Consider the following 52,917-nt stretch of genomic DNA (forward strand, 5'->3'; position numbering starts at 1 on the left):
CGGGTGGGTTCTGACGGCCTTGGAGCCAGGCTGAGGCCTGGCTTATTGTGCTGGCACTGGGAATCTGAGGAGGTAGGGTGGGAAGCAGGCTCAGCTTGGCCCAAGAGCAGGCCGAGGAGAGGCCCCCCTTGCCTGGGTGGCTTGGAGAGACTGATCTACAGAGACAGAGGCTCCAGCTTCTGAGGGCTGTGCCCCCCTTGCCTGCTGGGCACTGGCACCGGTTCAGCTGATAGCAGTGCAGGGCTCCCCCTTCAGGCGGCAGCTGACTCAGCGTCTGAAAGATGGTTCCCACGGTTCAGGTTTCTCTCTAGGGCCAAAGGCCATGCCATCCATGCCCCTCCCCCAAGTGGGTCAGTGCCCAGGGCATTGACAATTAGGGCTGAATGGAAGTTAGGATTTCCAGTCCCCCCACCCCTGCCAACCAGCAACACCTCAGGCAGTCCTTTCTGCTGTCTAACCACTGCCAGCCCAACTTTGGCTTGGCTTTCCACTCCCAGAGCTTCCAAGACACTGTAGTTATCAATACTTTGGTTTTATTTTAAAACAGTGAAAAGAAAAATAAATATCTGAAGAATAAGAATACAGGGCTGGGTGCAGTGGCTCATGCCTGCAATCCCAGCACTTTGGGAGGCGGAGGCAGGTGGACCGCTTGAGCCCAGGAGTTCGAGACCAGCCTGGGCAATACAGTGAGACCCCCCTCTTTACAAAAAATACAAAAATTAGCCAGGTGTGGTGGTGCACCTGTAGTCCCAGCTACTTGAGAGGCTGAGGTGGGAGGGTCACTTGAACCCAGGAGTCGGAGGTTACAGTGAGCCCTGATGGGCCACTGCACTCCAGCCTGGGCAACGGGGCAAGACTCTGTCTAAAAAAAAAAAAAAGAATACAAGAGTGGGGTGGGGTAGTGGGGCTGGAGACTTGAGGTGTCCTGGCTTTGGTAGTCTTGAGTGGGGGCGCCAGAGGCCTGGGATCTGCAGCTGTGCTCTTCCCAGGCCAGGCCCTGCCCCGTCCCCACTGGGAGGTCTGGGGGCTCCGCCAGTCTCGCCTGCCCGCGGCTCCCAGGCGGGGCGCTGCGTCAGCGGAACCCGCGCCGGGATTAGCGCCCTGGCGCCCGCCTGCGCCCCGGGCTCTGTCGGGCGAGGCTGGGGTCACCGCCCCATTGGGGCCTCTTCCGCCGGCCCTTAGCCTGGATCCCAGGCCGGACCCCGCGTGGTGCCCGCAGCCTCAGTGATGACCCATGTCCTCCATGCCCACGCGGCCCCAGACGCCCAGCACGAAGCTCTCGATGTCGCACTCATTGACGCCGCGCACGATGCGGAAGTGGCCCCTCTCGCCCCAGGCTGGGCCCCAGGAGTTGGCCGCAGTCTGGGAATAAGGAGAGGTGGTGAGAAGGGGAATGGGAGTGGGGCGAGGGGAAGAGGGGAAGAGGGGGCGGGGAAAGGGTCAGCGGCCTCACCCAGTATTTGAGCGTCCTTCCATCTGGCAGCGTCTCCTCTCCCCATCTGTGGGCAGAGCAGAGGAGGGGGAAGGGAGCTGGGTCTACCTGCTCTCAGGAGCTCCAATCCCGGAAACCTGCCCCATCCAGCCCCCAGTTGCCATTGGAGGGTTGGGTACACCCTTAGGGCTCAGGCAGGTCTCTGTACCTCTCTGCATCTCCCTCACTCTCACATCTGTAAGTCGGTGCACCCAGGCCCAGCATGGGAGGGGGTGGGGCACCAAGGGGACAAGTGGAGGCAAGGTGAGCAGAAGAGGAGGGAACCTGGGTCCTCCAGAGACCCACCTCCTAGGGGCCAGTTCTATGGGACCACACATCCACCTGCCCTCCCTCACTTGGGGATCCAGAGAGGGGTAGGTGCCAAGGGTCAGAAGGAAGACACTCTGAGAATATGGGTATCTTAGAGACCGCCAATTCCCACCATAAAGCACATTTCATTGAGTTCATTGAAGTCAGTGATCCTAACATCTATATTCCCTAAATCGGATAGGGAAACTGAGGCCAGGGGAGCGACCTCCCAGGTCACTCGGTGGGTCAGGCAGAGCTGGGACAGGTGCTGAGGTGGGGAGAGGTTGAGAAACTCTTGAGGCTTTCTTCATATTGGGGTTATTTTATCCCAATGTAAGGAAGGAACGGTTCCTAAAAAAGCCTTCAGAGGCTCCCAACCTTCAATTCAACCCAGGGCAAGTCCTTTCTCTTTCTGAGTCTCAGTTTTCTCCCTATTGAAATGATGAGAGCAGTCCTGGCTTTTTAGAGAGGTTGTAAGAACCCAAGGCAGGCTCCAGAGCCCCTAGCACAAACCCTGCTGTCCCAAAACCCCTCTGCCCACACGCCCCTCACCCTGTGATCTTGACTGAGTGGGTCCCATGCCGGCGGTATCTCTCTGGCCTCCCAAGGCTCACTGGCGTGTGGCTGTAGATGCCTCCCTTGTATAGGAAGAAGTCCTCATGCACCTCCATGAGGGCTGTTGGCAGATGTCAAGGTAGGGTCCACTCAGCCCATTGGCACAGGCACTGGAGCCTGAGTCTGTTGAGGTGTGCCCAGGCACCAGGGTCCCTCCATACCAAAGCTCTAAGTGCTCCCTCCAGGTGCTGCCTGTGGGAGGGGAGGACCCCTACTCCTGGCCCCACTGGACATGCTGCTGAATGCTGTGCAGACCACTTGTGCTACTGTGCCCACTCTCAAGCAGGCACAAGCTTCTGGAACCAGGGTGCTGGATAAGGGGGTTTACCTTGGACAGGGCCATTCTCCATCAGCTCCTTCATGATCTCCTTGTCCTGGAGGGCAGGGGATGGACAGAGAGCATCTGTCAGGGGTGAGACTCCAGGCTTTCACAACCCTCCTGCCTCGGCACCCTCACCCAAGTGCTGACTTACGTTGGAGCCGAGGCGGTAGACAGGAGTGACCTGGTAGATGTCATTGTTATTAACATAGCTGTTGGGGCAGTGGGCAGTGGCCTGGCGCTTGCCCCGACCCATGGCTCGGCTGTGCATCATACAGGGGGGCGCAGGGCCAGCCTCGTCTCGTTCACGGCCCGAGAAGGGGTAGCAGTGGTCAGACACCACCCTGCAAAGGCAGCAAGAGGGAGCAAAGGCAGAAAGACTCAGTGCATCATGGCCCAGGCCATGCCCACGGAGCTCCTTGCCCTCTTCTCTGCCCACATCCCCTGTTGCTGCATACCCTCGGCGACGCAGGAACCACCAGGCACCATCGAGACGCCCACCGCGGCAGCCCTGCTGCTGGTGGGTGTCACAAGACAGCAGGTTCTGGGGCGACAGGACAGGCGTCATGTGTCCCAGAGAATGGATTGAGACACGATCGGATGCCACAGCTGGTGGGGTGAGATAGAGGGGCTGTCGGGAGGCTCAGGACTTGGCCCTCCTCTCCCAGGCGCCAGCCCTTGCCCTTGGCTTACCTGCTGTGGAGAAGGCCCAGGAGCCTGCACAGTTGCCTTGGTCAAGAGGCTCATGAATCAGGTTGGGCCACTTCTCAGAGGCCTCGAAGGCTGTGGGAAGCACCTCCCCTGGGTTCAGCACTGTCTGCAAGATAAAGGTTGCCCTGTCTGCCTCCTGCTCTGCCCTGGCCTGCCCCTCAGGTGCCTATTGGCACTGGAGGGCCACCAAGTCCAGGGCCTTCTGCAGTTTAATCTTGAGCCCTCCTGCTACTGCAGGATTCCAGCTGCCTCCAACTTTGACTTGTATTGAAGAACCAAGCACCATTTAGTGCCTCCCAGGTATCAGGTGGTGGGGCGGGGTGGGTGGCGGTGGTGACTAGTCCTGCTTCCCAGATGAGGCAGCTGAGGCCAGGCACAGAGAAGTGGCCAGGCCAGGTCCCTCAGCTTTCCATTCTCAACCCCTGCCTCTTTCCTCTGCACCTTCTGATCGGCCTTAGCTTTCTTCAGGCCTTAGCTTCAGGCCCCAAAGGGCAGGGGAGGGAAGAGGCAGTAGGGTCCCGTGACCAGGCAGGCTGCCAACACAAACAGCAAGAGGCAGAAAATAGCCAGAGGCCCAGGGGAATAAGGGCAGGGCCAGGGTCTGGTCACCCAAGGCCGAAGTCTCCACAGGGAGGGCCACTCCTGCCAGCCCCTGCCTCCCCGCTGCCTGCCACTGATGGACAAATGCTCCAGCACATGTCCCGGTCCAGGCCTGCTGAAGCTCCCCTTCCTCACCCTTTCACTTCGGGCCTGGTTTTCATTCCTCTCCCAGAGGGTCCCACTGGTGGGAAGGGAGAAGCCCTCTCCTCCCTTGGGGTTCCGCTGAACCGGCATTTATTTCCGAGAACTGCTGCCCTCTGGCCAGAACTGGAGGAGCGTGTGTCCTTCCCTTCCCAAAATACCAAGGTGACCCCCTGTCCCCTTGGGCCCTAACCCAGCTGTACTGAGACCAACAGCATTTTTCCCAGGCTGGAGAGATCAGGGGGGAGCTGATGCCAAGACCACGAAATTCAATCTGAGCATCAGTTCTTCCAGCACAGCACATCCTGTGGAAGCAGGGAACAGAGGCCCAGAGAAGGGGAGTAACTTGTCCAGGGACACACAGCCTTGTAGTAGGGGATGGTCCAGGCCCTTGGAGGAGCAGGGCACAGGGCCAGCCTCCCTGAGGTTCTGAGCCATGGGGAGATGGCAGCATTGTGGGGAAGGATGGACTTACATAAATTTCATGCATGTTCATGACCGAGGAAGATGGGCGGATGGTGCCCAGGCGGTAGCGAATGCCCTCATCCAGGGTCATGCCCCAGAAGGCGCTGTGGTTCCCAGCCTGCCAGCTGAAGGAGAGAGGACGGAAGGAAGTCACAGATCTGCCGAGGCTCAGGGTCCTTGGCGTGGGTGCATGTGGGTGGGAGAGACGCACAGTGGCTGAGCGCACACACAGTCAAATCTGGGTGTAGGAGTGGCCTGCTGGACGTGCCCCACAGCACAGCATGCGTGTATACATGCATGAGTATGCATGTGTGCCCACTGAGGGTGCCTCTAGGGCCTCTCACCCATAGTTGCCCTGGTTGATGGCTTTGATCATGTCTGGATCCACCAGGCATGGTTCTTGGTCACACTGCCACTGCCTGTTCTCCTGGCAGGTGCTGGCGAGAAAAGGAGAGAAGGAAAGGGTAAGTGGGGGACTGGGGATACTTTGAAGGAATGTGGCCTCGGTGGTTAACATGGGCCAGGGAGTCTGTGCAAGTGACTACGGGAGAATCTCCAGGTGATCCCATCCAGCCTGGTGGCTTTAAATGTCAACGTCTAGTTCATGATTCTCAAGTTTATATCTGTGGCCTAGATCTCTGCCTGAACACCAGAGTCAAGGATCTCACGGCTACTCAACATCACTACCCTGAACCAAAACACTCCCTGAACTGAATTCCTGATCTCCCTCACTTATTCCCCCTACAGTTCTCAGAAAACGGCAACTCTATCCTTCCCGGAGTTTGGGCCCCAAACCTGGCAGTCCCCGCTGACTTCCTTTCCCATGCTGATCCAGTTCATCCGCATATCCTATGGGTCTACCTTTAAAATGCATCCAGAATCCGAACCACTCTCATTCTCTCCTGCAGCCCGCCCAAGTCCGATCACCTCTCACCTGGATTCCTGCTGTGGCCTCCTCACTGTGGGTGCTCCATGCATCTGCCCCTTGCCCTGCTTCCCAGGGTATTTTTAACACAGCTGCCAGAGTGACCCTGCTAAACCTAAGTCATATCACGTCGTTCCTCTGCCCAAAACCCTCCACTGACTTCACATCACAGAATAAGAGCCAAAGTTTGGTGATGACAAGGCCCTGCACGCTCTGTCCTCCTGTCCCCCGATCCCCTCCTCCTTCAAGTTCTGGTTCTAAGGCTCCAACTAGGCTGGCCCCTGATGGTTCACACCGATCTGCCTGCTCCCCTTCCTCCCCGCTTTTTTTTTTTTTTGAGACAGGGTCTTGCTCTGTTGCCCAGGCTGGAATGCAGTGGTGTGATCTCGGCTCACTGCAGTCTCTGCTTCCCAGGCTCAAGTGGCCCTCCCACCTCAGCCTCCTAAATAGCTGAGACTACAAGTGCACCACCACACCCAGCTAAATTTTGCAATTTTTGTAGAGATGGGGTTTTGCTATGTTGCCCAGGCTGGTCTCAAATTCCTGGCCTCAAGTGATCCACCTGCCTTGGCCTTCCAAAGTGCTGAGATTTACAGGTGTGAGCCACAGGCCCGGCCTGTTTATATTGCTTATACCTGTTTCCTCATAGGCTGTAAATTCCTTGAGGGCAGGTATTGTTTGGTATTTTCAGCGCCTAGGAAAACAAAACCTAGCACATAGTAAGCACCCAATGAATATTTGTTAACTGAGTCAATGACTGAGGCCATATGCTGAATTGACTAAGAGCATGGGTTCTGGAATTCAGATTCTGGGTTTCAGCCCACTGGCTGTGTGATCTTAGGAGAATCATTCAAGCTCTGTCTCTCTCAATGCCCTTGTCTATAAAATGAGGATAATACAGTGGTACCACTTTCCAGGGATTTAATGATAGGCTTGTAAAGCATTTAGCACTGGGCCTGGCCCATCATTAAGTGCTCAGAATTAATATCCACTATCACCATTCTGTTACAGGAATCCCAGACCCCACTTCTCTAGAGCTTCAGACTCATATCCCACTGACCTTCTGACATCTCTGGATGTGCAAAAGGCATCTCAAACTCAAAATAGCCCGTCTGCCTCCCACAAGCCTGCTCTTTCCTAACATCTTCAACTCTGAAAATGGCACCCAGTTGTTCACATCAGAGCTCCAGGTGGTCTGTGGTGTCCGCCCACATGTCCCCCATCAGCAGGGCTTGGAGATGGCACATGAGGAATCCACCTACCTCTCGCCCCTCCACTGTGGCCCCCCTACTCCCGTCCCTCATCACCTCTCACCTGGACCCCGGCACTGCCTTATTCACCAAGTCCGCTACCCCTTTAGAATTCCCGGCCATCCCCTCCCTACCCACCCCAAAGCCAGAGAGATCTTTGAAGAACGTAAATCAGACCGTGTGCTCTCTACGTGGCTTCCTGTGACTCCAAACAAAATGCAGAATCCTGGGCACAGCTGATGTGAGCCACGGAACGTGGCCTGCACCTCCTTGGGACGTCTCTCCCCTACCCCAGCTCCAGCTAAAATGAGCTCAGTCACCTCCCGGCCTTCCCACGAGCCACTCCCTCTGCCTAGGCCAGGCCTCTCCTATCCTTCTCCCTGGTCTCAGCATAAATGTCCCTTCCTCAGAGTGGCTTTCCCACCCACTCCCTACTCTAAACTGGGACCCCCGTTATCCTCTCTTTTCCCTATAACACTGGGCAGCTTGTCAGAATATACTCATTTGTGGTCTTCCCATGCCCTTCACCTTACACTAGAAGTGGGACAAGGACTGTGTCTGTTGCATTCCCGCTCCATCTCCTGAGCTCAGCATAGTGCCTGTCACGCAGTAGGTCTTTAATAATAGGTGCCGACTGAAGGGTTGCATTCTATGAATTCTATAATGCTTTTACAAGCTCATAACTCTGTTATTACAAGATGCTGAACTGCCTCCTTGCAAGCTGCCCGAGGCTCCCACCTCCAATGTTGCCTTTTAAGGAGCCTCAAGGGGAGCCAAGACCCAGTATGGCTGGGCTTTCCAGCCCCAGGAGAGGCGAGGGCACTGCTGGGGAGGGCCAGAGGAGTCTGCGGGGCCGGGAAGGGTTTCCTCATCCTTCCTTTCCCTCTCTGCACACCAGGCTGTTCCCCCTCTGCACACCTAGGCAGCAGCACCCGACTAGACTCTGGAAGCATCCTTTGAGGGCTCTGACACCCTGGACACTCCCCCACCCTCGCCCCCAGAGCCTTCATGAGGAGAGGGCAGTAGACTATTCTGTCCTTTCCTGCCATCTCCTCCTTTGCCCCCAGGGCTGCCCACACAGGTCCAGGCAGGGCCGGTGGTAGCAGGTCCCAGCATTCCAGAGGGGGCCTAAGGGGCCAGGGACAGCAGTGAGAGAGAGAGAGACAGAGAGAGAGAGAGAGAGAGAGAGAGAGAGAGAGAGAGAGCATTAACCCCTCAACGTCCAGAGCCATCCTATCAGAACCTGCAGACGCGGGCCAGGCATGTTTTATCCTTTTGAACACACACACACACACACAGTGCACACACAGTCACGCTGAACACCCAGACACATGCTGAAACGTTCCCTCCCTCACTGTGACCTGGGCACCCCTCACCCTAGTGAGGCAATGGAAATATCTTATGCGCAATGCATTCCAAAAAGTTTCCTTCTCTCTGGGGCCTCTTAGTCCCAGGCAAAGAGGGAGTGGGGGTGGAGTGGGTGCAGGGCCGCCTCCTCCAAGTCGCAGGCTCCCCATTATTTCTATTAAGGCTTTCAGGGTTTCCTACCTGGCCCTTCTCCACTTCCCATCTCAGACTGAATAGGGGGGTACCCATGACCCCTTCCTCCTCCTACTGGGAATGGTGGGGAGGGGTGGGGAAGGAAAAAGGGGCCACATTTCAGGGAAGGCCCTGCTAGAGGCTGGCCGCCCGCCCGCTCAGCCATCCCTGACCCTCATCCGCTCAGGGCAGCGGATGCTGCAGTCAGAGCTTTCCTTCCTGGCGCCCCCTTCTCCCTCTGACTCTGCGGTGACAGCAGGAATAGCTGGGAGGAGTAGCCCAGCCCAAGCCAGGAGGGGTGGGGAAGGACTCTCAGTTCAAGGGTGACCCCTGGGCCAGGCATCCATGGCTGGCCATGCTTGAGGAATGTTGTTGGAATGATGTTAGATAAGTTGACTTGGTCAGTGTTAAAATTCCTCTATTGCAGATGAGGAAACTGAGGTTCAAAGAAGGGAAAAGACTTCTCCGTTGCAAAAGGGGTCAGGGATAAGATTTGAACCAAGTCTGTCAGCCACAGGCTCACAAAGCAAGACCCCTCTAAGCTCCAAACACTCACCAACGGTTACAGTTGTCCCAGTAGGTTCCCAAGACTGGATAGATACGACCTCCATGCATACATCCTGTTGGAAGGGAAGAGAAGAGAAGTGGAACCAGAACCAGAGAGGATGGGCTGATTGGCCAGGTCCTTGGAGGTCAGGTACCTTGAACCTTTCCAAGATTCTCTCTCTTTCTCTCTCTCTGTCTCACACACACACACATACCAGCTGTCACTGAAATTAAATTATAACTGAAGACATCACACACACATACACATAGACACACCAGCTCTCACTGAAATTAAACTATAACTGAAGACATCACACACACACACACAACAGCTCTCACTGAAATTGAAGCCAAACTATAACTGAAGATATCACACACACACACACACACACACACACCAGCTCTCACTGAGATTAAGCTATAACTGAAGACATCACACACACACACACCAGCTCTCACTGAAATTAAACTATAACTGAAGACATCACACACACACACACACACACCAGCTCTCACTGAAATTAAACTATAACTGAAGACATCACACACACACACACACACACCAGCTCTCACTGAGATTAAGCTATAACTGAAGACATCACACACACACACACACACACCAGCTCTCACTGAAATTAAACTATAACTGAAGACATCACACACACACACCAGCTCTCACTGAAATTAAGCTATAACTGAAGACATCACACACACACACACACACACACCAGCTCTCACTGAAATTAAGCTATAACTGAAGACATCACACACACACACACACACCAGCTCTCACTGAAATTAAGCTATAACTGAAGACATCACACACACACACACACACACCAGCTCTCACTGAAATTAAACTATAACTGAAGACATCACACACACATACACACACCAGCTCTCACTAAAATTAAACTATAACTGAAGGCATCACACACACATACACACACCAGCTCTCACTGAAATTGAAGCCAAACTATAACTGAAGATATCACACACACACACACACACACACCAGCTCTCACTGAAATTAAGCTATAACTGAAGACATCACACACACACACACACACACACACCAGCTCTCACTGAAATTAAACTATAACTGAAGACAAATCCTGCAGGGTCACACACCAACTGCTGTTTGGGAAGTTCTTCAATGATTCCAACCTGGATTCCTCTTACTTTACTTGGATGCCAGCCACAACATTCCTGGGATCCTTTTCCATTTAAATAAGTTAGGGCTTGGAGATGGGGAGTGGGAGGAGCATGGGGAAGCCAAGGCCCAGAGAAGGTAAGCAACCGTCCTAAGATAACACAGCACTCTTGAGATGACAGCTCAGGTATGCAGTCTGCCGGCCCAAGCCCCATGGAACTGTGGGAAGGAACGCAAGTGATTCTCCTATTGGACAGGGGCAAGTGCATGGAAAAGGATGATGGTGAGGCTGAAAGCAGGAAAAGATTTGACCCATCTCCCACGTATGAGCAGCCATCTCGGGGCACAGGATCCTAGAATCCTCAGCAAAGGCAGAAAAATGGCTAAGATGACCCTCACCAACCCATATGTGCCTTATCAGCCCAAGAGTGAGTCAGCAGATGCGGCCAGCACCTTCCGTGTCTGGAAAAGAGACAGGATTGGGAGAAAATGTGGGAGGTTGCCCTTTCCCTGGGCCAAATTAGAATTCTAACCAAGGAGCTTCTTCAGTCTTGCTGGAGAGTAAAGTTCCCAGAGGGGCAGGGAAGAGTCCCAGATTCTACAGAGCTTCCCCTGGAAATGTCAGTGCATCCATCAGCTTTGCTCTTGAGCCTTGCTGAGTCTGAGGTGGACAAAGTGACCCACCCTCCTGGCCATCTTAGTGCCCACCTTGGATCGGGGGAAAAGGGGGTGGCACGCCGAGGCAGAAGTCCCAGAAGTCAGGGCAGCAGTCGGAGACCGTGCGGTTGCAGAAGAGGTCACAGTAACAGATGGCGCCCAGGTAGGGCAGGGCACAGTCGTCGGCACGGCCGCGGCAGCACAGGTCCTGCTCCTGGCAGTACCGGCCTCCCGCGTCCCGGATGCCCCGCAGGTGCAGACCCGGTGCTAGCTCCCGGCGCCCACGACCCTGCTGGGCACCCAGAGCCAAGTGGCCAGCCAGCGGCAGCAACAGCAGTAGCCCCAGTGGACATCGCCACATGGTGGCTCCTGGGCCCTGGGGGGCAGAGATGGTGGGCAGCAGAGACTTCCTGGAACACCAGGGACGGGTCTCCCAGTTTCCTGGAGCTGTGAGTTCAAGAGGGCCCAGCAGGGAGGGAGATCCCGATTCCTGAGTCCCCAGGCAGGACACGGGCAGAGGAGCCCCAGTGTGTGGGCCCTGGCTATAGGGGGATGGGGACTGGGCAGAAACGGAGCCCCTCCCTGACCTAGGCAGGGACCTTCAAGGACAAGGAAATGAGGGTGGTGGCATTCTTGGTGCTCCCACCCAGCACTCATCCTGTGGACCCAAGGTCTTCTCTCCTGTCCTGGGTCTCTCTGCCCTCCAGGAGCCTCCATCCCTGACCTGGGTCCTTGACTTTGTGCTTTCCTGTCTCCCCCGGTCTTTTGGGTACACCTCTCTTCTGTTCCTGTGTCCCTCTGTCCCCCTCCACTGTCCCTCTCTCTGCCATCTGTCTTGGTTCCTCTACCTGCCCCCTCCCCCTGTTTCTTCTCGGTCTACACCTTCCGCCCTCTGAGCAGGGGAGCGTCCCTACCTGGTGAAGGTGTGGGCTGGGGCCCAGGCTGGCCCGCGCGCCTCCGCCTCCTGGCTCTGCGACCGCCGGACGCTCAAAGTCAAGAGAGGAGCGCGGGGCGGGGCGCTTTTTGTACCGCCCGCCCTCTGCACCGCCCCGGCAGTGGCGGAAGGGAGGGGCGCCTGGCTTGTACCTGGAGTAACTACCCCACAACTCATGGGCTTGCAGGGTGGAGAAACGACAAGCACACGATTGTCCTGGCTGGGTCTCCTGTGGCGGAAGCCGTTCCCTTAGGGGAACCCCAAGCAGGAAGGATTGCGGTTTCACACTGGGAAGGACTTCGCAGTGGGCATCCCTGTGGAGCTGAGGGGCTCTGGTGGAGAAGGGGCGATATGGGCAGCCGAGCTCTGGGTTATGGACACAAGTTTGGGAAATGATGGGGAGGGCGTGTGAGGCAAAATTCTCTAAGCCTCTCCTGACCCCTCAGTAATAAAAATAGCCATGCACACCCCTCTCCACTGTGCCCCCTAGGCTTGGGTGCCGCCCCCCTAGCCACCCCAGCTCCTAGGAATGATTGGAATTCCAGGAGTATGATCCTTAGGTGCCCTGGGCGGCTCATCCCTGGGAGGTGGGCAGGGTGTGGGGGTGGCCTCTGCACCCTTTGACCCCTTGTTGAGTCTGCCTTCCCTTGCCTGCTTGGGCCCCTAGACGAGCACTGCCCTCTCTAGCAAACCCAAGGGCATCCTGCTTGGCACCTGTCCCCCTCCAAGGGTCCAAAGGCAAGGGCCCTACCAGCTGGCACCCCCTGCAGAGGCCCTCCTTCCTGCCCTAGGCATAAACCTTTCTTTGCCCAGGCTGGCCTGGGACCCAAACAATGGGGCTTCTGTCCCGCCAGGTCTGCCGTCACCTTTTACCTCCCTATTGTGCAACGCCCTCTCTTCAACAGGTTGGGCCCAGGCCAGAGGTCTCTACCAGCAAAGAGGATAAAAGAGACTACACCTGGACAAACCCTCCCAGGCCCAGGCCTGAGCCTCACATGTGGCCCCAGGGAAGGCATCAGGGACTCCCTTTGCCCTCCCACTGACCTCCCTGCAAGCCTCCCCCAAACCAAGGGGCATCCTCAGCTGGCCAGACCCTGGGGGAAGGGAGAGAGCCGAGGATCACCGGCACCTGTGGCTGGGTTACCCCTGCCATGGACCACTGGGTGGTGAGTCACCAAGGGGGTCCTGCCCTGGTGGTGGGGGTGGAGGGATAATATCCGGGGGCCCCAGCACTGGCACTAACACACCCAGGAGCTGCCCATCTGCTCCCTGCAGGGACCTGGGAGGACAAAGCCTAGGTGGGAAACTGAGGCTCAGAAGAATGCACTTGCCTGAGGTCGTGCAGCCAGAACACAGGCTCCCTGCCTGCCACCAGCCCACTCCTTTACCCCTAGTCACCCTTAGTCACCCACTACAGGTCTCAACGTGCTCCTGGTTGGGAAGTCTCTTTTCTTATCTAAACTCCATTCATCTTACTGCAGGACGGGCCCCTCGGTATTGGTAAATGTCATATCCTCAGGGTAAGAGATGAAAGCTGCTTTCTTTCAAAAGAGTTCATGTCCAGAGTTCCTACTTTTATGGTACCTACTTTTTCATGGTTCTGGGGCTGGGGGCTGGTTCTGAGACATCTGGCCTCTCTTTTGCCCAAAATCACACCACATAGGCTACCCTTGTAAGTCTGGGTGTGTTATCTCTGTGTGCATGTATGCATGTGTATATCTGAGTTGCGGTGTTTGTGGGGTGTTTCTGCTTCTGCTTGAGTCTGTCAGTCCACATCTGATCGTCTGGGTTTTTTTTTGTTTTTTTTTGTTTTTTTTTTTTGAGACAAGGTCTCACTTTGACACCTAGGCTGGAGTACAGTGGCGCGATCTCGACTCACTGAAGCCTTGACCTCCTGGGCTCAAGCAATCCTCCCACCTCAGCTTCCTGAGTAACTGGGACTACAGGTGCACACCGCCATGCCTGCCTGAATTTTTTTTGTATTTGTAGTAGAGATGGGGTTTCACCATGTTGCCCAGGCTGGTCTCCAACTCCTGAGCTCAAGCAATCCGCCTGCCTTGGCCTTCCGAAGTGTGTTTACCTGTCTATCTGCTATGTGCCTGTGTATCTGTGAGTCTGGATATTTTGGCTATCTGCCTGTCCTTGTCTGACTGATTATCTGCTTGTCTATCCATTTACCTGTCCATCTGCTACATACCTGTGCATCTGTGTGTGTGTATCTGTCTGGATGTTGTCTCTGTGTCCATTATGGATCTGTCTGTCTGCCAGCGTGTGTTGTTTGCCTGCATTTGTGCACTTGTTGGCTTGTATGTCTGTGTGTGTGTCCTGCCTGTGCCTCCCTGTCTAAGAGGTGTCTGTGTATCTGTGTGGGAGTTGTGGCCATCTGCCTGTCCTTGTCTGCCTGCCTGTCTATGCATAAGAGGCAGGGACTCAGAGCAGGGGATGGGAGCAGAGCCAGAGCCTCCCACCATCACTCAGCTTGGCACAGAGCCCGCCCCAGTGGAATTTTGTGACTCACTGGGTTCCTTGGCCGAGGAGGAAAAGGGCAGGGCCGGGGGTGCTGGACACCCCCACTTTCCTTTTCCATGACCCTTTGACCCTTTGCCTCCTAGTGACTCCTAGTGACTCATTGACTTATTATTTTTTTTTTTGATGGAGTCTCGCTCTGTCGCCCAGGCTGGAGTGCAGTGGCGTGATCTCAGCTCACTGCAAGCTCTGCCTCCTGGGTTCAAGCCATTCTCCTGCCTCAGCCTCCTGAGTAGCTGGGACTACAGGCACCCACCACCAGGCCCAGCTAATTTTTTGTATTTTTTAGTAGAGATGAGGTTTCACCATGTTAGCCAGGATGGTCTCGATCTCCTGACCTTGTGATCTGCCCGCCTCAGCCTCCCAAAGTGCTGGGATTACAGGCGTGAGCCACCATGCCTAGCCGACTCAATGACTTATTCTTGAGCAAAGTGGGACCTTATCCAAGGGCCTGGGACAGAGCAGCAGAGGAGGAGACACCAGCGAGACTTCCCCCTCTGAGCCCTTCCGGCTTTTCAAGAGGCAGGTAGCCTAGGTCCCTGTGGTGGTTTTGTCCTCCCTTACTCCGGACCCCCGCAGCGCAGCCCCTCTCTGGGCGTTGGTACCAACCTGTACCCAGATGCTCCCTGGAGGCCCTCTTGTACTCTCTTACTTTTACAGAGGGAGGTGAAGCCAGAAAGGGACAGTGACAAGCCTAAGAACACACGGCAGAGCAGAGGCCTCTATGGAGTCCCAGAGCTCCCCACACCCCACAAACTTCACAACTGCTCTAAATGCTCGGAATCAGCCATTCTCCTCTGCGAGCTGAGCAGGGCTTTCTGGGAAGACAAAGACCTGTTGTCTGCTCACCCCAGGTCCCTAGCCAAGGACCTGATACTTGAGGCCTGGGAGTTCAGATGCTCAGGGCTCAAACAGCACCCCATCCAAGGCTGGGGCTCCTTGTGGTTCCCTGTGGTCAGTGGGACATGTCCAGAGCTCAGGTCAGTGCTCCCTGGGACTGCATCTGAGACCCTGTCCAGGCCTAATACTGTAGCCAGTTGGGCCATGTTGTGATACGTTGGGGCTTCCCAGGGCTCCTGGACTGTTTTGTAGAAAGTCCCACATCAAGGACTGCATGACAGTCAGAGTGTGGTGCTGTCATAGCACGCTGGAGCTTGCAGCAGATAAAATTCCAGGCCATGTGGAAGTGTGTTGCGCCACGCAATGGCATGCTTTACTATTTGATTTTCTCATTCATTCAACAAATACTTGTTAAGCATTTACGATGTGCCAGGTTCTGTGCTAGGTGCTGAGTGTACATTGTTGAACCAAACAGATGGAGTTCCTGCTATTGTGGAGTTTGCAGTCTAATGGGAAGAGAGGCCAGGCATGGTGGCTCATGCCTGTAATCCCAGCAGTTTGGGAGCCTAAGGCAGGTGGATTGCTTCAGCTCAGGGGTTTGAGATCAGCCTGGGCAACATGGTGTAACCCTGTCTCTACCAAAAATTAAAAAAATTGGCTGGGTATGGTGGCATGTACCTATGGCCCCAGCTACTCAGGAGGCTGAGGTGGGAGGATTGCTTGAGCCCAGGAGGCAGAGGTGGCAGTGAGCTGAGATTGTGCCACTGCACTCCAGCCTGGGTGACAAAGTGAGATTCCATCTCAAATAATGATGATGATAATAATAATAATAATGGGAAGATAGACAAATACGTAAGCAAACCATCCCCCCGCCCCCCCACCCACAGATCAAGAAGTCATTCCAAAATGTGAAGCGTTCTGAAGATATGCACATAGCGTAAGAACCTGATGTAATGTGGTGGTCAAGGCGGTCTCAGAGAGGAGATGACGTTTGAGCTGACACCTGAGGGATGAGAAGAAAGCAGCCATTCCCAGGGCCCAGGGGAGGCATCCTAGGAAGCCGGATCCGCATGAGCAAAAGCCCTGAGGCCTGGCACAAGTTGGTCTGCTTGAGAAGCAGGAGAGAGCCCTGAGCATCCGGAGTGCAGCAAGCGAGGTGCACAGAGGAGCAGGAAGGGGCTGGGAGAAGGCTGGGGCCGGATCATGCAGGACAGGCTGGAGGAAGGGGCTTGAATTGTCTTCTGACCACTGAGGGGATATAAACATGAGGGCAAAATCATCTGATTTCCATGTGCAAAGGCCCACTCTGGCTGCTCTAGAGAGAACAGATGATTGCAGGGTAAAAGTGGATTTAGAGAGGTCAGATGGAGGCTGGGTACGTGCCGTGTATGGTAGATAGCATGCTACCAAATACACTCACAGGTAGCCCTATTATCTCCATTTCACAGATGAGCAAGTCAAGATGCAGAAGGACTCTCTGGCTTGTCCAAGGTCACACGGCTGTTAGGAGCAGAGCAGCGTCCTGGTGCTCAAGCCCTGAGGGCCCCAACACACTGCCTCTGCAATGGCCACAACTGTCCAAAGACTAAGCTGACTCTCACACCTGGTAGTGTCTGTGGTCATTCACTGTGGATGGAAGTGGAGAAATGCAGAAAACAGAAACACAGCTTCCCCTTTTCTGTCATATTTCTGTATCGTTGGTGTTTGGAGCCAGTTGAGCACAAAGGGCCCCTGAGTGCTGTTTCCTTGTGATATTTGGGGGTTAACAGCTTCCCCTCATCTCTTAATTACCTGCCCTCCTTCACTTCAGCTGCACATTCGTTAAAGAATGCTCTCCCAGGAGAAGAGCTTGGTGTTATCACCCGCAAACATCTTAGAAAACTAATGCTATCCTTGAGTGCCTGTTTACAGAAACATTTTTACATTTCACTTGACATTTCCAGCAAATCTTGATCCTTCCAGCCAGGAATATTAATATATAGGTCTTGAAAAGTGCAAGAGGCTCTTCCATGGCTCCAAGCACATTTGACACTCTTCCTTTTCTGATCCCCAAGCAGACAGTGATGAAACCCCAATAGCTGGGCGAATACTCATCCAACAGGAAGAATCAGTTTTAAGAGCTGGGTTCTCAGGGTCAAATAGTGTGGTGTGGCCTTTTGGTTGTAATGAGTTGAATGGAGGTCTCAAAAAAGATATATCCATGTTCTAATCCCCAGAACTTGTGAATGTGACCTTATTTGGAAAAAGAGTCCTTTTGGATGTAATTAAGTTAAGGATTTTGAGATAAGGAGATCATCCTGGGTTATCTGGGTGGACCCTAAATCTGTTGACAATGTCCTTATGAGAGACCCCAGAGGACACAGACAGGAAAGGAAGAGGCAATGTGGCCCCAGAGGCTGAGATCAGAGCTCTGTGGCCACAGTTCGAGGAACACCTGGAGCCACCAGAAGCTGGAGGAGGCAAGGAACAGATTCTCCCTGATCCTCTGGATACAGAGGGAGAATAGCCTGGCCGACACCTTGATTTTGGACTTCTGGCCCCCAGAACTGAGAAAATTAACTTCTGTTGTGTTAAGCAGCCACGTTTGTAGCAGTTCATCATAGCAGCCCTGGGAAAGAAATACAGTGGGCTTCCAGTTCAAGGAGGATCCACGAGGCCTGAGCTCCATCTGTCGATTGGAATCACCAAAATCAAGGCTGTGTGCGGGTAACGCCAGCACAAGCAGCTCATGCTGGCAAAAGCAGACCAAACCGGCTCAGGCAACATCAAGTCATCTTGAAGTGGTTCACGCACCACAGTGAGTGGTATTGATTGTGGTTAAGAGCCAGGTTCAAGGAGGTTTATCACTCAGTAGCCAGGTAAAGCAGGTTCCAGGCCTGGCTCCACCACTCAACAACCGGGGAAACAGGGGTAAGCTTCTTAAATGCTCCGTGTCTCAGTTTCTCCATGTGTAAAATGAGGGCGCTAATAACAGTCCCTACCTGCAAGGTGGTTGTGAAGATGATATGAATTCATATATGTAAGGCACTTGGAATTGACAATACTGACATACCACAAATACAAAATAAGTGTCTGCCATTATTAAGCTAACCCAAATCAAAACAGACACAGATGAATTCAGAATACTCGAGTAGACTCAGATATGTTCAAAAGGAGCCCACCAGTTAAAACTAGCTGAGACCAGTGTAAACTGGCTCAAGCCTTTTGGGCCAAGCTGTACTAAAACCAGATTAAATCAGTCAAAACAGGATTAGAATAGTCAGTCTGGAATCTCTACACGCACGCCTGCACATTTGAGGGGTCTCTCTCCGCCCCCTCTGTACATCAGATTGAATAGTAACAAACAGTCCCACATCTCCCAAGAATGAGCATAATGGACAAGCAGAGGGCTGCCGATGTCCCCACCAGAACGAGCATAATGGACAGGCAGGGGGCCGCCGATGTCCCCAACTAAGACATGCAGACATTTCCCTGTCGGAAATGCGCTCAGATTCTTTACGGCAGGTCAAGGCTCAAATATCAGAAACCAATTTCACTCACACTAACTAAACAAGAGACGGGATCTGTGGTTCAGGATCCTGAGGCACTCGTGAAACTCATGGGTAGGAAGGTCAGCTGGAGCCAGTTAGTGTCTGGAAGGCTATCAGAGCTCAAGGCCCCTCTCTCTGGCCCAGGGAGGGGAATTAACTCCCTCAAAGGCAGGAGCTCAGTGAGCAGGAGGCTGGTAGGGAGGTGGGAGCTGCAGGTGACCGGTTAGAAGTCAGAGGCTGTTGTGGGGCAGCTTGCACCAGTGCTGTTCCCTGGCTGTTCCCTGGCTGTTCCCCGTCCTCTGGGGTGCCTGCTTCACAGAGCACCAATAATGCATTTGTGTCACTCTATGTTTCCTGGCAGGAGCAGACCTGCAGAGGGGCCAGAAGACACCTGGCTGGGTGGGGAGCAGCCCCTCCGTAATAACAATCGGAACCTGGGAAGATAAGTAGAGTCCCAGGGGAGGGACAGAGTTTCCCCTGTGTCACCACATGGCTACTTTGACACAAATGCACGTGGGCAGAGAGAGGCATGCAGGTCAAGGGCCTGGCAGGGAGTCAGGGGCCCTCAGTGCCAGTCCTGGCTCTGCCTCTGCCTCTGACACGCCATGTGACCTTGAGCAAGTCGCCACCCTGTCTGGGCTTCGCTAACCCATATACGGAATGAGAAGGTATCGTCCCTGGTCACTGCAGGTTTTAAATCATGTAGTGAGAGAGAGCTCATTTGGTCCAACTCTCTGCAACTGAAGGAATGGAGACACCGAGGGGGAGGAATCGGCCGCAGTGATGAGTGGGTGGCAAAGGGAGCTATCACTACCATTGATTATCCAGCTACTTGTGCTTGATAAACTCCCTCCTGGTGGAATGGGCTTTCCCACATCCAGCAGCACAAATGCTGTGAGCATCTACTACGGGCTGGGCACCTTCTCTGGGCTGGCACTTGACATGGGTTATCTCATTTAACTCCCTAACAACCCTATGTGGTATTATCATCCCCATTTCACAGGCGGCAAAACTGAATCCCAGAGAGAAGACTCACTCAGACACAGCTATCTGAACACTCGTTTCCAGTTCCCCTAGGGCAGCAGAGGAAGCAAGGTGGGGGGAAGCCAGTGGTCAAGGATTCCATGCGGAATGTACCCTAGAATTAACCCGTGGAGAGAGGGTAAGGGAACGGGCTCAGGCCCGGGAAGAAGCGGGGAGGACAGTGTCCTGTTGACCTATTCAAAAACATCCAGTTTTAGTTAATTTTTAGTTCATTAGTCACCACTTTTTATTAGTATCTCATGTATTCTTTCACAGTTTCTTTCTGCAGGTACAAAACTAATGATTTTTTTTCTTTCTTTTTCTTCTTTGAGACAGGGTCTCCCTCTGTTGCCCAGGCTATAGTACAATGGTGCAATCTCGGCTCACTGCAACCTCTGCCTCTGGGTTCAGGCGATCCTTTGCCTCCGCCTCCTGAGTAGCTGGAATTACAGGCATGCACCATGATGCTTGGCTAATTTTTGTATTTTTAGTAGAGTCAGGGTTTTGCTCTGTTGGCCAGGCTGGGCTCCAACTTCTGGTCTCAAGTGATCCACCCGCCTCGGGCTCCCAAAGTGCCAGGATTACAGGCGTGAGCCACTATGCCTGGCCAAAAGTGGCGATGTGTTCTTAATGCCCATTTTCACATAAAAGGTAATAATCTACCCACACCATGCTGTACCTTGTTTGTTTTTTGTTTGTTTGTTTGTTTGTTTTTTGACAGAGTCTTGCTCTGTCAGCTAGGCTAGAGTGCAGTGGCACAATCTCAGCGCGCTGCAACCTCCGCCTCCCGGGTTCAAGTGATTATCCTGCCTCAGCCTCCCGGGTAGTTGGAATTACAGGAGCCTGCCACCATGCCCAGCTAATTTTTGTGCTTTTAATAGAGATGGGGTTTCACCATGTTGGCCAGGCTGGTCTCGAACTCCTGACCTCAAGTGATCCATCCACCTTGGCCTCCCGAAGTGCTGGGATTACAGGCGTGACCCACCGCGCCTGGCTCTTGTTTGTTTTTTTAACTAATCACACATCTTAGAGACCTTTATCGGTAATTAGAGAGCTTCCTGGATCTTTTATATCACTGCATAATAAATATTCTATTATATAGATTAGAATAATTCAAATTACCAGTTCCCTATTGGTGGACATTTGTTTCTGGTTTGTTTGTTTTTTCTATTTTTTTTCTTATCACAAACAGTGCTGCAATAAGTAATTGTGCATATGCACTGTTTCACATGTGTGCAGGTATACCTGCAGGATAAATTCCCAAAAATGAATTGCTGATTTAAGAGTATCTTTTTTTTTTTTTTGAGACAGGGTCTTGATCTGTTGCCCAGGCTAAAGTGCAGTGGCATGATCATGATGCACTGCAGCCTCAGCCTCCTGGGCTCAAGCGATCTTCCCACCTCAGCTTCCCAAGTAGCTGGGACTACAGGCATGTGGCACCACGGCTGGTTAATATTTTCAGTGTAACACAGTTTCATCACGTTGCCCAGGCTGGTCTTGAACTCCTGGGCTCAAGCAATCCTCCCACCTCAGCATCCCAAAGTGCTGGGATCACAGGCATGTGCCACCATGCCTGGCAGGTTGAAAGTACTGTATGAGTTACCTATTGCTGCATACCAGATTATCATAAACTCAGCAGTTTAAAACAACACCCATTGTTTAGCTCACAGTCTCACCTGAACTGGGTGCTGAGTTCAGGGTGAAACCAAGGTGGCGGCCAGGCTTGGTTCTTTTTTGGAAGCTCTGGGGGGAAAATCTACTTTCAAGGCCATTCTTGTTGTTGGCAGAATTTGGTTCCTTGTGGTTGTAGAACTGAGTCTCTGGTTTCTTGCAGGCTTCCAGGAGGGGCCTCCCTGGGCTCCCGGAGGACACCCACAGCCCTTACCATGCAGCTCCCTCCAACATCAAGCCAGGAATGGCCGAACAGATCTTTCTCATGCTTCAAATCTCTGATGAATTTCTCTTGCCAGAGAAAGCTTGCCACTTTCCAAGGCCTCACCCAATCAGATCCGTCCAACAAGGGTGATCTCCCTATCATTAAGTTAACTGACTTGGAACCTCAGTTAATCTGCAAAATCCCTTTTGTCGTATAATGGAATACAATCATTTGGTTCACATGCTCATCTTATTCACAGGCCCTACACTCATACAAGGGCAGGGGACCACAGAAGAGTGAAGGCCAGTGAGGGTCACCTCAGAATTCTGCCCAACACCGGTGTTTTGTAATTTGGGTAGATGTTGCCATGTTGTCCTCGGTGGGGATTATGCAGAGGGAACTCTCCTCCTCCAGCAACAGTACACGTACCTGCTTTTCCATGGTGCTGCTTAGAGAATGTTATCAAACCTTTGGATTTCTGCCAGTCTGATAGGTGAAAAATGGAATCTCAATTGTATTTTAAAATTGTAATTATCGCCTTATGAATAAGGCTGAGCATTTCCTCAAAAGCATAAGAGCCATTTATATATTTTTTTCTTTATGGCTTCTGGTTTTGAGGCATAGAAAGGTCTTTCTAGCTCTAAAGTTAATCAGAAATTCTATGTTTTCTTTTTGCTTTTTTAAAAATTTTACTTTAAGTCCTTGGATACATGTGCTGAACGTGCAGGTTTGTTACATAGGTATACATGGGCCATGGTGGTCTGCTGCCCCTATCAACCCCTCATCTAGGTTTTAAGCTCCACATGCATTAGGTATTTGTCCTAATGCTCTTCCTCCTCTTTCCCCATGCCCCCAACAGGCCCCGGTGTGTGATGCTCTCCTCCCTGTGTCCATGTGTTCTCATTGTTTAGCTCCCACTAATGAGTGAGAACATGCCGTGTTTGGTTTTCTGTTCCTGTGTTAGTTTTCTGAGGATGATGGTTTTCAGCTTCATCCAGGTCCCTGCAAAGGACATGAACTCATTCTTTTTTATGGCTGCATAGTATTCCAAGTTGCATATGTGCCACATTTTCTTTATCCAGTATATCATTGATGGGCTTTTGGGTTGCTTCCAAGTCTTTGCTATTGTAAGTAGTGCTGCAATAAACAAATGTATGCATGTGTCTTTATAGTAGAATGGTTTATAATCCTTTGGGTATGTACCCAGTAATGGGATTGCTGGGTCAAATGGTATTTCTAGTTCTAGATCCTTGAGGAGTCGCCACACTGTCTTCCACAATGGTTGAGCTAATTTACACTCCCACCAACAGTGTAAACGTGTTCCTATTTCTCCACATCCTCACCAGCATTTGTTATTTCCAGACTTTTTAATGATTGCCATTCTAACTGGCATGAGATGGTATCTCATTGTGGTTTTGATTTGCATTTCTCAGCTCATTGCAACCTCTGCCTCCCGGGTTCAAGCAATTCTCCTGCCTCAGCCTCCAGAGTAGCTGGGATTACAGGGGCACGCCACCAAGCCCAGCTAATTTTTGTATTTTTAGCAGAAACAGGGCTTCACCATGTTGGCCAGTCTGGTCTCAAACTCCTGATCTCAAGTGATCCATCCACCTCAGCCTCCCAAAGTGCTGGGATTATAGGCGTGAGCCACCGCGGCTGGCCATTCTGCTATGTTTCCTTCTGGGGCTTTTATACTTTCATTTTTTAAAATCCATAGTTTCTTGGAGCTGGAGGTGTCCCTTGTCATTTTCTCATCAGTGAGTGCAAAGCAGGATCCCAAAAGGATTGGAGTCCAGAGTAGAGAAAGGAGCTGCCACGGTGGAGTCTGTTCAGTGCAGGCTCTGATCTCCTTCAGCCCTGCCAGGAATCCCAGCCAGCAGATCTTCTTCCAGCTTCCCTTTCTCCAGCACTCTTGATCTTCTGGGCTGGCACAGGGGTCCAGGGTTGATGGGGATCCTAGCTGCCTGAGGAGCTTCCAGTCTGGAGGGTGATACAAGCACATGGCCAGACCTGAATTCAAGCCATGAGAGAGATTCAGAACCTGGGCTGGGAGCGCAGGGGAGGGAGCGGGGTGCTGATGGGGGTGGATGGGAGGCTCCAGAGAGGAGGTGGCGTCTGAGCTGAACCTTAAGAATGAGGGGAAATGTAATGGCAGCGATGACAAACGGGAGGCACTTCAGTGCAGAGAACAGCAAGAGCAAAGACAAGGAGGTGGAAAATCAGCCAGAAACCTAGCCTGGAGAGGGTTTAGTGGACCATGGGTCCTTGATGGTAGGGACACAACATGACTTATCTCTGTGTCCCATCCTCTGTGCCAGAGGCGGCATCGACCAGACTTGGACAAATGAAGCAGAAGGGACAGGGGACTTAGAATACTAGGCTGCATCATTTTCTTTTTACTCTGACAGTGAGAGGCAAAGACCTCCACAAAGAAAGAAGCCCTTGGCTGTGTCATCATTTTAGAATCTGGGCACTCTCTGCACACCACTGCCCCCTTATGGCTGATCTAGGAATTCTCTCTAAATCCCAGACTGAAGGTGAGGAGGAGGCTCAGTGAGTCTTAGAGATTTGAAAAGCCGTGAAATCCTGGTTGGAGAACATCTGGGTCCAAAGGGCCCTCAGAGACTCTCTGACTTCCTCATTACATATAAAGAAATCAAGAGGGTGCTGCCAGGGAGTGGGGACAAGAACACTGAATTTGGTGTAAAACGGCCCTCAGCTTGCAGCCTGGCTCTATTTCTTACTGGCTGTAAGGCCCTAGGCAAGTGGCCTCACCTCTCTAAGCCACAGTTTCTATCTCTTTCAAATGGAGTCTGCCATCTGGCCGGCTTCTCTTTTCTGGGAATGCCATGCCAAATTCCTCAGATCAGTTCTCCTATTGAAAACAACTAAAGGCCGGGCACGGTGGCTCACGCCTGTAATCCCAGCACTTTGGGAGACCAAGGTGGGCAGATCACCTGAGGTCAGGAGTTCAAGACCAGCCCGTCCAACATGAGGAAACCCCGTCTCTACTAAAAATACAAAAATTAGCTGGGCATGGTGGTGCATGCCTGTAATCCCAGCTACTCGGGAGGCCAAGGCACAAGAATCGCTTGAATCTGGGAGGCGGAGGTTGCAGTGAGCAGAGATCAGGCCACTGCACTCCAGCCTGGGCACCAGAGCAAGACTTGTCTCAAAAAAAAGAAAAAAAGAAAACAACTAAAAACACTGACATATTGGTGCAGCCATAGGGTAAGGCATCACTAGAACAAAGCTAAAGGGAAAACAGAAACTTAGACAGATAAACCATACGGGAAACTCACATTTACTCTGAGGGCACTTCCTGATTTGGGCTAGTTTGAACTGTTGTTTTGATAACTCCTCTAGGCAATGTACACAAATAAAAGTCCAGAGCACATGGTGGAAGATCAAATAGAAGGCCTTCCCCCAAATTAGTTGGGATCCCACAGAGCCATACTCTCAGAAGTAAACCAGCCCCAGTATGGACTTGTCAGAGGCGTTTGAATCAGAGGAAGAGCAGCTGCATCTTGAATAGGGGCTGGGTAAGATAAGGCTGAGACCTACTGGGCTGCATTCCTAGGAGGTTAGGCATTCCTGGTCACAGGATGAGATAGGAGGTCAGCACAACACACTGGTCATAAAGCCCTTGCTGGTAAAACAGGTTGCAGTAAAAAAGCCGGCCAAAACCCACCAAAACCAACATGGCAATGAGAATGACCTCTGGTCATCCTCACTGCTCACTATATGATAATTATAATACATTAGCCTGGTTCTATTTCTTACTGGCTGTAAGGTGAGGAGGAGGCTAAAAGACACTCCCACCAGCACCATGACAGCTGACAAATGCCATGGCAACATCTGGAAGTTACCCTATAGGGTCTGAAAAGGGGAGGAACCCTCAGCTCCGGGGATTGCTCACACCTTTCCCTGGAAATTCATAAATAATCTACCCCTTGTTTAGTGTATAATCAAGAAATAACCATAAAAATGGACAACCAGAGGCCCATGGTGCTGCTGGTCTACCTGTGGAGTAGCCATTCTTTCATTCCTTTACTTTCCTAATAAACTTGCTTTCACTTTACTCTATGGACTCGCCCCAAATTCTTTCTTGCACAAGATCTAAAAACCCTCTCTTGGGGTCTGGATTGGGACTCCTTTCCAGTAACAGACTTGCAGCTCTAATTTGTATCTCCTGGGTGGTCGGTAACCTCAAGCCTTGAACTTAGATTGAGGTGACCCTAGACTATTTGTTTCTTCCAAAGTTTCTGGAAGAAGCAAATGAAAACCTTCTCTGGAGGGAGGTCCTTCAGTCAAGGCTCCAAATGAGTCACACAAAGAAATATTTAAGTATGATGGCCAGCACATAGTAAAAGATAATCAGGGCTGGGCGTGGTGGCTCACACCTGTAATCCCAGCACTTTGGGAGGCCGAGGTGGGTGGATCACCTGAGGTCAGGAGTTTGAGACCAGCCTGGCCAACATGATGAAACCCTGTCTCTACTAAAAATTAGGCGGGCATGGTGGTGGGCACCTGTAGTTCCAGCTACTCAGGAGGCTGAGGCAGAAGAATTGCTTGAACCCAGGAGGTGGAGGTTGCAGTGAGCCGAGATCGCGCCACTGCACTACAGCTTGGTGACAGAGTGAGACTCTATCTCAAAAAAAAAAAAAAAAAAAAAAAAAAAGATAATCAGGCACATAAGGAAATGAGACCACACAGCAAGAACCAGAAGAAACAAGAGACAATAGAAACATACCTATAAAGAATTTAAACACTGGAATTATTTCACATAGAATATAGAACAACCATATTTAAATAAACAATAGAGTAGCTTGAAAATATTTGCCTGGAACAGGATGAAAAGTGACAGTAGGTTTGAAGGGACAAACTGAACTTCTAGAAATGAATAATACAATTAACTAAAATTTAAAAATCAATAGCAAATTTAAAGCATTTTGGACACAGCAAAAAAGATAATTGGTGAATTGGAAGAAAGGTCAGAAGAAATAATCCAAAATGAGCATGGAGAGACATAAAGATTAAAAATAATAGCAAGAAATAGTAAAAGACATGAAGAATAAATGAGAAATGGATCTAACACTCTTGTAACTGGAACTTCAGGAGAGAAGAGAGAGAGTAATGAAGACGTGATATTGGAAATGTCAGTGGCTGAAAATTTCCCAGAACTGATCAAAGCCATTAATCTACAGATTCAAAAAGCCCAACAAATCCCAAGTGGGATAAAAAAAAATTTTTTTTTGAGACGGAGTCTCGCTCTGTTGCCCAGGCTGGAGTGTAGTGGCGTGATCTCGACTCACTACAACCTCCACCTCCTGGGTTCAAGCGATTCTCCCACCTCAGCCTCCCAAGTAGCTGGGATTACAGGTATCCGCCATCATGCCCGGCTAATTTTTGTATTTTTGTAGAGAAGGGGTTTCACCATGTTGGCCAGGCTGGTCTTGAACTCCTGACCTCAGGTTATCCGCCTGCCTTGGCCTTCCAAAGTGCTGGGATTACAGGCATGAGCCACTTTGCCTGGCCAGATAAAATTTTTTTTTAATTTGCTGAGTGTGGTGGCTCACGCCTGTAATCCCAGCACTTTGGGAGGCCAAGGCGGGCAGATCACGAGGTCAGGAGATCAAAACCAGCCTGGCCAACATGGTGAAACCTGTCTCTAGTAAAAATACAAAAATTAGCCAGGCTTGGTGGTGCATGCCTGTAGACCCAGCTACTTGGGAGGCTGAGGCAGGAGAATTGCTTGAACCCAGGAGGCGGAGGTTGCAGCGAGCTGAGATCGCACCATTGCACCCCAGCCTGGCGACAGAGCGAGATTCCTCTAAAAAAAAAATTAATTTACACCTAGAAAAGCTTACATAGTGTATGATTCCAACTATGTAACATTCTGGAAAAGACAAGGCCATGGAGACAGTAAAAAGATCAGTGGCTGCCAGGGGTTTGGGGTGAGAGAGGATGAATAGATTAGAACAGGAAATTTTTAGAACAGTGAAACTATTTTGTATGATGCTGTAATAGTATATACATTTCATTATAATTTTGTCAAAACCCATAGAATTTACAATACAAAGAGTGAACCCTAATGTAAACTATGGACTTTGGTCGATAATGATAATGTTGGTTTATTGATTGTAACAAATGTACAACACCCATGGAGGATGTTGATGTTGAGGGGGGCTGTGTGTGGAAAACGAGGGAGGGGCATGTGGAAACTCTCTGTACTTTGGTTTTTTTTCTTTTTCTTTTTTCTTTTTTTTAATTTTGAGACAGGGTCTCACTCCGTCGCCCAGGATGGAGTGCAATGGTGCAATCACAGCTCACTGCAGCCTCGACCTCCTAGGCTCAAATGATCCTTCTAATAGCCTTCCTAGTAGCTGGCACTACAGACATGCACCACCAGGTCTGGCTACTAATTTTTGTATTTTTTTGTAGAGATGGGGTTTGCCATGTTGCCTAGGCTGGTCTTGAATTCTGGGATTAAGCGATCCTCCTGCCTTGGCTGGGATTACAGGCATGGACCACTGCATCTGGCCAACTCTACTCTCTACTTGATTTTGCTGTGAACCTAAAACTGCTCTAAAAAAAATGAAGTCTATTAATTCAAAAAGAATTTGCACCTAGACATATGTGGTGAAATAGCAGAATACCAAAGACAAAGAGAATATCTTAAAAACTGCCAGGAAAAAATGTCAGATTATCTTCAACAGAGCAAGGTAAGCTGAGAGCTAACTTCTCAAGAGCAACATTAAAAGACAGAGGATAGCAGAAAGATCATCTTCAATGTGCAAAAAGAAAATAACTGCAGGCCAAGAATTCTATACCCAGTGAAAACATCCTTTAAGAATGAATATGAAATAAAGACATTTTCAGACAAACAAAAGCTGTAAGTGTATGTCACCAATGGACTTGGAGTAGAAAGAAAAAAAGCTCAAATTGAAGGTCAAAAATGCTAGAAAGAATGAAGAGAATTCAAATGGCAAATACATGGCAAATCTAAATGAAACTCGACTGTATGAAACGTTAATAATAGTGGTTAAAATGGAATTAAACTGTTGTAAGTTCCTTACATTGTCTTGGAGTAAATGTATCAATTAACTCTAGACTTGAACAAGTTAAATGTTCAGATTATAACTTCTAGGTTACTGGATAATGAGTAAAACAGACAGTGTAATTTCCAAATTAGTCGAAGAAAGCAGAAGTTTTTTTTGGGTGAGATCTACTAAAAACAACAACGACAACAACAAAAATTAATATCAGACAAAATGGACTTTAAGGTGAGAAGTACTATTAGGAATAGAGAAGATCACTGTATAATAATAAATGGGGCTGAGCACAGTGGCTCATGCCTGGAATCCTAGCACTTTGGGAGGCAAAGGTGAACAGATCCCTTGAGCCCAAGAGTTCGAGACCAGCCTGGGCAACATGGCTAAATCGCATCTCTACAAAAAATACAAAAATTAACTGGGCATGGTGGTGCATGCCTGTAGCCCCAGCTACTCGGGAGGCTGAAGTGGGAGGATCACTGGAGCCCAGGAAGTGGAGGCTGCAGTGAGCCATGGATCGCATTACTACACTCCAGCCAGGACAACAGAGTGAGACCCTGTTTCCAGAAACTGTAATAATAGTAATAATAATAAATGGATCAAGTCATCAGGAAGATATATCGACTTATATACAACTGAAAATCAATGAGAAAAAAGATAACCAAATCAAATGTTGAACAAAATACTTGAACAGGCATTTAACAAAAAGGAAAACCAAATTATGAATAAACATATGAAAAGATGCTTAACATCACTAGTAATCAGAGTACAAATTAAGACCACAATAAGATATCACTACACACTCACCATACTGGGATAATTTACAGTTTTAACCATATCATGTGTTGGAAATTTCTAGACCTACAGAAAAATGTGACTGTTAAGAGAAAAAATAGATAGTAGTATCGGAACCACAGTGCCCCACATACTGGAGTTAGCAGACAAAAAATGTAAGATAACCAATTAATATGTTAAATAAAATAGATGAAAAGATTGGCAAAGTAGATAAAAATAGAGATTGTCAGCAGAGGAAGTGGGATATCTTTCAAAAATAAAATGTTCTAGGACTGAAAAATACAACATCTGAAATTAAGAATTTATTGAATGTGTTTAGCAGAAGGACAAAGGACAGGGTTAGCAAACGAAGACAGGTCAACAAAAAATATCCAAGCCAGAAACACAGAAAAAAAAAAAAATAGAAGAAGGAACAGAGCGTAAGATTTGTGGGACATAGTTAGTAGATCTAACATTTGTGTAATTGTACTTCCAGAAGGCAAGAAAAAACTGAGGAAGAAGCAATATTTGAAGTAATATGGCTGATAATTTCCCAAAACTGTTGAAATATATCAACCCTTAAATTTAAGAAGCTTAGTAAATCCAGGCAGGATAAAAACAAAGAAAAGCACACAAGCATATCATTGTTAACAGCTGGAAACTAAGACAAAGAGAAAACCTTAAAAGCAGCTAGATAAGCTACGTGATGCCTACATTTCAACAGACACTATAGAAACCAAAAGGTAATTTTTTAAGTTCAGAAAAAAGAAAAAAACAAAAACCCTGCTAACCTAGAATTCTATACTGAAAAAAAAAAATGCGTAAGATTTAAGGTAAAACAGACCGTGCGCGGTGGCTCACGCCTGTAATCCCAGCACTTTGGGAGGCCGAGGCGGGCGGATCACAAGGTCAGGAGACCGAGACCATCCTGGCTAACACAGTGAAACCACATCTGTACTGAAAATACAAAAAAAAAAAAAAAAAAAAAAGAAAAGAAAAGAAAAGAAAAGAAAAAAATAGCCAGGTGTGGTGGCGGGTGCCTGTAGTCCCAGCTACTTGGGAGGCTGAGGCAGGAGAATGGCGTGAACCCGGGAGGCAGAGCAGCCTGGGCAACAGGGCGAGACTCCATCTCAAAACAACAACAACAACAAAAAAAAAGAATTAAGGTAAAACAAAGACATTTATATACAAAGAAAAGGCTGAGAAAGTGCATTGCTAACAAACCTTAATAATGTTACAAGAAATATTAAGGGAAATTCTTCATGCTGAAGTAAAATGATCTCAGATGAAAGCACAAACTTTACAAAGCCTGGCGTGGTGGCGCACGCCTGTAAATCCCAGCTACTTGTAGGGCTGAGGTCGGAGGATCGCTTGAGGCCAGGAACTCAAGACCAGTCTAAACAACATAGCAAGAGCCTGGTCACTTAAAAAAAAAAAATTGTCAGAAAAGAGGGGAGTAATTTCTTTTTTTTAAGCACAAATCTTCTGGAAGTAATACAGGGCACCAAAAAGGACAAATATATGGACAAAAATGAAATAATTAACTAATAAAACAATAATAGGAATGTCTTGTAGGGCTTATAACAGGTAGTAAAATACACAATAATAGCACATAGGGTGGAAGGCAGGTAAATGGAGTTGAACAGTTGTAAAGTTCTTGCATTGTTTTCTTTTTCTTTCTTTCTTTTTTTTTTTGAGACATAGTCTTATTGTCAGCCAGGCTGGAGTGCAGTGGCACGATCTCAGCTCACTGCAACTGCCTCCTCCTTGGTTCAAACGAGCACATCCTCCGGCTAATTTTCATATTTTTAGTAGAGGCGGGGTTTCACCCTGTGGGCCAGGCTGGTCTCAAACTCCTGACCTCAAGTGATATGCCTGCCTCAGCCTCCCAAAGTCCAAAGTGCTGGGATTACAGGTGTGAGGCACCACACCCGGCCAGTTCTTGCACTGTTAAAACCATGGGAAACATTAATTTAACATGACAATATATCTGTAATAGATCAAAGATGCATATTTAAATATCTAGAGTTAAAACTTTTTGTAAAAATGTATGAATAGAAACTAATAGAGGAAAAACTGAAATAGTGAAAACAACTTGATTATCCAAAAGAAGAAAATAATGAAGGAATAAATGAACAAAGAGCAAATGAGACAGAAAAACAAATAGAAAGATGGTAGCTCTAAATCCAACTATATCAGTAATTACATTAAATGTACATGATGTAAACAAACACAAAGACACATATTGTTAGAATGGATTTTTTTTTAAAACCCCAATTACATTTTATTTTTAAGCAACACAATTTTAATGTAAAAACACAGAAAGGTGAAACAAAAAGATGAAAAAGTATATACCATTTAAATACTAATTTTTAATAAGTTGGTATTACTACATTAATATCAAATAAAATAGGCTTAAGACAAACAGTATTACTAGAGGTAAGATGGACATTAAATAATGATAACAGATTTTTCCAGCAGGAAAATATAACAATTCTAAACTTGTGTGCACCAAATAACACAGCTTAAAAATATACAAAGTAAGAATTATTGAGACTGAAAGGAAAAATAGACAAATATGCAGCCACCACTGGAGATTTTAACACACTTTTTTTTTTGAGACAGAGTCTCGCCCTGTCGCCCAGGCTGGAGTGCAGTGGCAGTGGTGTGATCTTGGCTCACTGCAACCTCTGTTTCCCGGGTTCAAATGATTCTCCTGCCTCAGCCTCCCAAGTAGCTGGGATTACAGGTGCCCACCACCACGCCTGGCTAATTGTTGTATTTTTAGTAGAGACGGAGTTTCACCATGTTGGCCAGGCTGGTTTAACACACTTTTTAAAAGAAACTCAAACAAAAAATCAGTGAGGAAATGGATTATTTGAATAAAGTGGTTAGCCAACTTAACTCAATTGACACATATAGAATATATATGGAGAATAAACATAATTTTCAAGTTCATATGAATGATTTACAAAAATTGACCCTATGCTGGGCCATAAAGCAAGTTTCAACAAATTCCAAAGGATTGAAATCATACAGACCAGAAAACAATAAAAGAGAGATACTAAAAAATCACTAAATGCTTGGAAATTAAGGAACATACTGCTAAATAATCCACAAGTCAATGAAGTCAGAAGAGAAATTAGAAAATGTATTGAATTGAATAAGACAAAATGTATTAAAATGTACGAATACAGCTAAAACAGAGCTTGTAGGGAATTGTTTAGGTTTACATTATATTAGGAAAGAATAAATATTTTAAAAATTAATGAAAAGTCTAAAACAACAAATTAAACCCAGAGTAGGTAGTAAAAAGGAAGTAATAAAAATAGAAAACAAACAGTAGAGAATAATAAAAAGTCTAAAGGTGGTTCTTTAAAAAGATTAATAAAATAAATACACCTCTAACAAGAATGAAGAGAGAGGAAACAAATATCACCAATATCGGGATGTGCAAGAGAACATCACTTCAGATCCTGCACATAAAAAGGATAATAAAGAAATATTATGGCTGGGCATGGTAGCTCATGCCTGTAATCCCATCACTTTGGGAGGCTGAGGTGGATGGATCACTTGAGGCCAGGAGTTTGAGACCAGCCTGGCCAACATGGTGAAACCCTGTCTCTACTAAAAGTACAAAAATTAGCCAGGTGTGGTAGCGCATGCCTGTAATCCCAGCTACTTGGGAGGCTGAGGCAGGAGATTCGCTTGAACCCAGGAGGTGGAGGTTGCAGTGAGTTGAGATCATGCTACTGCACTCCAGCTTGGGCAACAGAGCGAGACTCTGTCTACAAAAAAAAAAAGAAAGAAAGAAAAGAGAAGAAACATTATGAACTACTTTATGTCAACAGATTCAACAACCTAGATAAAATGACCAAATTCCTTGAAATAAACAATTTAGTAAAACTAATGCAGAAAGAAATAGGAAATCTAAATAGCCCTGTATCAACAACAACAAAAAATCCTGAATTTGAAGAAAAAAAAAAAAGTTCTAACAAAGATTACTCCAGTTCAACTCAAATGGCTTTACTGGTAAATACTAGCTAACATTTAAGGGAAAAATAACAATAGTCTTACACAAACTATTTCAGGAAATGAAAGAAGAAAGACTTCCCAACATATTTTGTAAGGCGAGCATAAACTTAATACCGAAATCAGATAAAGACATTACCAAAAAACCACAGACCAATTAACATAGTCACAGAAAATCTTAACAAAATATTAGCAAATTGATTTAGCAACATATAAAAAAGATAAAACCTAGTGACAAAATGAGGTTTATCCCAGAAATATAAGATTGATTTAACATTCACAAATCAATTATTGTGATTCACTATGTTAACAAAGAGAACTATAAAAATCACAAAATAACCTCAAGCAAATCTAGAAAAAAATTTTACAAAAATTAACACCCATTCTTTATTTCAAAAAAAAAAACCAGACAACACACACACACACACACACACACACTCACACACACACAAAACCTTAGTCATCTAGGAATAGAAGATAACTTCTTGATAAAAGTCATTTATAAAAGAATCTACAGCTCACATCATACTTAATGCAGAAACATTGAATAGGTTTTTGTTAAGATTCCCTACGGCAAATATTTTGCTCTTACCGTTTCTATTCAACATTGTACTAGAAAGTTCCAGCCAGTTCCATAAAGCAAAAGAAAGCAAGAAAAGACATAAAGAATGGGGGAGCGGGCTGGAGGGAGTAAAACTGTCATTGTTCCATACCACATGATTTTGTACATGGTGAACCCTATGGGATCTACCCTCTCCACCTCACCGCCCCTCTCCAAAATCCTACTAAAATTAAAAGTGAAGTTATCAAGGTAACAGGCTATAAAATTAATAGGTGAAAATCCATTTTTGTTATATTAGTCACAATCAATTGGAAAATGAAATAAAAATACTATTTATAATAGTAAATATAGAGTCAATTTTTTTTCTGACTAAGATGCAAAGTTAATTCAATGGAGGAAGAAAAGACTTTTAATATATGGTGCTGAAACCACTGGGTATCCATACGGAAAAAAATGAATCTCCATCCCTGCCCTTTTCCATAAATAAAAATTAATTTGCCATGGATGATAAACCCAAATAAAAAAAATAGAACCATGAAGTCTAGGAGAAAATAGATAGAATATCTTTCTGACAGAACATCTTTATAACCTTGGGGTTGGCAAAAGTTCCTTAGAACACAAAAAGCACTATCCATAGAAGAGGAAAATACACATATTGGACTTCATCAAAATTAAACATTTCTTCTCTCAAGAGACACGTTTAAGAAAACAAATAGGCAAGACATGGATTTGGAAAAAATATTTCCACAACACTTGTGTCTAACAAAGGACTTGTATTCAGAGTATAAAGAGCTAAGGAAGGCTGGGTGCGGTAGCTCACGCCTGTAATCCCAACACTTTGGGAGGCTGAGGCGGGCGGATCACCTGAGGTCAGGAGTTCAAGACCATCCTGGCCAATGCGGTGAAACCCTGTCTCTACTAAAAAATACAAAAATTAGCCGCCCGTGGAGGTGGGCTTCTGTAATCCCAGCTACTCGGGAGGCCAAGGCAAGAGAATCGCTTGAACCCTGGAGGCAGAGGTTGCAGTGAGTTGAGATTGAGCCATTGCACTCTAGCCTAGGCAACAAGACAGAAACTTTGTCTCAAAAAAATAAATTAATTAATTAAAAAGAGCTAAAGCAATTTGGAAAAGACAATGCATTTGAAAATGGACAAAAGATTGTGGTAGGCTTACGTGGGCGGTCCGCAATGACCTATGCCTCCCAGTATTCATGCTTTTGTATGCTCCCTTCCCACCTTGCCCTTGGGCTCGGACATGTGATTTATCTTGGCCTGTGGAGCATGATGCAAGAAGACAAACCCTTGCACATCGGGTATTGTCCTCTTTGAATGCTCTATTTTGGAACCCTGCACCACTGTGTAAAGTGACCAGGCTACCTTGATAGGGGACCATGAGGAGAGAGAGACCTGGCCAGCCTCCATCTGCTTCAGCCATCCCAGCAGAGGCACCAGACGTGTGTGTTAGGCCGTCTTTGATGCTAAGTCACTGGAACCACGGACCCTCCAGATGATCACAGTCAATATCACGTGGAGCAAAAGACCTGCCCAGATATGGCCAAGTCAGATCATAGAAGAATGAGCAAATAAGTGGTTTTGTCTTACATCACCAATTTTTGTGGTGGTGTGTTACACAGTAATAGAGAATTTAAATAAGATATGGAAAACATTTCACAAAAGAAGATACGCAAACGGCCAATAAGCACATGAAAAGCTGTTCAACATCGTTAGTTATTAGGAAACTTCAAATTAAATTTAAATTAAAACCACAATGAAATAGCATTTCATGCCACTAGAATGGCTAAAATTTTTCTTAAAAAAAAGATTAACAATACTAAATATTGGTGAAGACTTGGAGTGATTGGAAGTTTTCTGCATTGCTGGTGGAAGTGTAAGTAAGTACACCACTCAGAAAACTGTTGAACAGATTCTTAGTAAGTTAAACATTTATCTGCCTTAGGAACTAGCAATTCTACTCCTAGGTATTTCCCCAAGAAATCTGGTCTGATTTTTTATCTGGTTTCACTAACGAATGAATTACAAGAGTAAAAAAGATGGAAAGGGAACCAAAGATAAAACAATATTTAAAGACATGTCAAGATAAGCAAAAAAACAGGCAAAGCAAAGCCATATGTAAACAAAAACCATACCCCCCCAAAAAAAAAGAATACAGCCAAGCACGGTGGCTCATGCCTGTAATCCCAGCCCTTTGGGAGGCTGAGGCAGGAGGACTGCTTGAGCCCAGGAGTTTCAGACCAGCCTGGTGAAATCCCGTCTCTACAAAACCCACAAAAATTAGCCAGGCGGGGTGGTACGCACCTGTAGCCCCAGCTACTCGGGAGGCTGAGATGGGAGGATCACCTGAACCCCAGGAGGTCGAGGCTGCCGTGACCTGTGATTGAGCCACTGCACTCCAGCCTGGACAACACAGTGAAATCCTATCTGAAAAGAAAAAAAAAATGCCTAAAAGACACCAATCTTTGGGATTTGAGTATGAGAAATCAGAATTCCAGGGAATTCCAAGAATTCCTAAAAATTACACACTATTCTGTATTTTTCCTAACAGCTTATGTGTTTTGAAAAGATAAGGACTGACCATAAAAACAAATAGTGAACATTTTTCTGTGACAGGGATACACTAAAAATGTCAGAGGTTTTCTGTTTAGTGCACAGTTTTTATTATGCACTAAAGTGCATGGTTTTAATTTATTTTATTATTTTGTTTTAATATACCATGACTCAGTGATGTATTTCAAGAACATGTAAAAATGATCTCTACCTTATGCAGACATTTAATAATAGAAAACATTAAAAGAAGGAGAGGTTAACTCAAAGTAAATGCCAAATAAAAGTTATTTTAAAAATGGAACAATAGTATCACAAATGTTTACTTTTTTTTTTTGAGATGGAGTCTCCCTGTTGTCGCCCAGGCTGGAGTGGAATGGCACGATCTTGGCTCACTGCAACCTCTGCCTCCTGGGTTCAAGTGATTCTCCTTCCTCAGCCTCCCAAGTAGCTGGGATTACAGGCACCTGACACCACACCTGGCTAATTACTGTATTTTTAGTAGGGACGGGGTTTCACTGTGTTAGCTATGCTGGTCTTGAACTCCTGACCTCAGATGATCCACCCGCCCCAGGCTCCCAAAGTGCTGGGATTACAGGCATGAGCCACTGCACCTGGCCAAATGTTTACTATTTAAGTTACTCTTTTTTGAACATCTATCAGAAAAAAGTGTTATTCTTACAAGGAAAATTTAAAACACTCAAAGTATTAACTGCCCTATCCAATAGTCTTGATCTTTGTTCTTATGACAAATAATTCAAACATAGGAAATTTTATTTCATTTTGCATTGATGTTAGTTGAATTCATAAGATTGTGTCTAATCACATCTTCAGGTTGGGTATGAGGGTACATGTTGCTTCATATAAGTTTCTCTCTCTCTCTTTCTTTTTTTTTTTTTTTTTTTGAGACAGGGTCATGCTCTGTTACCCAGGCTGGAGTGCAGTGGAGCAATCATGTGGCTCCCCCCAACCTCTGAACTCTCAGGATCACGATGTTCCTGCCTCAGCCTCCTGAGTAGCTGAGAGCAGGCATGCGCGACTATGCTGGGCTAATTTTTTCTTATTTTTTGTACAAATGGGGTTTCACTATGTTGTCCAGGCTTAACTTTCTCCTTTTTAAGGATGAAAATATTTTGCATTACAAAGAACCATAGCCTATAGCAAATATTCACACACTGGAAAATACCAGCTAATTGGATAGCATTTGAGTAACATATGGGAGTTGCCAATGGACTTACTGAATCACAGACTTATTTTACTCCCACACCTTATTTCTTGAACACTACTCGTAGGATTTGAACAAAGCATACTCATATCTATAAACTTATAAATAGTCACTTTATTTGCAAGAATGACTCACCACTAGCAGCAGACAGGGCCATCAACATGCTTATAACATGGCGACAGCTGCAAGCAAGACTGACTCTGTCCTGACCTACCTTCCCTGTCCCAGTCCAAGAAGTGTTGACTTTGACCTTTGACACTGCATGCCACTGTTTTCTGCTCTAGCCTTTGACACAGCATCAATGGCTTCCTTCAAACCAGTAACAGCTCTATGTTGATGGTTAAGTTTTAATTTTCACAAGAGAATAATAATAGTTTTTCCTGCCACCGGAGGTTGGTGTTGCAGAAGCTGAGAGAGGAGAGAATTTCAAGGAGGGAGTGGTCAGCTATCTGGGGACTGGGAGGAGGCTGTGGGCTGACTGACAGGTCAGTGACATGGCCCTCTGAGAGAACGTTCTACACGGATCTACACGGATCGCTCCACGTTCTTCACGGGTAGTTGTGTGTTGAGGTATGGGCTCCACCTCCCTGGCCGCCTGTGTTCCTGGAACCCGCCCAAACCTTTCAGCCTCTCAGGGCCTTTGTGACGCTGCTCCCTCTTCCTAGGGTGTCTTTCCCCGTCCCTCTCACCCTTCAGGTCTTCCCTCCACTGGCAACTCCTGACCACCCTCTCCAGTCGCTGTCTCCTTGTTCCTTCCCGGCACCCATCGCCATCTTTCATCCTTTCACTGATTTACTTGTTGATGGTGTGTCCCTCCCTCCCGCTCCCCCACAGGACATGTCAGCTATACGGAGCAGCGCTCTCTGCTGTCTCATTCCCTGCAGAGCCCCAGCACCTAGCACATAGTAGGTTTCCAAGAAATATTTATTGAACGAATAAACAACTGAATAGATGGGGTAGGCAAGTGCAGATGAAAGCTTAAAGTCGCCTCTCTGGACCTCTATTTCCTGGTTTGTCTGATTTGTCAAAGAGATAAGAGCTCCGGTCCTCCCCTTTGAACCAGGCATGGTTAGACCCAGACCGTGAGCAAATCCTACGTGGGTGCAACACTGAGAATGGCCAGTAGGTGGCAGTAAGTCACTGTGGTCGAACTGGGACAAAGCCTGGCCCAACCAGGGCGCAAAATACCAAAAGTTTAATGCACCAAAGTTTATTTCCACCACGAGGCATGCAAGTCTCTCTTAAACACAGCACGCGTGCCCCTGCTACCCTGAATGGAGAACAATGAACCTCCATTTGGATTCAAATCCCAACTCTGCCACCAACTGCTAGGTGGCCAGAGTAAATGGCCTCTGTAAAGTGGGAGCATTATGAGCGCGCAGTGGGTAACGGATGTGGAAGGACAGCATGCCGGAGCAGGGTGAGGACAGCAGGCAGCTGGCCGTAAATGGAGCCTGGGCCTGCAGGGAGCCCACGGCCACCTCATACTCCAAGCCACGCCCCCCGCCCCCATTGGCTCTTCCCCAAAGCCCTCCACCCATTCTGCTCCTGCACCCACGCAGCTGCATGTGGCTGAGGACAAGGTGCATCAGATGACTGGCCTCACTCCAAGGTGACCCCACAAACCTGGAATGGGCCCCTGTGCTTCCGGCAACCCAACCAGGCTTCACCGGCCCATTAACTCTCCCACCCCCATCCCTCTTCTCCTCGAGTCATCACCAAGACCCCCTCCTGCCCCCTGGCTATTGGCTGTGACCTTGGTTCTTATCTCACTGAGAAAAGAGAATCAGACGAAAATGCCGCATTCTCAGGATGCCAAATCTTCCACCAACCAGCACCACCCAGGTACCATAGAGGTACACACTGAGGGCACATCCTCCCTCATGCACAGGGTGCCAAGCCCTTTCACCACCCTGGGTTTTGCCCTGGCAATTCTCACCTTTCTCTTCTGCATTTTTTTTTTTTTTTTTTTTTGAGATGGAGTCTCAATTTGTTGCCCAGGCTAGAGTGCAGTGGCACAATCTCAGCTCACTGCAACCTCTGCCTCCAGGGTTCAAGCGATTCTGTTACCTCAGCCTCCCAAGTAGCTGGTACTACAGGTGCCCGCCACCACACCCAGCTAATTTTTTTTTATTTTTTATTTTTAGTAGAGGCGGGGTTTCACCATGCTGGCCAGGATGGTCTCGAACTCCTGTCCTCAAACGATCCACCCACCTCGGCCTCCCAAAGTGCTGAGATTACAGGCGTGAGCCACCACCCCCGGCCTCTCTTCTGCATCTTAATTACTTTCCCCTGTATGGATCATACCCATCAGCCTAAAAACAAGCTGTGATCTCTCTCATTCAGAATAAACTCTCCCTTGACCCTACGTTCCCTCCCTCTAGCTGCACTCCCATATGTCTGCCCTCTTTTACAGTGCAACTCTCCGGGAGAGGGGCCCATGCTCCACCCATCCCCACTGGGCCCCACTGCAGTCCACCTGCCCTTGCCACTGAAACCCTCAGGATCACCAGTGACCTCGGTTCTTCCCAATTCCATTCTCAGCCCTCAGCCCACCTCTCAGCAGCATTTGAGAGTTGAGCGTTCCATCCTTGCAACATTTCTTCTCTTGGTTTCTGTGACTGTCTCTTCTCTATCCGTGGTCACTTCCCAGCTGTCTCACTGGCCCAGAGAATATAAAGTCCACCCAATGCCAATCATTCCCACGTGTGTATCTCTCATCCTGACCTCTCCCTGGAAACCAGATTCTTCTATCTGGCCCCAGTTGGAGGTCTAACAGGCTGCTCAAACTTAACTTGAACTCTTGATTTTAATCCCACCTAACCTGCTTCTCCCCCAGTGTCCCTGTCTGTGTAATGGCAGTTCTGGCCCCAAATCCTGAAGTTGCCCTTGACTCCTCTCTGCCTTACACCCCACATCTGATTCTGCAGCAAATTCTCTGGGTCCAACCTTTAAAATCTGTGCTGAACCTGACTGCTCTCACCATCTGCACCATAAACAGCCTACTCCATGCCCCCTTATTTTTGCCAGGAGTGACATAAGTGGCATAGCCTCCTCCTTGGTCCTGCCACATTCTCTCTGTCTCTCTTGCATGCACCGCATTCACCTGCTTAGAATAAAGTTCAAGTCCCGACACAACAAGGCTTGACAGGAGCAGTGGGGACCCTTCTCCTGCCTCATCTCCTTACACTTCCCTCTGACTCACTCTGCTCACCCACTCAGGACTCCTTGACGCCCCCCTCCTTTTTTTTGGTACAGTCTCCATTCCAGCCTTGGAACTTGCTGTTTCAATGCCTGTAGCTGCGACCCAGCCAACCGCACAGCACCTCCCTCTTCCCTTCAAGTCTCTTCTCCTCAGAGAAGACTCCCTGACCCCTCTACCTAAAGTAGCCCCACCCTCTACCATTCACTATCCCCTCATCCTGTTTAATTTCTCTTCACAGCACCAATGCTTCCACTTCATCGTTTCTTTATATGTTTTTTTATGCCATCTTCTCCCAACTGGAAGGTAAGTTGCACACGTGTGTTCTCACCATCTTGTTTACCATGTGTTACCTGTGTCTGGAACAGTGCCAGGAAGACTAGGACCTCACACTTTTATTGAGTAGATGGATGGATGGATGAATAGATGCATGCATGGATGGATGGATGGATGGATGGATGATGGATGGATTCATGGATGGATGGGTGGATGCATGGAGGGATGGATGGATGAATGCATGGATGGATGGATAGATGCATGGTTGGATAAATGGATACATGGATGGATGGATGGATGCATGGATGGATGAATAAATGGATGGATGGATGGTTGCACAGATGGATAAATGGATACATGGATGGATGGATGCATTCATGGATGGATGGATGAATGCATGCATGCATGGATGGAAGGATGGATGGATGGATGCATGCATGCATAGATGGATGGATGGATGCATGGATACATGGATGAATGAATGGATGCATGGATGGACGGATAGATGGATGGATGGATGCATGGATGGATGGATTGATGGATGCATGGATGTATATATGCATGGATGGATGCATGGATGAATGGATGGATGGAGGGATGCATGGATGGATAAATGGAAGCATGGATGCATGGATGGATAAGTGGATGCATGGATGGATAAATGAATGGATAGATGGGTGGATGCATGGATGGATGGATGGATGAACGGATGAATGGATGGATGGATGGATGCATGCATTCATGCAAAGACGAATGGATGATGCATGGATCCACGGATGGATGAATGGATGTATGTATGAATGGATAAATGGATACATGGTTGGATGGATGGATGGATGGATGCATGCATGGATGGATGGATGGGTGGATGGATGCATGGGTGGATGGATGGATGCATGGATGGATAAATGGATGCGTGCATGGATGGATGGATGGGTGGATGGATGCATGGGTGGATGGATGGATGCATGAATGGATAAATGGATGCATGGATTGATGTATGGATGAATGGATGGATGGATGGATGCATGGATGGATGGATGCATGGATGCATGCATACATGCATGCATAGATGAATGGATGGATGGATAAATGGATGCATAGATGGATGGATTAATGGATGCATGGATGGATGGGTGGATGCATGCATGGATGGATGGATGGATGGATATCCACAATCTCATAAGACAGTACCCATAGGGCAAACAAAACACACCAGAATCTCTTGCATCTGAATAAAATGTTATGTTTTCCCTAAAGTCCACTCATATCTGTACTTCCAAACACTTCTGAGGGGTAAGGGTGGATGTTTTTACTTCTAATTTGCAGGCTTTGGGGGGGTACAGATGAGTAACACATTGACCTGAAGGCCCCTCTGGCTTCTATGGGTAGCATCTGCAGTTCACCCCTGCTTCTAAGATGTCTGAGGGAGAATTCTCTTCAGCCCAAGGGTGCTGGATGATTCCTTCTGGCCTTGGCTGAGCTGAGGAGGTAGCAGGAAGATTGGTGGGGCTGACTCTGGCAGATGGGGAGGATTGTTTGCAGAGGCTGTCATTCAGATAACTCCCTCGGCAGGTGAAGTTTATAAAGGGGACAGGATGGAGGTGGTCTTGGCCTCTAGGGCCCACTGCCCTCCCTGCACTGCAGGGATGTGGCTGGTCATCCTAATGTGCACATACCCCCATCTCTGACAATGTCCATCCTTGTAGGGCACATTCTCTTTCTGAGCTCAGAACTCCCCAAATAGTGGTTTTGAAGTTTTAAAGTGCCTGGGAGACATGCTGTAGCATCTGCTCTATTTTAGAATTGGCTGGATCCACACCTCATTCATCACACCTTCCAACCTGGGGGCTTCTCAAGGCCAAGGTGAGTTCTGAGGCACACCCTGCACCTGGCCCATTGGCTATGGTCCGATGCGGTGTGCGCTCTCTGAGGACAGCCAGACCATGAGGCAGGGGCGGCCTCTGAGTGTCAGGCCAGGATCAGGGCCTGCCAGAGGCAGGGCCCTGGACACGGACTGATGTTCAGCAAGGATTTGCATTATCTGCATTAACCCTCTCAACAACTCTGCAAGGGGGATACTCATATCATCCTCACTTCATGGGGGGGGGGGGGAACTGAGGCTCTGACCACACTGCTAGTATGTGGCAGAGCCTGGATTTGTTCCAAAAGCCAGAGCTCTCACCACTAGAGCAGGCACCTATAGTTCATCCAAACCCTTTTCTAGAACAACGCAGAGGCCACTAACTGAGTGAAATGAGGACATGTAGGCACCCATGGAGGGGAAGACCAGACAACCGCCTATGTTCAGCTTGGGCAGCTGTACTTCCTTCAAAAAGAGCCTGTCAAAGGCGTTGCACACGTGGCCATAGAGGGTGCAAGGGAAGAGGGGTGGCACAGAGCAGAACTCCTGCACAACCCCACTGCCTGGGCACAAGTGGGGAAACAGCAGTGAGATCACAATACTTCAAACATTTTTATTATTGGCCAGGCGCAGTGGCTCATGCCTGTAATTCCAACACTTTGGGAGGCCGAGGCAGGTGGATCACTTGAGGTCAGGAGTTCGAGGCCATTTCTCTATTAAAAATACAAAAATTAGCCGAGTGTGGTGGTGGGCGCCTGTAATCCCAGCTACTCAGGAGGCTGAGGCACAAGAATCTCTTGAACCCAGGAGGCAGAGGTTGCAGTCAGCCAAGATCACACCACTGCACTCCAGCATGGGCGACAGAGCGAGACTCCATTTCAGAAAAAAACCCCTTTTTTTAAAATTGTTATTATGTCTGTGTTGGTGATCTATAATCAGTGATCTTGGATGTTACTATTGTAAAAGTTTGGGGGTGCCATAAACCACACCCATACAAGATGGCAAACTTAATAAATACTGTGTGTGTTCTGACTGCTCCACTGACCAGCTATTCCCCCATCACTCTCATCCTGAGGCCTCCCTGTTCCCAAAGATACAACAATATTGAAATTAGGTCAATTAATAACCCTACAATGGCCCCTATGTGTTCAAATGAAAGGAGGAATTGCATGTCTCTCATTTTAAATCAAAAGCTAGAATTGATTAAGCTTAGCGAGGAAGACCTATCGAAAGCCAAGAGAGGCTGAAAGCTAGGTCCCTCACACCAGTTAGCCAAGTTGAGAATGCAAAGGAAAAGTTCTTGAAGGAAATTGAAAGTGCTACTCCGGTGAACACATAAGTGGTAAGAAGGCAAAACAGCCTTATTGCTGATATGGAGAAAGTTTGAGTGGTCTGGATAGAAGATCAAATTAACCACAGCATTCCCTTGAGCCAAAGCTTAATCCAGAGCAATGCCCTAACTCTCGTCAATTCTATGAAGACTGAGAGAGGTGAGGAAGCTTCAGAAGAAAAGTTGGAAGCTAGCAGGGGTTGGTTCATGAGGTTTAATGAAAGAAACCATCTGCATAACTTAAAAGGGCAAGTGAAGCAGTAAATGCTGATATAAAAGTTGCAGCACGTCATCCAGAAGATCTAGCTAAGATCATTGATGAAGGTTGCTACACTAAACAATAGATTTTCAGTGTAGGCAAAACAGCCTTGTATTGGAACAGGATGTTATCTAGAACTTTCATCACTAGAGAGAAGTCAATGCCTGGCTTCAAAGCTTCAAATAACTAAATGACCCTCTTGTTAGGGGCTAATGTAGTTGGTGACTTTAAGTGGAAGCCAATGCTAGTTTATTATTCCAAAAATCCTACGCCCTTAAGAATTATGCTAAATATACTCTGCCTATGCTGTATAAATGCAACAACAAAGCCTGATGACAGCACATCTGTTTACAGCATGGTTGACTGAATATTTTATGTCCACTGTTGAGACCTACTACTCAGAAAAAAAAAGATTCCCTTAAAATATTACAGCTCATTGACAATGCACCTGGTTACTCAAGAGCCTTGATGGAGATGTACAAAGAGATTAAGTTGTTTTCATGCCTGCTAACACAGCATCCATTCTGCAGCCCATAGATTAAGGAGTCATTTCAACTTTCAAGTCTTATTATTTAAGAAATACAATTTGTAAGGCTATAGCTGCTACAGAGAGATCGTCTGATGGATCTGGGCAAAGCAAATTGGAAACATTCTAGAAAGGAGTCACCATTCTTGTGCCGCTAAGGACATTTGTGATTCCAGGGAAGAGGTCAAAATATCAAGATTAACAGGAGTTTGAAAGAAGTTGACTTTAACCCTCAAGGATGCCTTTGAAGTGTTAAAGACTTCAGTGGGAGAAGTCACTGCAGATGTGGTGAAAATAGCAAAAGAACTAGAATTAGGAGTGGAACCCGGACAAGTGACTGAATTGCTGCAATCATGCCTGGGCCGGAGGGGCAAAAGGAAAAGCGGTATTTCCCAAGCCAGGTTCGGACGCCACTCTGCAGAAGCTGGAACCACGAAGACATAGCCACTACCTAAGAAGCCACCTGGGACAGAGAGGAGAGGGCTTTTTCCTTGTCTGCCCAGTCTCCTGTCAGTGGTCCCCAGCAGCTGCTCTCCGCTGGAAGCCAGTGCTCCTGCAGGATAGAACTAAGTGTTGGGGGGCAGAGAGTGGATCTAGGGGCAACCAGGCCCAGGAGGAGCAAAGGCAGTCAGCGAAGGCTTCTCTGAGGTGGGGACATTTAACTCAGTCCTGAAGGATGAGGAGGCATCAGGCAGGTTAGACACCAGGGGAGAGCATTCCAGGCATAAGTAATGGCTAGCAGTGTGAAGACTTGGAGGCGGGAACAAGCCTAGCATCAGGAGGAACAGAAAGGAGTGTAGTGGGTGGAAGAAGGTAGGTGGGAATTTCCTAGGCTCCAGAACCGATGTATGCTACATGTCAAATATTGTCCTGATATTCCAGATGTGAAAGTGGAGGGGCAGAGTGTGGCTTCCAGAACCCAAAGAACCCTTCTGATAAGATGACCTTATATGCAGATCTTATCTAGACCGAGCTGGACGCTTGGAGACCGAAAGGCATTCTGTATCTTACCAGCCTGTCTTTCCTAGCACCTACACAAGCCGGAAAGCTGCTTCTGGCCCATTTCCCAGTCTGTGCAGCTGTATCCACCACCCTGCCCCTCCCTCCCTGATATGGTTTGCATGTTTTGCCACCTCCAAATCTCATGTTGAAATGTGACCTCCAATGTTGGAGGTGGGGCCTAGTGGGAGGTGTTTGGGTCATGTGGGCGCACCCCTCATGAATGTCATGGTGCTGTCCTTGAAGTAATGAGTGAGTTCTCACTGTGAGTCCATACGAGATCTGGTTGTTTAGAGGAGCCTGGCACCCCCTCCTCTGTCTTGCTCCCTCTCTTGCCATGTGATGCTGGCTTCCCCTTTGCCTTCAGCCATGAGTGGAAGCTTCCTGAGTCCTCACGAGAAGCAGATGTTGGCACCATGCTTCTTGTACAGCTTGCAGAACCATAGGCCAAATAAACCTCTTCTCTTTATAAATCACCCAGTCTCAGGTATTCCTTTGTAGCAACGCAAAACAGACTAATACACTTCCCCTCCAAAGCTTCAGAGGCTCACTTTACAGGAATACTCTTGTATTACCTGGAAAGGTGATCAAACTCTGCTTCCTTTTGCTTGTCAGAGTCAGATTCCAAGGTGAACCAGCTCAACTGCTGAGGCCTCAAAACACACAGGAAATAAAAGGAGAAGAAGAAAACCAAAGAATAAAACTGTTTTATCAAAACTCAGTATGTGATTGGAAATAAAGCTTTGATAAATCACTTGGAGAGAGGTAATGCTCAGGTACTAATGTCTCATGGTCCCCCTGGCTTTAGGAGAGGATGGATCTGGTAATCTGCAGGGCTTTTGCTTTGCTGAAGAAATCCTGCATGTCTGGGCAGAGAAACCTTGCTGAGGACAGAAAAGAGAGGTCCAGTGCTGTTAGCACAGGCCCAGTCATCTACCCTCCCTCTACATACCTCCATCTGAATGAATGTTGAATAAATACTTCAGGAATAACTGTTTATTCCTGGGACAACTGGGTTTCCACATGTGAAAGAATGAATCTGGACTCCTACCTCACACTGTATGCAAAAGATAACTCAAAATGAACCAAGACCTAAATGTAAGAGCTAAAAGTATAAAACTCTTAGAAGACAGCACAAGAGTATGTCATTATGACTTTGGGTTAGGCAGGGGTTTCTTAGATATGGTTTCTTATTTATTTATTTATTTATTTATATATTTATTTATTTATTGGAGATGGAGTCTCACTCTGCCTCCAGGCAGGAGTGCAATGGCTCAATCTTGGCTCACTGCAACCTCTGACTCCCTGGTTCAAGTGATTCTCCTGCCTCAGCCTCCTGAGTAGCTGGGATTACAGGCACACACCATCACATCCAACTCATTTTTGTATTTTTAGTAGAGATGGGGTTTCACCATGTTGTCCAGGATGGTCTCGATCTCATGACCTTGTGACCTACCCGCCTCGGCTTCCCGAAGTGCTGGGATTACAAGCGTAAGCCACCATGCCTGGCTGATATGATTTCTTAAACACCTAAAGAAATGAGGAGATACCGGGCATGGTGGCTCACGCCTGTAATCCCAGCACTTTGGGAGGCCAAGGCAGGTGGATCACCTGAGGTCAGGAGTTTGAGACCAGCCTGACCAACATGGAGAAACCCTGTCTCTACTAAAAATACAAAATTAGCCAGGCGTGGTGGCTCATGCCTGTAATCCCAGCTACTTGGGAGGCTGGGGCAGGAGAATCCCTTGAACCCGGGAGGTGGAGGTTGCAGTGAGCCGAGATCATGCCATTGCACTCCAACCTGGGCAACAAGAGCGAAACTCCATTTCAAAAAAAAAAAAAAAAGAAAGAAAGAAAAGAAAAGAAATGAGGAGAGAAAATGGGTATAAGATTTCTTTCCTAGGGTGACAAAAACATCAAACATTAGAGTGTGGTGATGATTGTACAACTCTGTGAAGATACTAAAAGTCATTTAATTGTACATAATTTTTCCAACTTTATTGAGGTATACATGACAAATAGAATTATATAAATTTAAGGTATAGAATGTAGATTCCACAGATAATGTGAGAATCACTGTATGTTTCTCACATAGGAGTGAGATTATATAGTACTTGTCTTTCTCTATCTGACATATTTCACTTAGCATAATGGCCTCAAGGTTCTATGTTGTCGCAAATGGCAGGGCTTCCTTCTTTTTTATAATGAATAATATTTCATTGACTGTAGGCTGGGCATGGCGGCTCATTCCTGTAATTCCAGCACTCTGGAAGGCTGAGGTGGGCAGATTGCTTGAGCCCAGGAGTTTGAGACCAGCCTGGGCAACACGGTGAAACGCCATCTCCATGAAAAATAAAAAAGATTAGCTAGGAGTGGTGTCACATGCCTGTAGTCCCGGCTACTAGGGAGGCTGAGGTGGGAGGATCTCTTGAGCCCAGGAGGTCAAGGCTGCAGTGAGCTGTGATTGTGCCACTGCACTCCAGCCTGGGTGACAGAAGGAGACCCTGTCTCAAAAAAAAGAAAAAAAAAATCCATTGACTATACATCCATATAATTTTTTCTTTTTACACAGTAGTTCCTGCATGGAGCTTGGTGTCTGCCATACAAGTCTCTTCATGAACATTTGTTCAATCAGAGGTTAGGTGAAAGACAGCATTACTGTCTTCCTGAACTTGGGCAAGTGATTTAACCCGTCAGTGCTTCACTTTCCTTTTCTATAATGACTTCTTTAAAAAATGAAATAATTTCCATCTGTCTCAGCTAATACTTTTGTAAAATACCGTGAAATCAGGCAGGGGAGTGGGGCAGAGTGGCCTTGCAATGGTCGGGGTAGGGCTGCTGACCTGAGGGCTAGCTGGGTGAGGCAGCTGAGTGTGAGGTAAGAAAGAAGGAGCGATCCTCCAAGGTTTATATAAAATTGGTCATAGGATCACAACTTCTGAGATCCCAGCAGGAGTCCTAACATCTAGCAGCTTGACCACCAGGACACTGGCCCCCTAAAACTAATCCCAACAAGCACCTGTAAAGTCTTCACAGGTGAAGCCTACATTTTTCAGATAGTCCAACAGCTAAATCACCAGTTCCCAAGGCCATTTGCATCACCCATGGAAAACACCGGATCCTTATACACCAGATGTTCTTGACAGCTCATCCCATCATTCCCCCTGCACAAAAGCTGCTATACCAGTGGACAACCACAACTACCGAGCTTCTTTTCGTGGATATAATATCACTGCCAGCAAAACAGCACAAAACGTGTCTCTTCACAGTATCACTATCAATTGGGACCATGCTAGAAAAATCAGCTGGCCTGGATGAGGACCCCTTTTCTTCTTGGGTTACCAGGATTTGAAGGAGATACTCTGACCTGTGCCACTGGTAAGTGACTCACACTTTTACATCCTGAACTGGTCCTGGAAACTGAGATGTCTTCCATGCTTGCTGTGGGCCGCAAGCATACTTTATGTGTGTAATGGACTGAAAGAAAAAATAGGCCGGGCGCAGTGGGTCACGCCTGCAATCCCCGCACTTTGGGAGGCTGAGGTGGGCAGATCACCTGAAGTCAGGAGTTCGAGACCAGCCTGACCAACATGGAGAAACCCCATCTCTACTAAAAATACAAACTTAGCTGGATGTGGTGGCACATGCCTGTAATCCAGCTACTGTGGAAGCTGAGATAGGAGAATTGCCTGAACCCAGGAGGCGGAGGTTGCAGTGAGCCAAGATCATGCCATTGCACTCCAGCCTGGGCAACAAGAGTGAAACTCTGTATCAAAAAAAAAAAAAAAAAAAAAAAAGAATATTTCAGCTCTACTCTCTTAACAAATTTCAAGAGTACAATATGATATTGTTAATCGTAGTTGCTGTGTTGTACATTAGCTCTTTATGGCTTATCTTGTGCAGCTGAAAGATTGTGCCCTTTGACCAATATCTCCCCATTTCCCCTACTCCCCACCATTCTACTCTTGCTTCTATGAGTTCAACTTCATTCAGATTCCACGTATAAGATCATGCAAAATCTGTCTGTCAGAAAAAGAAAAATCTGAAAGAAAAAGTTTAAAAATCCACCCAAGATGGTTGCAGCCTGGACATTAAGTAATAGAAAGTAAGCCTATGAACTAAAGCTGAAGTCTCACCTGCAAGGCTGGCATTTGTCAAAATATTTCACTGGCATTACTGACTGTAACCTTGATGATCACATGAAGCACAAAAGCAGGATAGAATCAAATATCCCTCACCAGACCTTAAGACACCTATGTAATCATTAACTTTTTACCCTATATACATTAACTGCACCTTTGCTTTATCTTATGTATAATGTCACCAAACACCAATCAAAATTGTAAGAACACCACCTTTGCTCCACTGCCCCTTCTCCCATTTTCTGTTTTTCTTTTTCTTTTTTTTTTGAGACAGAGTCTCACTCTGTCGCCCAGGCTGGAGTGCAGTGGCGTGATCTTGGCTCACTGCAACCTCGGCCTCCCGGGTTCATGCCATTCTCCTGCCTCAGCCTCCCAAGTAGCTGGGACTAAAGGTGCCCGCCACCATGCCCGGCTGTTTTTTATTATTATTATTTTTTTATTTTTAGTAGAGATGGGGTTTCACCATGTTAGCCAGGATGGTCTCAATCTCCTGACTCGTGATCCGCCCGCCTCGGCCTCCCAAAGTGCTGGGATTACAGGCATGAGCCACCGCGCCTGGCCGTGCTTCTCCCATTTTCTATGTAGAAAACATATACATACTGTGCCTCATGGAACCCACCACAGGATGCATTCTGGGTTTGTACTGAGTCTGTGTTCCCGGGCTATAGTCCTCAAATTTGTCTCAGAATAACATTAACTTTGATTTAAGTTTATAGTGCCTATTCTTTCACCTTTTGGGTCAACAGACAGCATACTCGGCAGAATTCCAGCAGGATCCGCAGACACCCAGAACTCATTCTTGGCACTTGGTGTTTGGTATCAGCACGAACTCATTGTGTTCAAATGGACTCCGGAGGAGCCACTGAGTGCACGGCGTGAGTGACCTGGAATCTGGAGCTCCCTCTCTTCTGTAGAGGTCCAGATCCACTTTATTCTGAGCTGTTTCCAGGACCACGAAAAGGAGAAGTAAAGTCTGAGTTTGCTAGATTCTTCGTATGGTTGTTATTGCTTGTTGTTCTCAACTGCTAGAAAGGAAGGAAAAGGTCAACCAAGCATTGTCATGGTTAGAGCGGTGGTTTCTTTCATCAGCTGAGTGTTTTTCTTTTTAAAAGCTTTTTGGGCCCGGCGCGGTGGCTCACGCCTGTAATCCCAGCACTTTGGAGGCTGAGGCGGGCGGATCACCAGATCACGAGATCCAGACCATCCTGGCTAACACGGTGAAACCCCATCTCTACTAAAAATACAAAAAATTAGCTGGGCGTGGGAGGCTGAGGCAGGAGAATGGCGTGAACCCGGGAGGCGGAGCTTGCAGTGAGCCGAAATCGCGCCACTGCACTCCAGCCTGTGCGACAAAAAGGCTTTTTTGTCTGCAGCAACCCTTTACCTTCTATATGAGGGCAATTGAGATAGAATTGCTCTCTCCAGCCCAAATCTCAGGTATTCTTAGGTGACTAAGAACCTTGTGGAGGTGTTGAAGGAGATTCCTCATGACTTGCAGCAATCCCAAAGGGCGTCACCATCAACACTCAAATTGCAATAGTTCCTCTAGGAACCTCTCATAAAGGTTAGTCACCCAGTGCTCGGAATAGCATGCTGCTTCATCAGGAGAGCTTCTCCTGAGACATGCAAGAGAGCAGACCACCTCGGGGGTAAGAGCCGGAGGAGTGAAGCTCATATGCAGCACCCTTTTATTTTTGAGACAGGGTCTCACTCTGTCACTCAGGCTGGAGTGCAGTGGTGTGATCATGGCTCACTCCAGCCTCAACCTCCTGGGCCCAAGAGATCCTCCCATCTCAGCCTCCTGAGTAGCTGGAACTACAGACACACACCACCATGCCCGGCTCATTTCTTTTTTCTTTTTTGTAGAGATAGGGTCTCACTATTTGTATGTCTTCTTTCAGATTGGCCTTGAACTCCTGGGCTCAAGCAATTCTCCCGACTCAGCCTCACGATGTGCTGGGATTACAGACATGAACCACTGCACCCCAGCCCGCAGCACACTTTTGACCCTGAATACAACCTTAGTTTGGTGCAGACAAGGGACAAGTGGGGAGAAACAAGGAAAACAAGACATCTAAAGTTGACAGGGTCACCACCTTCCAAGACACCAGTTGGATTTATAATTAAAAGTTATGGTACCTTATTTTGTAAGTTTCTGACTCATTAGACCAACATCACTAAAAATGAAATTAGCTTAACTTGGCCGAAATGGGGCTCATTCAGGATTCTGAAATTGGTTTATTTATATGCACAGTTGGAATGAGCCAGCTCAAAAATTAAACAGAAAGCATGAGATAGTTATTTCAAATGGTGTTTAGATGCTTCTAAAAGAGGGAATGATAAAATTGCTTCCTCTCAGGAGGTGAACCTCAAGATCTTGGAAACTGTTTCTTGACTGGAAACATTGTCTGAAGTCTCTACCGTCTCACATCCTTCACCTACCACTCCTTCTACTGCCTCAGAACCCTTGTACCCTTTGCTTCCAGCTCTTCCTTTATTCCTTTCTCCACCACCCACAGAAGTGTTTTTTGTTTGTTTGTTTGTTTTTTGGTTTTTTTTGAGACGGAGTCTCGCTCTTTCGCCCAGGCCGGACTGCAGTGGCGCGATCTCGGCTCACTGAAAGCTCCGCCTCCCGGCTTCACGCCATTCTCCTGCCTCAGCCTCCCAAGGAGCTGGGAC

General features: G+C 47.7%; 1 protein-coding gene and 1 long non-coding RNA gene across 6 annotated transcripts; one reads left to right on the forward strand and one right to left on the reverse strand.

Annotated features, from left to right (window-relative positions):
- Positions 1 to 516: 516 nt before the first annotated feature.
- TINAGL1 (tubulointerstitial nephritis antigen like 1) lies at positions 517 to 11,827 on the reverse strand. Of its 5 annotated transcripts, XM_016957939.2 has the most exons (12): positions 11,616 to 11,701; positions 10,753 to 11,077; positions 8,902 to 8,965; positions 4,976 to 5,068; positions 4,642 to 4,756; positions 3,408 to 3,531; positions 3,173 to 3,323; positions 2,869 to 3,058; positions 2,724 to 2,769; positions 2,333 to 2,456; positions 1,454 to 1,499; positions 517 to 1,362 (listed from the first exon to the last, which is right to left on the reverse strand). In XM_016957939.2, the coding sequence occupies exons 2-12, from the start codon at positions 11,060 to 11,062 to the stop codon at positions 1,222 to 1,224; spliced, it is 1,404 nt and encodes a 467-aa protein (XP_016813428.1). In that variant the 5' UTR covers positions 11,063 to 11,077; positions 11,616 to 11,701; the 3' UTR covers positions 517 to 1,221. The 5 variants fall into 5 exon arrangements, with proteins under 5 accessions (XP_016813428.1, XP_016813437.1, XP_016813431.1 ...); XM_016957948.2 differs by lacking the exon at positions 4,976 to 5,068; XM_016957942.2 differs by lacking the exon at positions 2,333 to 2,456.
- On the forward strand, positions 8,482 to 22,623 carry LOC107975904 (uncharacterized). The gene is made up of 5 exons (XR_002944358.2): positions 8,482 to 10,367; positions 12,541 to 12,801; positions 15,889 to 19,693; positions 19,891 to 20,205; positions 21,389 to 22,623. It is a non-coding gene; the product is annotated as an uncharacterized LOC107975904 (long non-coding RNA).
- The last annotated feature ends 30,294 nt before the right edge of the window (positions 22,624 to 52,917 follow it).

This window comes from Pan troglodytes, chromosome 1 (assembly GCF_028858775.2).
Source record: "Pan troglodytes isolate AG18354 chromosome 1, NHGRI_mPanTro3-v2.0_pri, whole genome shotgun sequence".
Lineage (NCBI taxonomy): Eukaryota > Metazoa > Chordata > Mammalia > Primates > Hominidae > Pan > Pan troglodytes.

What these genes read in the sequence shown, in the direction of transcription:
- TINAGL1 (XM_016957939.2), bottom strand. Translation starts at nt 11,062, where the DNA reads ATGTGGCGATGTCCACTGGGGCTACTGCTGTTGCTGCCGCTGGCTGGC. An exon ending in GGAGAATGGCCCTGTCCAAG is followed by an intron (nt 2,457 to 2,723) that starts GTAAACCCCCTT and finishes ATCTGCCAACAG; the next exon opens with CCCTCATGGAGGTGCATGAG. An exon ending in CACTCAGTCAAGATCACAGG is followed by an intron (nt 1,500 to 2,332) that starts GTGAGGGGCGTG and finishes CTCTGCCCACAG; the next exon opens with ATGGGGAGAGGAGACGCTGC.